Source organism: Cajanus cajan, chromosome 5 (assembly GCF_000230855.2).
Source record: "Cajanus cajan strain Asha chromosome 5, NIPB_CcT2T_4, whole genome shotgun sequence".
In the NCBI taxonomy this organism is placed as follows: domain Eukaryota; kingdom Viridiplantae; phylum Streptophyta; class Magnoliopsida; order Fabales; family Fabaceae; genus Cajanus; species Cajanus cajan.
Window position 1 is genome coordinate 27,964,475 of NC_138521.1, and position 72,089 is coordinate 28,036,563.

Genomic DNA, 72,089 nt, shown 5'->3' on the forward strand with positions numbered 1-72,089 from the left:
GAAATCTCAAGGTCTAGCCCATGTGAGGAGCAACTTGAGCCCACCAATCCCACCGGGCCCATTAGGCTCTAAACTAGCTCAAATCTTCATGTCTAGCTCATTCCTCTTGGATCCTTCAATGTGTCACCTCTTGCCCTCCTAGGCATGATTCCATCAGACATGAATAAAATTAAACATCTAACTCATACCTATTTCTCCAAGCTTGCTAGTTTTCTCCAAATTTCCTTGATTTCTTTTTTTTTTCCTACTACTTTTTCTTCTTTCTATCTTCTTCCTTTCTTCCTATCTTCTTGATATTATATTTTTTTACTGCTTTTTTTCCTCCTTGGTTGTGGAAAAGATGGAGTATTTTTTGGTGTTTCTTTGGCTTGGTTTATGTCATGTTGTTAAGGGTTGTTTGTGAGCTCTTTGGTGTGGTTTCTCCTATTTATACTAGTCTCTGTAATACCCATTTTTTTATTATTAATTATCAATGGCATTTTCGTAAATTTTATAAAGGTATAGGGGTATTCTTGTAATTTTATTACTGATGGCATTTTCGCAATTTTCAAAAAATTTAAGGGGTGTTTTGGTAACTTGGAACGGGCCGTTCCAAAAGCAAAACGGGCCGTTCCAAGCTTAAAAATTGTACTAAATTTTTTAGTGAGAACGGGCCCAGAACGGGCCGTTCCAAAAGGAGAACAGGTCGTTCTGGTCTTGGAACGAGCCGTTCTGGAGGGAGAACGGGCCGTTCCGGAGGGAGAACGGGTCGTTCTGGATGGGTCTCGGAACGGGCCGTTCCGATTCTGGAACGGGCCGTTCTGCTTTTTGGGAACGGGTCGTTCCGATTTTAGAACGGTCGTTCCAGTTCAAAAATTTGCGTACATTTAAAGGATTCGGAACGGGCCGTTCCGAATTCAGTACGGCCGTTCCGGGTGCCCCAGAATGCCTATAAATAGGGGCCAGGGGGTTGAAAAAAATATACTGAGGGAAGTGAAAATCTTAGAGAGAGAGAAAGAGAAGAGAGAGAGAGAGAGAAAGAGAAGGGAGAGAGAGAGAGAAAGAAAAGAAAAGAGGAGAGAGAAAGAGGAATCCAGTAGAGGAGGTTCTGCTAGGGGAGAGAAAAGAGGAGGGAGAAGAGGAGATTCTGCCTGAGTTTCGGTCCTTGTTTAAGGAGAGAGGTGGAGGTTCTGCCCGAGTTTCGGTTCTTGTTTAAGTAAGAGAAAGGAGGAGGTTCTGCCCGAGTTTCAGTTCAGGTTTATACAAGTAAGGGTAGTGCTTATAAAATTAATCTAGTATATATGAGCATGATAGGAATAGTATAATTTTAATATGCTATTTTATGTGGAGATTTTCATTTCATATAGTATAATTTGGATCAATTGATGGTTGTTTTGGATATTTAATTATTTATATTATTATTATATTGACAAATTGGCATGGTTATGGTTATGTTTAATTATGGAATATGCTATGTGTATGTGGTTTGGAAAAGTAAATAGGACTTAAACGAGTAAGGTTATGGTATGGATTAGATCTCTTGGTGAGATCAGGATATAATCTTTGGAAAATATAAAAATTGGGAATCCCATGGTGAGGATTCCAATATGGAACTTTTTAAAAGGTTGTATAATAAACCACTTCAGATGTTAGGTGGATTCTGAAGTACTCCTTTAAGTATTCTATTTGCTACCGGTATGGGGGCAAGGCCGAGTCATACCGATGGATGAAGTGGCCATGATCACCAGGGTTACGTGACGACGCAATCCAACTGTATATTTTCCATGAGAGGTTCGGAGTGGGACATGGGTTGATCACCTGTTTCACCGTATTTGACACTTGGTTTGGATGGTGTCGAGGCCAACATTTGGTTTGGATGTGTTGGTTACATCATGGATTATACAGTGGTGTGACTTTGTTTTGGATGTGGAATATGTATACATATGGTATGGATTGTATACGTTGGTTATGGATTTTCTTATTATCATAAAATATGTATGCATTGACATGGATGTGTATACAATATATTGGTTTAAATTTAGAATGGAAATGACTTTTTGGCATGGATAAATAATGTGGATAAATATCTGTTTAATGATATTTTATTATGATATACTATGGTTGGTTTTATATGTGCTAACCCTTATGTTTCCATGTGGTTTGGACTGTGATGATCTCACTATGTGGGGGAGCAGATCAGGTGTGAGGCCTTGGGATAGCAAGGAGTCTTTTGGGGTAGCTGCTTTGAGAAGTGGCTAGACGTAGAGCTTGACCAGCACCTAGGGTGTCTAACTTATATTTCATGATGTTACTATTGGATTACTGTATAATTTTACTAAGAATGACTCTGATATAATTATGTTTGATATTATGAAACAATTTTTACACTCTAGCGTAGCTGACTTTTGCTTTATTTTCTTTATTTTATATTATTTTATTTTGGCTGGTTATTAATGTGACGACCTAGGGTGGGTCATTACAGTCTCGACCTCCATTCTCAAATCTTCTAGATTTGTAGATATTTCATATATATTTCCTAAGATATTTTAATAGCATGGTGCTTAGGTGTCATTGTTGTAGATATTTATAGAACTTTCTAGAATTTCTTTGAATTATTTAAGTATCTTAATATTTAAGTTTCTAATTTATTTAATCATATGGTGATGAGATGTCCACTTTCTAGAATTTTGTATAGTTATTTAGTTATCTTAATGGTTAAGTTTTCAATTCATTTTAATCACATGGTGATTAGGTGTCCTTTTTTTTAATAGAATTTTATAGAACATCCTAGAATTTTGAAGAATTATTTTAATATCTTAATGGTTAAGCATCTAATCTATTCTAGATTTCTATTTTGTAGAATTTTATATAACTTTCTAGAATTATTTAAATATCTTAATAGTTAAGCTTCCAACCCATTTAAACAATTGGTGATTAGGTATCTACTTTGGAGAGTTTTGTAGAACTTTCTAGAACATTGTAGAATTATTAAAATATTTTGCACATTAATTATAATTTTAGAAACTAATATCATCATTAGAATCTTTACCATTAAAAATATAAAATTTGGTCTCTTGATCATTGGTTAATTATGTTAATTAATATTAATTAAAGTAATTAGAATTTGCTTATGTGTCATAATTGGATTGGTTGAGATTGGTATTTTAGTTTAATCTAAGTATACATTTTTATTAATTATTCTAAGCATACTATATTAATGATAAAATTATTTAGATTCTATTGAACATTTTTCCATAATTTTCTAGCTTAAGGTTTTAGCGAAATAATTTTCTCAAATTAAATCTTTAGATAATTTCTATAAATTTTAATTTAAACATTTTCTCTCTTAACTGTATTTATTCTTAATCTACATTCAATAAATTATCATTTAGGTTACAAATTACTTGGATTTTCTTCAACCTAGTTTCCCACATTTTACAGCATGGTCACAATGTTGTTTGAGAAACAGTCAATTTAAATCATAAAATATGTCACTGAATTCTAAAATCTTGCTAAATAATACTACAAAAATTTCATTCACCATAACTTACACAATGTTTAATACATATTTATCACAGTAAAAGATATAATAATTTACAAAAATTATATAATAAATACTTACAAAAATTAGGATGTTACACTCGTTTTTCAAGACTACATGTTCTGCATTCTGGTAGGTTCTTCACAAAGCTTCGGCCTTCTAACACAGTTCCTAGATCGCCTTTCAATTTTCAACCTGGGTGATCATCACTTGCAATTTTTGTTTTGTATTCCTTTTTGTCCCTAACTTTTGCTTAGGACGTATCCTAATGTGATTTTTTTTGGGACTAGGACGCCCTTTGTGGGTTTTCATCCTAGTAAGCATTTACAAGCGATGTTTCTTAAGCATAGTACTTCTTCACCGCATCAGAGTTTATTGGGTAAGACAATTCATCTTCGTCCATGTTAGTGAGAATTAATGCTCTGTTGGAGAAAGCTTGCTTGACCACATATAGACCCTCGTAGTTGGGCGTCCATTTCCCTATTTTGTCCTTTTGTGTTGGTAAAAGTTTCTTAAGCACGAGATCACCTTCTTAGAAGTGTCGAGGGTAGGTTTTGTTGTCAAACCATCTCTTGATCCTTTTTTGGTAGGTTTTCCCATGACATATGGTGTCCAACCTCTTTTCTTCTATGAGATTCAATTGATCGAATATGTTTTTGACCCATTTTGACTTGGGGAGCTTTGCTTCCATGAGTAGCCTTAAGGAAGGGATTTCCACCTCAATTAGTGACACTGCCTCCATTCCATATACTAAGGAGAAAGGTGTTGCACCTATTGTTGCACGAACGAAAGTCTAATACCCGTGCAAGGCGAAGGGTAGCATCTCATGCCAATATTTATAGGCGACAACCATTTTTGAACGATCTTCTTAATGTTCTTGTTGGCTACCTCGATTGGTCCATTCATTTTAAGTCTATAAGGAGAGGAATTATGATGCTGGATTTTTAGGGAATTGTAAAGTTTAGTCATCATTTTAATGTTAAGATTGGACCCATTGTCGGTTATGACCTTGTTAGGAATCCCATACGACAGATTATTTTTTTCCTGACAAAGTTGGCCACTACCTTTCTGGTCACATGGGCTGACATTGCTTTGACCCATTTGGTGAAATAGTCAATAACCACGAGGATGAACCTATGCCCATTCGAGGCTTTGGGTTCAATTGGCCTTATGACATTTATGCCCACATTGAGAACGACCATGGTAACGTTATGACGTTGAGCATCGTGGGTGGAACACAAATGTTGTGAGCATATTTTTGACATTTCTGACACTCCCTCACATACTGGTAACAATCTTTTTCCATGGTCGACCAAAAGTAATCTGCCCTCATAATCTTTCTTGCAATTGTGTGCCCTGACATATGGGTGCCGAAAATTCCCTCGTGGATCTCCTTCATTAAGGACTGTGCTTCTTTATTGTAAATGCATCTTAGTAAGACTGAATCAAAACTTCTTTTGTAAAGGATTCCCCCATGTGATGAAAACCCTATGGATCTGCGTCTGATCATTTTCTTATCATTGTCGGATGCACTGGTTGGATACTTTCTTTCTTCGATGTATTGCTTAATGTCGAAATACCATGGTCAACCATTAGTTTCTTCATCCATCGTTAAGTAGAAAGCTTGTTTTTCATGATGTCGAATCTTGATGATTGGCATTTTATTATTCTCTTTTATAGCAAACATGCAGGATAGTGTGGCCAAAGCATCTGTCAATTGGTTTCCTTCCCTTGGGGCATGTTCAAAAGTGATGGATTTGAATTAAGGTACTGAACTTTTGACATATTCCCAATATGGGATTAGCTTGGAGTCCCTAGTCTGCCATTCTTCTTTCAACTGGCATACTACTAAGGTAGAATCGTCATAGACTTCTAGTTTTGTGATACCATTGTTAAGAGTAGCGTGAAAACCCAATATGCAAGGTTCATATTTAGCCATATTGTTTGTGTAGTCAAAATCTAGTCTTGCTATCACCAGAATGTTCCTTCCCTAGGGTGATGTTAGAATGACACCTATCCCATGCCCCATCAAGTTTGAGGCACCGTCAAAGAACATGGTCCAGGTTTTGCCATTAGCTTGTCCTTTTCTTTCATCACCCAAGGCTAAGACTTCTTCATTGGGGAATTCATCTTGTAAAGGATGATATTCCTCTATTAGGTCGTGGGCTAGGTAATCTGCCAGGGTGTTGCCGTTGATTTCCTTTTGACTGGTATAGGTAATGTCATATTTGGATAACAGTACCTGCCATCTGGCAACCCTTTTAGTGAGTATAGGTTTTTCGAATAGATACTTGATGGGATGCATTCTAGATACCAACCATGTGGTGTGTCTTATCATATGCCATCTTAATCGTTGGGCAGCCCAAAAAAAAGCGCAACAAGTCTTCTCAAGGTGTGAATATCATGTTTCATACTCAATGAATTTCTTACTCAGATAATATATGGCCCTTTCTTGGCTTTTAGTGTCATCTTGTTGTCCTAGCACACATCCCATGGAGTCCTCAAGTACTATGAGATATAGAATTAGAGGCCTTCCCTCGACAAGAGGGTACCAACACTGGTGGATTTACCAAGCATTGTTTGATCCTATCGAAGGCATGTTGACATTCTTGATTCCATTCTATTGATTGGTTTTTTCATAGTAGCTTGAAAATGGGTGCACATGTATTTGTTAGCTGAGATATGAATCGGGCTATGTAGTTTACCCTCCCAAGGAAACTTCTAACTTCCTTTTTTGTCTTAGGGGGAGGCATCTTTGTGATGGCTTTTACCTTATATGGCTCTACCTCTAGTCCCTTTTCTCTGATGATGAATCTAAGGAGTTTTCCAAATCAGACTCCGAAGGTACATTTGGTAGTATTCAACTTCAATTGATACTTTTGGAGGCGTTGGAAAAATTTCCTGAAGTGGATGAGGTGATCATGCTTTCTTTTTGACTTTGTGATCATGTCATCCACATAGACTTCAACTTCTTTATGGATCATATTATGGAATAAAGTCATTATGGCCCTCTAATAGGTAGCCCTAGCATTCTTCAATTTGAATGGCATTACCTTGTAACAGAACATTCCCCAAGGCATTATAAAAGATGTTTTCTCACAGTCTTCAACAACCATCTTAATTTGGTTATACCTCGAATATCCATCCATGAATGAAAAGATTGTGTTTGTGGCAGTATTGTCTACCAACATGTCAATATGCGATAGAGGGAAGTCGTCTTTTGGACTTACTTTGTTCAAATCTCGATAGTCTATGCAAACCCGAACCTTTCTATTCTTCTTCAATACTAGCACTATGTTTGCGAGCCATTTGGGGTAATGGGAGACAACTTGAAACCCAGTGTCTAATTGGTTTTGCACTTTTTCTTTTATCTTAAGGAACCATTCAGGTTTAACTCTTTGAAGTTTTTGCTTTACAGGACGAGCTCCTTCGTTTATGGGTAACTTGTGCTCAATGATTTTAGAATCCAAACCTAGTATGTCATGGTAAGACCAAGCGAAGATGTCGACATACTCTTTTAGTAGGTTAGTTAATTGGAACCTAACGCCCTTTTTTGATCTTTTCCCAATAAGGATTTCCTTTTTATCCTCTCCTTGTTCGAGGTTGACTTTCTTGACTCCTTCCTGATGAGGTTGGATCATGCAGATCACTTTGCCTAATAATCTTTGTATGTCAGGAGAGATGCCCTCCTCGAATTCAGTTAATGCGTCATGGACATTTGGAGTTTGATTAACTTCTTTTTCCTTGATCATGTTTGCTTTTAGGTTTTGTGATTAGTTTTTAGAATTTAATGAAAAGAAGGAGAGAGAAAAGAATAAATAGAGGATTCGAATAAAAGACATGTTATTATTAATGCTAAAAATAAAAATTTATACAAGCCCTTATAATGTGTGACCCATGACTACGAACGAGAGTCATGGGTTGGAAAAGAAACAAATTAACGAAAACCACTAGAGAACCCCTCTTATAGTAACTTCTCAACATGCCACTCCAAGATCACTTCTCACTATACTTGGGTAGTGGTTGCTTGTCAATGCTAGGTGCATTGGTGTCAAAATTCAACCATCAGGCATCTATGAGTCCTTTTGCACGCGATACTATAAGGCCTTGCAATCTTCTGGATCCAGAGTGGTAATCGCACCTTTCCTCGGGCTTGTACCATACTAGATAGGGTGGATCTCTCTTTTTTGTTGGGGAATTCGTACTAACATTGAAGCCTCCAAGAGTTGAGGCAACAACTTTGCATAGGTAGTGTGAATCTTATTAATCTCCCTATCTGTTCTAGGCTTCATACTAGGTGTGGCACTAGTCACTTGAGGGCAAGCGGAGAAGGTCACTACGTTGACTCCTCCTTCTTTTTTCTTTCGAAAGACTTTTTTAAGGTCCTGGTTCATGGGAGCCTTCCCTATCTTCCTACTCTTTAGGCCTTTCTCAACTCTTTTCCCGATGGTGACTATGTCAGCAAAAAGGGTTGACGTATTTCCTATCATCTTGTCGTAATAGGGTCCGATTAAGGAGTTGATGAACATGGTCACGGTCTCCTTATCAGATAGTCGGGGTTCCACTTGTGTAGCCAGCTCCCTCCATCTCTATGTGTAAGCTTTGAAAGGTCCGTCACCTTTCTTGTTCTGGCTCTACAGATCTGACCTGTCAAGTATCAGGTCGATGTTGTATTTGTAGCCTTTTGAGAAATGCATCAGCGAGTTGTTTCCAAGTCTGGACTTTTCCTCCATCCAATTGCATTTACTAGTTCAAAATGACATCTAATAGACTCTCCTAGAAGCCATGTATTAGGAGCTTCTCATTATTGGTATAGGCAGCCATCTTTCGACAGTACATCATTAGATGAACTCTTGGGCAGCTGGTCCCACAAGAAAATTAGGGATCTTGAACTTCAAAGGGAATTCAATGCCTTGTACTAGGCACATCTCTACAGCTTCCTTGATGTCAAAGCTATGACCCTCAACAACCCTTAGTCTTTCCTCCAAGGCATTCAAATGGTCTTTGGAAGCATCTCCAACATTACTAGCACTGTTGTCGTCGTGTTGCAACTTATTCATGGCTTCGAACATTTGAGCCATTTTTTCTTTGAGTTGTGTGAGCTCCTCATTAAGCACAAGATTTTCTTTCTTGTAGGGCCTCTATAAATCTTCACTTTTGAGTCTCTATGAGTACGAAGTGTTGAAAAGCCACCTTCAAGGGGGGGAATTTTCTATTAGTCTAATGAATGAAGATGCATGAAGGAGGTTTCTAACAAAGATTAGGTGACCCTTCCTTTAAAGGTGGATCATTGGTGTTCTTTTTCGTAATATTTTACGATGTGACAAAGGTCACACTAATCAGAGTTTGCTAGTCTTTGTTAGAGAGCTCTTTGCGATCCTAGTTAGAAAGGTGCATGGGATGCATGTCTGTCTCTTTTTTTTTGTTTATTTATTTATATTTTTTTATTATACGCTCTTTACATGATGATGCATTTGTTTTAAATTTTTTCTTTATCTTAGGGGAATTATTTAAAACAAACAAACAAGGTATGCAAACAAATGTAATAAACAAATGCTCAGACAACATACACCCATAAACAGTTACGTTCTAATCCATGGGTTGGGGTTCCTGCGAAGAAAAGTGCATAATATAGGGTAGTTCTAACTATTCTCACCGATCTTTAAAAGGCTCCTAAGGTGCCCCCATTATAGGGATCCAGTATCTCTATCGCTGTCACCTAGTAGACTCTATGGTCCATCGCAGTATTTCGAGCTTGAGTAATCGATTATCACCTTGACTGTGATTTTTGACAACGACCTGTAGGCTCAAGGCCATCACTTGGGTCGGTTGTACATCAACCACTCCCTATGGTTATCTCATTCTTGCCCCCCAGGTGTAGGGAGAATTGTTGTGTGCAATGGTTTGTATATAATTTTTATTTCAAACATAGCGATGAATTTAAACAAGCAAGCATATATTAAAGTCACGCTAAAATAAATATTTGCAAAAAAGGTAAAAGAGGTAAATATTTGAATTATTGTTTTTATTTTGTTAAATTTGTCATTTAACGAGCCTGGCCCTCTTTAAGCTTTCCAAGTGGAGTCCCCATCTGTCGGAACTCACAATATTTTGATCTTGCCCACATATGGTTTTGACTTCTATTTGAAAATCTCATTAGTCTAGGAACACCCGAAGACTAGACTATTCGTTCACCAATGATTTTTTGAAAAAAAGTTCTTAAAAGTCACCACCGATATTTTACTCAAAACATCACAAAAGAAAAAGGTTTTGAAAAAGTTAATTATGGCCTTGATAGCTAGAATTAGATTTAGGGGTCGATTATACGTAGGAAAGGTGTTAAGCATCCTACAACGCCCTAATTTTGTACCTTGTGATGATTTTAGCATAATAATAAACAATTATTTTAATATTTACCCCTTTATTGACTATTTACATATTTAAGGTTTACATGATGAACAATTTGTTATGAATGAAACAAATTAAATAAATAAAACAGAGAGAATTGCTAAGAAATACCTCCGGAACAAACTTTTATAGAAAGAACTTCGAATTTCAGTGCAAAGGCGCGTTTTACAAGGATAAAAACAATATATACACTTAACTACTATATACAAAAAAATGGAAAACAAGCTATATAAAGTATATACAATAGAAGACTAAACAACTATAAGGTGAACACATATTTTATATTCATGATAAACAAAAGTCTAAGAAATACATCCTCTCTAGGAGCTTTCTCTAGCTTCCTAGTCATAAATCTTGCTAAAGGTCCAATAACCTTCAAGGATGGTCCTCCAAAAAATTGTTTTTGATAAAATAAACAATTTTTTAAAATTTTGTTTGGATATTCTTATTTAAATTATTTTTGAAGAAAAAAAAGTAATTTATTTTAAATATTTTTCCCAGATTAGAATAGTTTGTAGTTTTCTTTTAAATAAACACATAGAGATAGCAGTTAAAGCGTATAAAGCGTATTTAATTTACATCGAAGTAGTTGCTCGGGGGAGGGGGTGGTCTCATCCCCAACCCCACCCCGTTCCGTCATCGGTCTCATTCAAAGGTCTCTTTTGACCTCTCCTCCGCCCTCTTCTTCCCTTCTTCCCTTCTTCCTTATCCCAGTTCTAAGCTCTCTCTTTCCCCCATTGAATGACTTCTGCCACTACATATATATATCACCGTCGTCGTCGTCGTCATAATCATTATAATTCTAACTTTTTAACCATTTTCGATTCTCTCTAACCATGGGAATTTGCCATTCCGCCACCAAAGTTAGCAGCTCCATCGGCAACGCCAACGACAACGCCAATGGTAACGCCGTCACCGTCATTCAAGGCGGCAAGGGGACCGCGAAGCCGAAATCGGAGACGGTAAAGGCGAACCGTCGACGGCGCAAGGCGAGTCCGAAGAAGAGGCCATGCGGTAAGCGCACTGAATTCGGTTACGAGAAGGATTTCGATAAGCGTTACTCGCTGGGGAAATTGCTAGGACACGGCCAGTTCGGTTACACCTATGTCGGAATCGACAAAGCCAATGGCGATCGCGTCGCAGTTAAGAGGCTCGATAAGAGTAAGGTAATTTCTATTTTCGCTCCACCTACTTCTCAATGTGATCGTCGTTCTAGTTCTAAATCTTATAGTGAGGAATAAATTGATCTGTGTTCGGTAGATTCATCCTTTTTTTTTATTTTAGGAATTGATTTGGTTTCTTAGTGATGTGATGTCTTGAATTTGGTGGCAGATGGTTCAGCCTATAGCCGTTGAGGATGTTAAGCGAGAGGTCAAGATTTTGAAAGCACTCGCTGGTCACGATAATGTGGTTCAGTTTTATAATGCTTTTGACGATGATTCTTACGTGTACATAGTTATGGAGTAAGTTGCTTTGGCAGTTGATTTGATTCTAATTTGTGCTTCTATGATTTTGAGCATTGAAATATGTCCTGGATTTATCTTTGGGAAGCTGAATTATCAAATTGTGGTTTGTTCACTTCCTGTGTGTTTTATACATGTATGTATGTGCTTCTTAGGTTATGCGAGGGTGGAGAACTGCTAGATCGGATATTGGCCAAGTAAGTTTTGTATGATTTTTTTGTGTTTGCTATTTTTCTTACTGTACCACAACACTTTATTTCTTGAGATTGGAAGTGTTTGTCACATAGTCCTTTGCATTATACAACTTATACTACAGTCTCTGACTTTGCTTAATGTTATAAGATATTGTTCACTTTAGTCATTAATTCGATGAAAAAATGTAGTGGAATAGTAGAGCTAATGAATCATTTTATGAAGTTGGAGATTAAAATGAAAGTTTTTTTTGATGTCACTGACTATAGTGACTACTGACAAACACTTAGAATCTCAGGGACTAAATTGGAGATTTACTCATTTTGGTTATGTATCACTTCAAAATTTCTATGTTGAAATTGTAGAACCGGTCAATAATGATTTGTGGGTCCACGTTTATGTGTTTGGCAAAAAGTTGTTTTTGCGAACCAGAACTTACTTCCTCTTCATCTGTTTAATCAGGAAGGAAAGTCGTTACACTGAAAAGGATGCAGCGGTGGTTGTAAGGCAGATGCTCAAGGTTGCAGCTGAGTGTCATTTAAATGGTATGGTGCACCGGGACATGAAACCAGAGGTATGATCAAGCACATTTGTGTAACTGCCAAATTTGTGTGAACTAGCTATGATCCGTTCTACAAGATGCTGCTATATAATAACTTTTTTTTCCTATTCATTTAGAATTTTCTTTTCAAATCAACCAAAGAAGATTCACCTTTAAAGGCCACAGATTTTGGTTTATCAGATTTCATAAAACCTGGTGAGGAAAAATCTTAATTTTCATGGTTAATTTGTTTCTTTTTCTTTTCTTCCGTTTTTGTTTCAGATTTGTTCTCTTATTTCTTTGGTTGAGTATCAGACATGTTCGTGTAATTTTTATTTGAGAATTCTTGTTCTCTATCTTTGAAAATTAAAAACTGCAGGAAAGAAGTTTCATGATATGGTTGGCAGTGCTTACTATGTTGCACCTGAAGTGTTAAAACGTAAGTCAGGCTCTCAATCAGATGTGTGGAGTATTGGTGTTATTACATACATATTGTTGTGTGGAAGGCGCCCATTTTGGGATAAGACTGAGGATGGTATCTTCAAAGAGGTATAATACATTATTATTTTGTAATTTTCCGATTTTTCCAATTTATGTGGGACTCATTGTCCATTCTTGTTTCTTAATGACATGATAATTCTATGACCTTTACTTTAGTTGTCCACTTGATTTTGAGTTTTTTCAAAGGAATATGCTTTAACTTTTTTTATTTTGTGTAATTTATAATCTGATATATGCAGGTCTTACGTAAGAAGCCCGATTTCCGTCGGAAACCATGGCCAACTATAAGTAATGCTGCAAAAGATTTTGTTAAAAAATTATTGGTAAAGGATCCTCGGGCGAGATTAACTGCTGCTCAAGCTTTATGTATGTATTTGTTTATTATGTTATTTGAGCATTTAAGTGATATGTGTCTGATAACAAAAAAGTAATGATGATAATGATAAAGTTAATAATAATAATGACTTATGATGCTCTCACTGCCTAAAATTTAGGCTATCCTATATAACACCTAAAATTTAGGCATTGAATTTATAAATTCAAAATGCATCACATTTTAAATGCAAAATTTATTGTTAGAAAATAAAAGATTTTTTAATTTAATGCAAATATATAAGTTAATGATCACAAATATTAGAAGTCATACATTGCCAAATTATTCTCATTTTGTAGTTTCTATCATGTGACTACTTTTTAAAATTTTGCTTTTATTTTCTTTTTCTGAGAACAATTTGTATTTTTTTTTTTTGACAAAAACACAATTAAGCCATTTCATTAGAAATAAACTGAGCAATACATGAGGGAATCCAAGCAAAAAAACAGGAACAAGCAAAAGATCTTGACTATCTAGCTAAAGTATGAGCAACAAGATTAGCTTGTCTCCTAATGAACTTTCTTGTTAAGTTCGATTGGTTGGAAAGAAACAAATGACATCTATGAATGATAGAATCATATTCTGAGTGTATTGGGGAAATTGTGGACTGTGGTACGCTGTAAGTCATCTATAATTTGTTTGCAATCTGATTCTATGATGACTTGGGGGAGGTTTTGAGATACTATCCATTTAATGGCTTCTGACATAGCAAAAGATTCTGCTTCTCTTGCAATAGGGGACCCATACTGCCATCCTGTTTTGGCTGCAATAAAGGCTCCTTTATCATCTCTAATGCACATTCCGTAACCATAACTCTTAGAGGTAGTGAAAAGTGTTGTGTCAACGTTGCATGTTACTGTTCCTGCCCTAGGCTTTTGCCAGCGCACTGTATGCCTTACTGAATTTGATATAGGAGTTGATTTGGTGCAATGCTGCCGCCATTCATTAGAGTTGTTCTGGCAGTTGAAAGTGCAATATGAGGTAGTGAGATACGTGTGTTCCATACCTGATCATTTCTTCTTCTCCAAATACACCATAATACTAGTACTACCTCTGAGAATGATGAGTTGTTGAAAGTGCTTAGCATATCAAACATTATACCTGTTGCACTTTCTCCTGAATTAACACGATTCTGCACTTCAGGACCAACTGTGGAGAAGGCCCAAATTTCTTGAGATGCATGGCATGTGAAGAAAGCATGCTATTCATTTTCTTGATCCCTGTTGCAGTGAGGGCATATCATTGTGCATGGTACTCCTTTCTATTGAAGCTTTTCCCGAGTTGGAAGACACCCACGTAAAACTCTCCATAGAAATATTTTCATTTTCTAAGGAATTTTAAGCTGCCAGAGACGTTTCCATGGTCGTGGAATTCTTTGATGCGTATTGTCGATAAGGTTCTCCAGGTGATAGTATGCTGATTTTACAGAGTAAATGCCCTTCTTGTTTAGTGTCCAAGTGATTATATCAGGCTCATGCAAACTTAGCAATGGAATTTCCTGAATGTCTTGGGCGTCCTGCATTGTGAATAGGGTGTTAATTAATTTCGTCTTCGAAGCATGATCAATGAGGTCAGCTACTTTCATGTGGAGTGAACCTTTTGTAGGTTGAGATGTAACATAGGACCATTTTGTCTTCATAGCTGGGGATCGCACCAAGGGTTGATACTAAAGTCACTTCCAACGCATTTACACGGATTCCTTCTTTTGCCAATACTCGTGAAGCAAAGATGCTATGCCATACAAAGCTAGGATTATGTCCAAGAGTGGCTGCCAAGAAGTCCCCTTTGGGAAAATATTTGGCTTTGAAGACCCTAGTAACAATAGCATTTGTGTAGATAAGAAATTCCAACCCTACATCCCTAGCATGGCTAGGTTAAATCCGTAGAGGTTTCGAAAACCTAAACTGCCATATTCCTTATGTGCTGATAGATTTTCCCAACTCATCCAATGCATTCCTCTTCCATTGTTCCTGTCTGAACCCCACCAGAAAGAATTAAGCATACGCTGTATTTCATCACGTAGGTTTGAGGGAATTAGAAAGACACTCATGTAATATGATGGGATAGATTGTGCAACTGCTTTGATCAACGTTTCTTTTCCAGCTTTGGGTAGATGTCTTCCAATCCATGATTGTATTTTCTTCCATATTTTATCTTTCAAATTATTAAAAAGAGCTTTCTTTTTGCGTCCAAGCATTGATGGTAGGCCAAGAGCCCAAGATATTTGCCCATTTCAATGCATTATGTGACACCAAATATGTTATTTATACCAGTCCTTGTTTCAGGTAGGGTGTTCAAACTATAGTAGACTTCGGATTTTTGAAAATTGATGGCTTGTCCCGAAGCATTTTCGTACTGTTGGAGGATGAGCTTGAGGACATTACATTCTCGGTCTGTTGTTTTACAGAAAAGAAAAGAATCGTCTGCAAAAAGCAAGTGTGTCAATTGAGGTGCTCCTATACAAACCTTGCTTTCATGTAAGTCACCCCGAGCTTTTGTACTATGGAGTAGAGCTGATAAACCCTCAGCACAGATTATGAATAGATATGGAGATGTGGGTCTCTCTGTCAGAGACTTCGAGCTGGGTTTATAGACTCAGTCTCCTCCCCATTTAGTTGAACTATGTATTGAGTGCTCTCCATGCAAATCTTCATCCAATGATCCCAACAAGAGTGGAATCCCAACTTTAGCATTAAAGCTTGCAGGTAAGCCCAATTAACCCTATCAAATGCTTTACTAATGTCAATTTTTAGAGCAACCTCGCTTGCTTTACCTTGTTTCTTACATTTCATATGATGGATTGTTTCAATGGCGAGTAGGACATTGTCCAATATGGACCTATGCTCCACGAAAGCCGACTGCTCATTTGAAATATATTTGGCCATGAGGGGCTTCATTCTATTTGCCAATACTTTTGAAATGACTTTATAGATTACATTGCTTAGTGATATGAGTCGTAAGTCTTTCATTGACGTAGGGTTGTCCTTTTTTGGTATAAACGCAACATTAGTTTTAGTAAGTTGCGTGGGGAAGCTTCCTTGGTTTAGCCACTGAACGCCTGCCTGAAAAACTTCCGATCGAAGGAGATTCCAAAATCTTTTATAGAATCCAGGGTTAAGGCCATCTGGGCCTGGAGATTTATTGGAGTGCATCTTTGAATTCTTCAATGCAGAAAGGCTTATGTAACTCATCATTATCTTCCTCTGAAATTTTTGGCTTGATAAGATTTATGATATGTGAGTTATCACTAAATTGGGGTGAGAAAAGTTGTGTGAAATAGTTGTGAGCAATATTACACACGGCTATTGGATTCGAGGTAGAAGTGCCATCATCATCTGTTAATTTAGTTATCGTGTTCCTTTTTTGGCACGCACTAGCCATGGCATGAAAAAATTATGTCTCCATCCTTCAACCAGTAAATTTTTGCTCTTTGCTTCTAGAATGCATTCTCTTGTTCAATAAGTGAAGAGAGTTGGTTCTGCATATGTGTGTACATGTGAGCAGATTCAAGGTCCTGCTTATTTCTAAGCTCCATAAGTCTTCTTCTACATGCATCAATTGGAGCTTTGAATCTAGTACGAATTTGTTTACCCCACTCATCAATTTCATTTGAACATAGGTGCAAGTGTTGTTAAGATATCAGGGGACTACCATCTCTTCCAATTGTTCTCTACTAAGTCCTGAAGTCCAGGTTCAGATAACCAGGCATTTTCAAATCTAAATGCTTGTCTCTTGCACTGATTTAATTGGAGGAATAGTTTCAGGATTATTGGATGATGATCTAATCTGGCAGCAATGGTTGTGTGTAACTTGCAATGAGGGAAAAGATCAAGCCATGATTGAGATGTCATGGCTCTATCCAGACGTTCTTCCACTTGCATAGGAGTGCCTCTGTTGCAAACCCAGGTGAAATCATAGCCCTTAAGAGGAAGATCAATGAGCCCTACATCAACCATTGCAGAACGAAATCCGTTCAAGAGCTAGGTTGGGTGGTTATGTTGACCTCTCTTATTAGAGGATGATAAGAGGTCATTAAAATCTCCAAATATACACCATGGGAGAGAACTGTCTTGAGAGAGATAACATAAAAGGTTCCATGATTCCTTACGATGATTTCCATCAGAAAAACCATAAAAACCCATAAGCCTCCTAGGTAGATTATTAGGGTGCGTGATTTTAACATTGATGAAACTGTGAGAATAATTGATCAGATGAGAAGAATATGGGTGTTTCCAGATAAGAGCTATGCCTCCTCTCTTACCAACGCTATCAATAGCAAAAAAGGATCAATAGCTTCATCTTCTTGGGCGCTATTTGAGGAATCATGCATGGTTTGGTTATTACTGGTCGTTGCGCCATCATGGGTTCTTTTTTCAGGGATGATCATGGTAGGGATACTTGTAGTGTCTTCATTATCAGGTTGTTGAGTATTGCTAGGTTGAGGAGGTGGTATTGCTAGCAAGGATGGATTTTTTAAGATCTCCTTCATTAAATCATAATGTTTTTGTAGCCATTGATTCGCAGGACTTTCAATTGCTATATTTTGAATAGTAGTATTTGCTTTATTAGTTCTGTGATATGCTCCAAATCCCGTATATTGTGGGATTTCTGATCCTGAAGAATCTTCACATAACCATCGTGAGTTTGCAATGGTGTTTCGTGAATCTGCTCGAAGCTCTGATCCCTAGCTTCGTTTTCCGTCGTCATGAGGCATGGAAAACAACCTTTCACAATTGTCATCGAGATGGCCAAGAAGTCTATAGAAGAAGCAATATGGACCCAGACACTCATATTTGAATATGACCTCAATAGCCTCCCCTCCTTGCTTTTTGATTCTTTTAGACTTCTTGAGTGTGTGACGTACATCTATGAGTACTCGTAGTCTCATATAGGTTCTCCAGAATTGTTGAGTGTTCTTCACGTCGTAATCCAGGAATTCATCGATATGATTACCAAGATTTTGTCCTACAATCTGAGAATAGAAACCCATCGAAACATTGTCAATTTGAATCCAAAATGGGACCTTGAATAAAGGAATTTGACTTGGTATATCTCCATCCTTGATAATTCCCAGAATGAGTAGATATCTATTGAAAGACCATGGGCCAAGTTTCAAGATTCTTTGGATGTCAAGGGTGTGATAGAATTGGAAGAGAAAGAGACCAAGTTCGATCTCGCGTATAGACACCCCACATCGTGGTTGCCATACTTCGCCATTCTTTCCTTCATCATTGTTGTGCGTATTTTCCTCTCTGTCAAGAAGCATCCCACTAAACAGAGTGAAAACTTCGTGGGAGGTTTCTTGCTAGCATTATCTGGAATAATCATGTCATCGTCTAGGTCTATGGCCATGTTGTTGAGATTTAATTCCTCCATTCAGAAGCAACATTGGTTGCGAGCAGGGATGCAGTGCGTGATATCGAGATGGGAAGAAGACGCGGGTTTTGTGAAATTAGGGTTAGGAGCTTCTCATGCAGAGAGAATACATCTAATAGGGAGAGAATTCAAGTTGAAATTTTTTCTGGTTTCCACAGAACAATTTGTATTTTAATCATGAGCAATTACTCAATTGTTTGTAATAATTTAAATTATACATATTATCTTCTCATTTTTTTTGTGAGATCAATTTGTCTTTGAATGTTTGATTGAATGCAATATATGTGATTAAAAAAGCTTTTATGTGTAAAAAGAGTGTTAACATCAAACACTTTGTTATTGGTTAAAAATTATTGAAAATTAAGGTGTATAAAACATTCAAACTGGTCTAAAAAAAACCAAACTCTGAAAAAATATGAATTGAACAACTTTACGGAGATGGTTTGGTTAACTGAACCCTGTTCATAGTGATAAAGTGGTTCAGTTTCAGTGCAATTCTTTAGAAAAGCTGAACCATTCGTGGGTGTGAAAAGATAACTGAACCAACCAAAAAAATCCAAACCAAACCTATCCAAATCCTTTAAAAAAAATCCTAACCAAACCACTTTATAAGAATGGTTTGTTTCGAATCGGACTGTTTCTATAAAATGGTTTGGTTCATTTTATTTTTTGAAAAACATTAATCTTTTGCAAAGCCCTATTGAAAACTACAAATTCAAAAAAGAGACTCATTAAATAAGTGATACCTATTAAAATTTGTGATTTCCAATAAATTTCAGTCAACTGTAGAGTGTTTCAAAGAGTGTTTTAGAGTGTGTCACTTCCAATTCTCTTATTGAGGAATGCTTGCAACACTTGCAAGCAACACACTCTTGAGCATACTTTTTTTAACACACTTCATTATTGGTTCAAATTTATTGAAAACTACAAAATCAAGAGAGAAAAAAACTCATTAAATGACAAGTGAGACTTACCAAAATTTGTAACTTTCAAAAACTTTCAGTCTGTAGTAAAGTGTGTTGCTAACATTCTTCACTTCCTCAATAAAACTTGTATTATAACGTATGTGAGAAAGAAATTGGAATGTAAGATATTGGTATTAATTCATTTTTACATTTTACTATCTGATATGTTTGTAAAACTTAGAGTGCTAACCCTTATCTATACTATCATAATGTTAACTAAATGGGAAACAAATCATGAAATAAAGAAATACGATAACCAATTCGAAGAGATAACGAGGAAATAGGAAAAATAATCCTAAAGGATAATCTAAGATATGATCAAGATAATATTTGATATTTTCATATGTTCTAACACTCCCCTTCAAGTTAAGGCTTAGCTTACTAAGTTTTAAGCTTGTAACAAATAATCTCTATATAAAAACTAAACTGTAGAAGGGCAGTGCTAGGATGATTTTTGGGACTGCCACCAGGTCAGCTAATATTTTTAGGAAGGCCATGCTGCCAAATTGGGGCCAAGTTGATGTCTCTAATCTCACTGTAGTTGATTTAACCTAAGAGGAGAGCTTTGAGTAGAGGAGATCAAGGGTCAACTAGAGAAGAGAAAAACAATACCAAACAGCCCTAGAAAAGCCAGAACGAGGGTGCATGAGAACCAAAAATCAACAAATTAAGTGCAGATGTGATACCAGTGACCAAACATCAAAGAAGAAACACAACAGGAGAGAAGCTAATTTGACGAATTAATCATGAAAATAAAGTAGAGATCTGGAGCTGAGGGACTCAGCAGGGATTTTGAAACAGGTTATGGAGGATGATACCATTCTGAAATCATGGGATTTTAGGTAGAGGAGAGAATATAGACTGAATATAAGTTATTTACATTATCTCTATAAAATCTCAAATTGTTTTTGTGTCACTAAATTTAACTAACTCTCTTACAAAACATGGAATCCAATGGCTCTGAGCATATCTTTAGTGTTGTTCAAGTAGCATTATCTATTCACAGAATTTGTTTGGTCAAACTACTGTTTTTCTACTTTGCAAAACATTTTTGTAAGAAAAGCTTTCCCTAATGTTGAACTGTTTTAAACCTGATAATTCCAGCACATCCATGGGTTAGAGAAGGAGGGGAAGCATTGGAGATTCCTATTGATATATCTGTCCTGAACAACATGCGGCAGTTTGTGAAGTATAGTCGATTGAAACAGTTTGCACTGAGGGTAAGAAATTAATTCTAGCCTTTTTCATGTCAGGAGCCATGGAACTTGTTTGAGGTCCAGCTTTTTTGATACTTGATTACTGTTGGAATATATGGAAATATCATGTCATATCTTTTAGATTATCCTCTAGAGCTAGTTTCCCTATTTTTTCTTTATCTCTTGGGATTAGACGATTAGTTACCATATTTCTTTATCTTGTCATGATTTATTTCCCGGTTTCACTAAATATCTAGGATTATAATAATTAGTTTAATTAAGGCTAATGCTATAGGTTTTTCAACATGTGATTTGAACAATTACCCTGCAGGCATTGGCAAGCACACTTAATGAAGAAGAGCTGGCTGATCTAAAAGATCAATTTGACGCTATAGATGTGGACAAAAATGGTTCTATTAGCCTGGAAGAGATGAGACAGGTAGCTTTTAATTTACTGGCTTTGTTACTAACTTAAGTCTAAGAAAAAAGTGCGTGTATAGATTGTGTAAAAGTTTTTTTCACTGTTATCCAATCACGTATGTTAAGTTTGTTGACTTTTGATAATAATAATCATCCTAAAAATCATATCATAGCTGATTTCTAGTTAGTTGATAGTGTAAAATCTTTTATATTGACAGTGACAGTGCATCTTCATGAAACTAAATCTAAATACATTTATTTATTGGTATCTAAATACATCACTTATCTATTGGTGAGCAAATTATTCCCTTAAAATATTGTTTCACTACTTTAGCTAAAGGGGAGATTTTCTGCAGGCTCTTGCCAAAGATCTTCCTTGGAGGTTGAAAGAATCACGTGTGCTAGAGATATTGCAAGCGGTTAGTATGTTTGATCTTTTACAAGCAACACACATAGTTTTGTTTGCTGTTTCTCAGCCTTTGTTCTAGGTCTAAAATTTGTTATATAATACTCCTATGACAATTTATTGGTCCCCCAAAACCACTCTTTTCCACTAATGTTGCTTTGTCCTAATCTTTAGCTTGCAAAAATAGTTGATTCAATATTGTGTTTGCAGATAGACAGCAACACTGATGGGCTAATTCAATATTGTGTGTTTGCAGATAGACAGCAACACTGATGGGCTAGTGGATTTCCGTGAGTTTGTAGCAGCTACATTACATGTGCATCAATTGGAGGAAGACTCTGACAAGTGGCGGCACCTGTCACTGTCTGCTTTTGAGATATTTGACGTAGATAAAGATGGCTATATTACTCCAGAGGAACTTAGAATGGTTGGTCTCACATCTTTTGTCGAGCTGCTAACACAGTTATTATGAAAAAATTTCTTGAAGATTTGAAATAGTTCTCTTGCAGTTTACTTACCTATATTTGAATTCTTTTTAAGATTTACTTTTAGGTTGTAAGTGCCTAGCTAGAAGATGAAGTTAAAACCAATCAATGTACATAGTTGCTGCAGCTTATATTCCTTTTTTGCTTTTCAGCATACAGGCTTGAAAGGCTCCATTGATCCTTTGCTCGAGGAAGCTGATATTGACAAAGATGGGAAAATCAGCCTACCAGAGTTTCGTAAACTTCTAAGAACTGCAAGCATGGGTTCTCAAAAGATTTATACCGCATGTGGCTATGTGCGGAGGATATAGATTAGAGGTGCTTCAGAGACTGAGATAAGTTTGGGGATGCGAGAGTGGTGGAGTTCCTCTAAGTTATTATGTGATTGTGCTGAAGCTCTTAAGATTATTTTCTATTATGCAGATTTTAATAACCATCTGCGTTGATAATCTTTGAAACAAACTCCAGTTATTGATCGTGGTATCCCCTGCACGGGGTTTATGTCTACAATGTCACGAGGCTACTTCAAGATCTGTTTGGTAGAGTTTGTGTAGACCCTGCGTGGATTGGCTTCAGGTATTGCAGTTTCAGCAGTCTCATATATGTCGGGGTTTTCTTGGTTGTGCAATGCATGCAATGTGTAACTAAATGATTTTTTTTTTGCCACAGAAGAAAAAAATAAAACTAAATAAACATGAAATGAGATACGGGGATCAAATTCTTTTCTCACTATTTTTCCACCTCTTATTTTATTTCCCTGCAGAAAACGACTGCAGCCTGCTGTTCTTAGTAGATACTAATGAAACGATTGCATAAATTTGGGTTATAAAATCCGAATTCACACTTCTGTATCATCCGATATATGCATCATTTACGTTTGGAATTCGGGATTTCAAAACCCGAATTCTAAACGAGATTTTATAAAATTGATTTATTATAATTTAAATAATTTTTAAATATTTATTTTAGTATTTTGAATGATAAAATAAATGACATTGTTATCTCAATAAAAATAAGAATATTATATTTATATGTTAAAATGTATGTTTTGTCTATTTAACTTTATCATTAATATAAATTATATTTTTTTTTTAAAGAATGTAAGAATGATATTATCATTCACTTTATGTTAAATTGTGGATTGTTTACATAAATATAAAAACAAAATTAAATTTAATCAATTATACAATCTTAAAATTTATCTATCCAAATATACAAAAATATTGTTCATAATTTTTTTTTAAACAAGATTTCAAAACAGAAATCACAATGTTAATTATGTCATGCTATTTTAAATCAGTTTATAATTTGGGTATTTTAAATTTATTCAATTATACAACCCTAAAATGTATATATCCAAATACACAAAAATATTGTTTATAAATTTTTTTTCTAAATGATCTTCTTTGTATATTTATATACACAAATGACTTTTTCTGCCTATTATATACTAAAGTAGTCTAACGTTATTATTTAACTGTGAATTCGAGATTCCAAAACTCAAATTCACGGTGTGAATTATGTCAAGCATATTTTAAAATCAGTTTAGTACCCGGGTATCTTAAAACTCGAATTCTAATGATTTTTTAAAATTTTAATTTTATTCAAATTTTTAAATAGCTATTTTAATATTTTAATAGTAGAATAGAAATTATTTTTAATTTCAAAAAGAGTATTTTAATTGATATTTTGAATCATTAAAAATTTATATTTATATTTTTAAATATATACTTTGGTATTTTAATGATATTTTATTTTTTCATGGATTTGTATTTTGTCTCAATTTTTTATATTTTAATTAATTTTAACTTGTATAATTTGAAGATAAAATTAATTAATGATGATATAATTTATAACATAATTAATTTACATTGTAACAAAATATTAATATTAATTTTTTTATCCTTTTTTTTTACTTTTAATAATAAAATAATGTGTAAATACAACAATAAAGGTGGACATTATTAGAGTGGATTAGAGCTTCTCAAGGGTGAGGACATTTGTTTTTCGAATGTCCTGGGGTTTGATAAAGAGAACAACATTTAGGTTGTCCTCTTTCTCTTAGGTCCATCTTAGTGCAAATACGACTTGATTTTGGGCGACCTTTTGAACTTATTCACATGTCTGCATTGTAGCATATTTGTGGTATGTGATAGGTTGGCCTATAATCTTGGTGATGCATTTGGCCGAATGATTCTTTGTATGCGTTGGAGACATAATCCAACATGTATACGAGATGTATGTATGTTGTGTAATCAATTTATATGTGCTTACATGCAACAATTCTGTATGAACATAGCATATGCAGTTTCTAAAATTTTCCATAGTCGCACCATTATTGATCCAATCTTACAGCAAAATTTTCAATTTCCCTTCGACATTCTCATGCATTAGTCATTCCTCCACCACAAATTGTGTATTGCATCTGTCAAACTGTTTAATGTAGTGAGAGTTTTCCTTTTCTTGTTCTTTTTCAATGAATTATGATAGAGTTTTTGTATAAACTCTACAAGATGCCATCATTGCTTCCGCTTGCTTCCCCCTCTTGATAAAATATTCGTTACACTTTTCGTATGTAGAGTTTATTAATGCACATACCAGTAGATTTATTGATTTCTTCAATATTGAATTGATGGATTCAACAAGATTTGTAGTCATGTGTCACCATTGTTGTCCTCCATCCCATGCAAGTGTCCATTGTTGCTTGGGAATTTGATCAACCCAGTAGTTACAAGCTTATTCATTTACTGCCTTTAGAATGTAGTAGTGGTTGTTAAACTTGGGCTGTGTCACGACATACCCTGAAGAAAAACAAGTTGGAGTTTGTAAGAACATTGAACTATGTTAAAATTAAATGGTAGTTACTTAATTGTAGTACTAACCCATACGAACAACTTTTTTTTTTGTGTTGCATTCTTGAAATGTCTCATAAAATTTTGTGCGATATGTCGAATGCAAAACACATGCACGAAGTTGTTTGGTGTCCAACCACTCCCTAGTTGTGAGTATGCACTAATTATTGAACTATGCCTATCAGAAATAAGGCAAAGCCCATCTTGTGTCGTGACGTGCCTTTTTAGGTTCTTCAAGAAGAAGTACCAAGCATTTGTCATCTCCCCTTCAACAAGAGCAAAGGTTATCGGAAAGATTTGATTGTCCCCATCTTGTGCAACTACCACTAATAAAGCCCCTCTATACCTTCCATACAAAAAAGTTTTGTCAACTTGAACTATAAGCTTGCAGTATCTAAAGCCATCAATGCATTCTTTAAATGTCCAAAATAAACGACGGAATTTGACTGTCTAGAATGAGTTGTGCAATTTTATCATGCATTGGTAATGTTTGTTTTTCAAAAATTGTACTAGGAACAAATAATTTAAGGGCTTCAATCAGTCTAGGAAGATTGGTGTATGACTCTTCCCAATTTCTATACAATTTTTCAATAGCCATTTGTTTTGCCAACCACGTTTTTTTGTATGTGGTGGTGTAGCCATGATCCTCCCTTACTGACACATGAATAGTTATTGCATTTGAATCGGTGCGATCTGGCCTGTCAATTTTTTCGTTGTAATCTTAACTATTGCTTTTTTCTGTCACTAAAGACAAAGCTCTATAAGATTCTTAACATTTGGAAGTAGGCATTGCATTTGAATCAGTGTGATTTAGTTCGTCAATTTTGTCAGTGCAAAATTGATCGTTGCTTTTTTGTCACTAAAGATGAAACTCTATAAGATTTATGATATGTGAACAATGATTGCATTTGAATCGGTGCGATTTGGTTCATCGATTTTGTTAGTTTAATCTTAATCGTTGCTTTTTCTATCACTAAAGACTAAGCTTTGTAAGATTCTTGACTCGTGAATAGTTATTGCATTTGAATCGGTGTGATTTGGTCCATCAATTCTGTCGATGCCATATCGATCATTGCTTTTTCTATCACTAAAGATGAAGCTATATAAGATTCCTAACGCATGTGAATAGGTGTGATCTAGTCTGTCAATTTTTTTGGTGCAATCTTGGTTGTTGCTTCTTTTGTCACTAAAGATGAAGCTCTGTAAGATTGTTGACACATGAATGGTGATTGCATTTTAATTGGTGCGATCTGGTCCGTCAATTTTGTTAGTGAAATCTCGACCGTTGCTTTTTCTATCACTAAAGATGAAGCTTTGTAAGATTCTTGATGCGTGTGAACAGGGATTGCGTTTGAATCGGTGCAATCTAGTTCGTTGATTTTGTCGATGCAATCTAGTTCGTTGATTTTGTCGATGCAATCTTGACCATTGCTTTTTTTGTCACTAAAGATGAAGTATAAGATTCATGACGTGTGAATAGTGATTACATTTAAATCGGTGCAATCTGGTCTATCGATTTTATCGGTGTAATTTCAGCCATTTCTTTTTCTAACACTAAAGATAAAGCTTTGTAAGATTTCTGACACATGTGAACAAGGATTGCATTTGAATCAATGCGAGCTGGTACGTCAATTTTGTTGGTGCATTCTTGATCATTTCTTTTTCTGTCACTAAAGATAGCTCTATAAGATTCTTAACATGTGAACAATTATTGCATTTGAATCGATGCGATCTGGTCCATCAATTTTGTAAGTACAATCTTAATCGTTTCTTTTTCTATCACTAAAGGTGAAGCTTTGTAAGATTTCTGACACGTGTGAACAATTATTGCATTTCAATCGATGCAATCTGGTCTATCGATTTTGTTGGTGCAATCTTAACCATTATTTTTTTTGTCACTAAAGATGAAGCTCTATAAGATTCCTGATACGTGTGAACATGGATTGCATTTGAATCGATGCGATTTGGTCTGTCGATTTTGTCGATGCAATCTAGACCATTGTTTTTTTTTGTCACTAAAGATGAAGCTTTGTAAGATTCCTAACATGTGAATAGTTATTGCATTTGAATCGGTATGATTTGGTACATCAATTTTGTCAGTCCAATCTCGACTATTGCTTTTTATATCACTAAAGATGAAGATTTCAAACACATGTGAACAAGGATTGCATTTCAATCAATGCGATTTGATCCGTTGATTTTGCTGGTGCAATCTCAATCGTTGCTTTTTCTATCACTATAGATGAAGCTATATAATATTCCTAACGTGTTAACGAGGTAGAAGGTATGACAATTAGTGTATTTTCACAATTATCATTTTCTAAACATTTTAACCCACATTAATGAGATTATTTGTTTCAAAATACAAATTATAATCTATAAAATTGTCAAACTACATTAATTTCATTAATAGTCGTGTAGATAATTCGATTACAAGAACATCAATTTAAAAAAGTCAATAACTAGAAAATAAAGATAAATACTACTAAACCTCAACATACAACAATTTTGGAGTATTGATAATAATAAGACTCATGCTTTAGTCAAGAGAATGTAACAAATTATCCGACATAATTGACGATTGTGTATCAATATCTTCCAAAATGGCATATAACTTAACACATGTGAGGTAAGGGTTTTGGACAAATATCTTCAACATTGACTTTACATCTTTATCTTCAAGAAGTCTAAACATTGTATATCGGTATGATCCATTTTCAAATAATATTAGGCATTGATAATGGATCTATGTTACATTTTTATGACAATCTCTTGTTAACTTGTTTTCTATGGCTTGCCTCAACTTATTAAGCGTGATATTTCCATAAATTTGGATTTCTTTGGAGAATTTGGGTAATTCATTACAAATCTTGAGCCAAACTTAGTTTCTACAATCTCACCATCATGGTCTACAATTACAGTGATAATAGAAGAACTCATGGCTTTTGTTTGGTAGGTCTTAGGGAGGTGGATATCACGTTAGACTGATGGCTAAAACAAAGTTAGTGTGATGGGAAATGACATCCACAACATATATTTATATACAAGCCAAGGAGCCTATAATGCTACTACTCATAAGAGAACCTGTCAGAGCATCATTTTTTGGGTTTAGAGTTGTAGACCTCATAATGTGTATAAACAATAAATAAAATTGGTTGTGTTCAATAAGTGGTTTAGATTTAACTAAGAAAATGAACGAAACAGATGAACCAAATTTTTCTACAAATATCATAAGAAATTATAATTTTTACAACCATTATAGTTGGACACTTGTTATTTTCAAACTTCAACATTTTAATTTATGAATATTTATGTTAAGTTGACATTGTTAGCATGAACATTGCAACTTTCTATGGATGCAACATCAACATAGATTAGCTCACATATCGAATGCAGTATTAGTTGGTTTTAGAGTTATTCTTATTACTATTGAGTTACTTTTTTTTATTTCCACTGACATTGTCACAAACAATTGGTGATCAAATCATATTGTCATTTTATGCATTTTCCTCATCCATTAATAAAACCATTGTTAGAACAAGCGGGCATTAGTGAAGTTATAAAATTGAGGCATTTCAAAATTGACAACCATTTGATAATTGCTCTTGTAGAAAGATGGAGACCTGAAACACACACATTTCATCTTCTAGTGGGAGAATGCACAATGACCCTTCAAGATGTTGCTTTGTAACTTGGTCTTCACATTGACAAAAAACCAATTACTGGAGCAACATATTTTGATTGGGAAGATATATGTCATACATACCTTGATATTGTCCCCCTAAATGGGGAAGCACTAATTAGGAGCACATTGAAACTAAAGTGGTTACGCCAAAATATGATGCCTTTCCCTATAGAACAACCAGAAGAACAACCACATGCCCATTGTAGAGTATACATTTTAGGGCTTATTGATGGTGTTTTGATGCCTGATAAGACGGGAAATCATGTTCACTGAATGTATCTACCATTCTTAATTGATTTTGAATGTACCTGACAATATAGTTGGGGTTCAGCATGTTTGGCTACACTTTACAAGAAGATGTGTAGAGTTATGGGTGGGTGTGCTTCGTTGCTGCGTGTGCTTCGTTGCTGCATGGTATCAGATGCCTTTTATTGCACCAACTCTCAATCGAGAACCAATGTATCCATTTGTTATTAGGTAAGCAACATTTTCATCTATTTGAAACTTATATTAAATTTATACTAACACAAATAATATTTTGTTATATGGAGCGACAAAAGGCTACACTATAATAATACTCCCCGAGCTGATGTTATTGGGTATAAATCAAGAATTGATCACATGAATCTCGATCAGGTTGAAATTCTAGTTTAGTAGATACAATAATTATTATTTGATTCCAAAAACATTAACAATAACATTTTCCTTGTAGTTTCTTTGGATGTCTTACACAAATTATAATGCAATTATCCCACAAATTACATTTAAGGGGTCAAGTATCTAAACTTTGTGCACAACAATAATAAACTTCTCCATTGTAGAATGGCATCAAACAAATCGGCTCAAACTTCAATTTGGATTATGCCAACAAGTACTTAGTCCACCTAATAATCTTGATAAACTGCACAAAATTGACATGCATGGTGGTTCAGGTGAAAATTGGGCTGAAAAACATAGCAAATGGCTTGCCATATGGAATGAAAGACAAAATAACATTTTGGTTGGTCTACCTTTACAAAGTCCTCTACTGCATACTCATCAGTAAATGGAATGGTATCGTGCCAATTCAACTTTATTCCTATCAATTGAATAATTCTTGCAAGATCCATAAGTATCTACCAACAAACAACTTGGGCAAAGTTCACGTGTAACAAATAACATGCCAACAGAGCAACGCGGACGACAAAGGAGTGAGGTTGGACAAACCATTTCCCCTATGTTTGAAGTTATTAACAATGTGTTTCTACAACCACATAGACATTTTGTCGCATTCACTCCACAATAACGACAACCAGATTATTTTGTCAATCATCGACACCCTATAACATCCAGTTAAGAAGATTTCATTAAAAAAAATTGGTACTTCCCTCACAACACCTCAATCAACACACTCATACCTTCAAAATTTATACTCAACCACCATCCCACCATTTCAACCAATAAAGGGTAGCAGTTCATCCTCACCGTATGTTAACAATTTTAATCCACCAAGTTTCAATTTACATATTGATAATCAAGACCACCAAATTGAGCAAAATCATGATGGTTGCAAAGATGAAGAACTGAGATTACAACAACATCATCAATTAAGATGTAACCCAACACGAATTAGGAGGCCACGTTAATATGGAATGAGACATCATTATGAGAACTAAACATGCATGATAAATTATGTCACCACAATGTTAAATATTAATATTATAAAGTACTTTGCAATTTCTATAAAACATTAATTTTAGTTTTCATGTTTTACCCTAATTAAAGATTGGGTAGTGTGTGGTTTTCTCTCTAATGTTTTAGACTCTCCAATGTTTAAAAAAGGTGAAAAATAAAATGCATTGATGACATTAATTGAAAAACATTAAATTAAATAAAAACATACAACATAAATATAAATTACAACTATTATATTGATGTTCTTCCTTGGTTAGGATATTTATTTTTTTATATGGCTTGAAATGAAAAACGAACATCTTTTATGATGACAATTTTTCCCTAAGATCTATTTTAGTATGTATCCTCAAGGAGCGTGAACAACCTTTTGGAGCTTTTGGTCCGACACGATGTCATCAATTAGGCATAAGGACAAACATGCGCATAGATGTGAAGTATAACATGAAACACATAGAACGGGGGGTTAAATATGTGTGTATGAGTACGAAGGAATTTTAAAATCATTTTTGCAATAGTAATGTTCTTCGTCGAATGCACTTTTAAATACCAAACGGTTATGCAAAATTCGCTTAACACAAGGTCACTGCGTCTGAATGATTTATCGACTGCTGAAAGAAAATGCTTCCTATAACAATAATGATTAAGGTTCTTGCATTTTCCTTTTCAAGATAGTTTCATTTAAAGATAGGAAATAGATAAAACTTTTCAGTTTAATATATTTGCTAACCAAAATTTGTGTCTTCGTCTGAAAAACGGTTTCAATGAAGAATAAACAGTAGATGAAGTTTCAACATGATTTATCAATTAGGAAGAGTTTGTGTCTGAAATATGAATAAAACAATGTAAATAGTTTTATACTGGTTCACTCAACGGAGCTACATCCAGTCTCCTTCAACTGAAGGGTTCCACTAAATATGCAATTAAGGACAAGTATTATTCACCACTTCTGACCCGTTGACTTCACTCATTAACGCTAGTATCTTCTTATCAGCCTCTTCAGGCTAGCATTGAGTATTATGGACCACCCAGGTCAGAACCACTCTTGGTCCAAGTATTCTCGACCTCTCCAGGCCTCGAGTATTCTATACCTTCCCGGTCACAGCCACTGCTGGTCACAAGTATTCTCAACCACTCCTTGTTGGCTAGCTTCACTCACCAGCTCTAGTATTCTTAAACCACTTCTGGTTCCCCAAGTATTCTCAACCACTCTTGACTCATTAGCTTCACTCACCAATGCTAGTATCTTCTTATCAGTCATTTCTGGCTAGCAGTGAGTATTCTCGACCACCTCCTGGCCCGCCAGCTTCATTCACCGGTGCTAGTATTCTCTTATCAGCCACTTATGGATAGCAGTGAGTATTATGGACCGTTCAGGTTAGAACCACTCCTAGTCCAAGTATTCTCGACCACTCCTGGCCCGCCAACTTCACTCACCAGTGCTAGTATTCTTTAATCAGTCTCTTCAGGCTCGTAGTGAGTATTCTTTGACAAGCCCCTCTGGGCTTTACAAGTATTCTTTTCCTAGCCTCTTCAGGCTTTACAATTTTGGTTAGACAGGTTTGGCTTGAGTGTATGGTTTACTCTCATAGAGAGGATACATAGATTTCTACACTCACTAAGGTTTTGTTCCTAAGATGTACACATTTGGAACTCCTTAGTTTACAGAGAGAATTACATTAAGGTGTACATTTGACTCTACAAGCTTTGTCTTTGATTTCATTACTTCATGGGCTGGATATCATTCTTTTTCTCGCTTGAACCATTCCGGGCCAAACAGCCAACCTTTTAAGGTTTGATGTTGAGACCTATATATAGTCTTGTGAAATATGCCTATTGCAAGTGTCCGTTGAAGCAGATATATTCGTTCACGACTAGTTTGATCTTCTCATTTAATGCTTAGATTCTTGCATTAATTGTTGCTTCTTGTGATAGACCTTGCATGAAGTATTCTTTGTCTTGGTAGCAACAGTGTCTAAGTTTAGTAGAGACCTAGGAACCTTTTTGTCCTTTTCTAGTCTCATAGCTGTGGAATTTTGTCCTTGTCTAAAAAAATAATGTACTTTTTCTAACACATGCATGCTTTTAGTTCTGCGCTTGATTTTTTCCTTTCTTCTTTTCTTCTCACAATTTTGATGACTTCGTGTGTTCTTTGAAGGTTGATTTCTCAGGTGGTTGCGTGATAACTTTTGTCTGGTCTGGTAGTCTATGTGTAGCTCAGGCCTTGACCTTTTTCTAAGCATTTGTCATTAACGCATTGACTTTTCCTTTCGTCTTGTCAACTTATATATGTTCAGACTTTCAAATTATCTTTGACCAACCTTCGTTTGAGTCTTTATGTTTTGCTTTAGGTTGTGCTTGTTGGATGCTTGAGTTACCCTTTCGTCTGTCGTCTTGTATCGTTTGATGCACATGTTTGTTCTTCATTTTTCTTGTTCTTATATTTTTCTGAAATACTAACACACTTGTTAGAGATAACAACATGTATTATATTTGTCTCACTCAAAACCTTGTTGGAAGTTTCTTCATCTGACTTAACAATCTCCCCTTTTTTGATGATGACAAATATAATTAATCAAAATTTTGTTTTAGATAAAACTTGAAAATTTGAGGCATATAAACTTGAAGTGCTTTATTTTAGTTATAACCCTGTTTATTTATGAGACGTAACTCTCCCCCTGAATATATGCTCTCCCCCTGACTAGATTGCTCATTACTTTACTTCTAGTTTAATATGTTTGATTTAATCATTTTCTCAGCAGTTCGTATATGGTTTGATTAATGCGTTTCTATTTCTCCCCCTTTGTAATCATAAAAAAAAGTGTAGAATATAAGAAACAGATATAGGTAGAAATAAGGAAACAATAGGAAGGCATACTGAATGTATATAAAAAAATGTTCATCAGAGAAGACAATACAAATAATTTCGTTTTCTCTAAGAAAAATACACCCTATTCTATTCTCTCCATCCTGATCATCAAGATGAAGGTGGATCCTTGGGTAGCTTGGATGCAATCAGATTAAACAAGTTGTCAAACTTATTTTCCAGGTCTATTTGGAACCTATTGAACTCCTCAACTGAGACGTATTGTTGTGCTGGTTCAAAAGCAGGTGGAAGTACCTCCAGAGGAGCAAACATAGAGATTGGTTCAGTAGAGATAGGCTCAGATGTTTGTGATCCAGATTGTGCAACTTCGGAGGGAGCACCCCAAGGCATAGGCATACCTAGTTTTCAAGGTGGAATGTCTTTGCACCATTTATACTCTACCTTATGCCATGTGTCTGTGACCTCCTTCCACTCATCTTTGTATAGGTCGAGATTGAAAAGAGAGGAGTGGATGAAGTATCTCTTGCTAAGAGCATCAAGATCAGGCCCACGTCGTCTATGAAGAAAGGTAGCAGATGTGTCGCTGAAGTGCATTACTTTGAATGGGGTCATCCAGCGATACCCACGCAACATGATAATCTTGGCCTTTTCTTCGTCTGAAAGACTAGAAGAACTAGATTCCTAACTGCATTTGTGCATGAAGTTCTGATAAAACTTCTCAGCATCATATTCAGTGTAGTTCAGTGCTTTGGCAGGATCTTGTTGCCATTTCAAGCTTACTCCTTTATAGTGGCAAACTTCAACCTTTGATGGTCTGCGCATTGGTCCCAGATGTAGGGCATGTTCTTTCATCTTATTTTGATCAATTGGAGGAAGTCGAGGGCATATTCGGTCATGATAGACATAAATTTGGGCTTTTGCTGGAGTGTATAGAGAGGGAGGTATGTACAATTGTAAAGGTGTATCTATACATAAGCGCAGATGACCTATTGCTACTCGGTTCGACGCTGAGAGTGAGCGATAGTGACCTATATGTACAGGGAGGAATTGAGTCAGAGAATTGAATAACTCTACCTTTGGTAGAGGGGATGGAGGCTTATTTGGTCAGCTAGAGGATGATGGTTGTTGATGGAGAGGACAGATGATTTGAGGAGTTCCTTGTGGTGGAGTCTAGGCAGATTTGGATTTAATTACCCCTCTTGGGTAGATTTTCCTTTTAAAGGTAAGTGGAGGAAGGGCAATTATGGTACCTGGTGGAAGAGCTAGATAGGCCTCAGACAGAGAGAAGGGTACGTCTAGGCAATAAGGTGTGCACTTGTACACCCCTTCCTCATATTCATACACTGGCACAGGTAGAACATGTTGGCCAAGTGGAATGAAATTTTCAACTGTTTGATCGTGTGGTTCAGTGATAGTAAGTACAAGGAAGTGCTTCAACAGAGAACACACAGACGGAGGATGTCTGGGCTGATCTTTTGTTGCCTGTGAAGAGGACGGAGAAGATGGAGGAGATTCTTGTTTAAGTCCAAATGTGGGTGGACGAACAAGAATGGAAAATGGAGTTGGAGGAGGCTATTGGCTTGTTGGGCAGGATGGCTTCATACTTATGAGTGTTTCCTCGCGAGTCGCGTAGAGGATTCCTTGAAGCATCCAGTATGGTTGAGCCTTCCTCAAGCCAAGAGTACACTGGTCTATAGTACCCCAGAGCGTGTGTGGTGGGCTTCTACAAGATGTAGCGCCCAGGCTAGTTGATGGGATAGCGTCTACAAAGACACTAATCGTCCTGTCAATAATGTTGGAACATGGCTTTGATCTCAGACCAATCCTATTTCTTTTCCTAATGTCCTTATCAGTGGTGAGATGGTCAGTTTTGAGCAATTCTGTTTTTCCATCAGGGATAGTTGTTCCAGGGAAGATAATGGAGTATACGTTTATCCCTGGATCTATTCCTTCTGGTATTAGTGAGGTTGTTGGTTCCTTGAGAGAAAATTATGGAAAGGAAGAAGGCCTTGGGGGCATGATCCTGAGATCGTTCTTGATACCAATCTTCCTTTTTCTCATAGCCAAGGTATTTGCACAAACAACCTATAAGGAGACATTAGGTAGGATTCATAATCATTTGGTTTATCAGTCAATCCTAATCAGACATAGTTTATAGGAGTTCAAAGGAAGGGAAGATAGAGAAATGTCACTTACGAAAGAGGAATGTCTAGTGACGAGAGGAGAGGGAACATTTTCAGGTATTTTCGTCTAAGTTGAAGTAGTGAGAACTTCAAACACAGGTTTAGCCACCATTTTTTATCCAAGCTTTATAGTCCTTTTCTTTGTGGATTGAGGTGGTGCAGGAGGAGGTAGCAAGGCTTTTCTTTTTACAGCCTTTTCGATGGGTTGGTTGTCCTCATCATCAGACGTGGATTCTTCCTCTAATTGAAGAACCATTTTTCGTCTAGTTGTCACTGCTACAACAGCCAGAGGTTCTATCTTCATGGGAGATGTAGATGATTGATTCTTCCTTGTTGAACGCGTCGCACGATGCCCTTCTCTAATTTCCTTCTTTATTTCTATTGCTTCGGTGAGATTAGGAATGGTGTAGTTTACAGGCATTTTCTCCATATTAGCATTTCCGAAGAAAATAGGCTGTAGCCATTTGTTTGATCCCATATCCATGATCTTCTGCTTCTCTTCCTTGTTTTTGAGCAAGTGGAACGTGTGATAAACGTTTTGATCATAGAGAATTTTATTCAAAAGCATGGTATGAACTATGAAGTTCTTGCAGTCTTTTAAACACCTTTTCCAATGCTAAAATAGTGTTTAAGGTAGGTCAAAGGCAGTTTCTGTCATCATATGGAATAAACAGAATTTGTGCATATCCGATATGTTGTCTTTGCCACCTATCTTGTGGAGGATTGATTTATTCAAAATTTGTTGATAAATCTTGGCCTTGTTATCAAGCTTGTTGTAAACTATTGGTCCTTTTTCACCTTCTTTATGAAGAGCTTTGGCAATTTTTGTCAGCCCACCAGCATCGAAAATCCACTTTTCCCAGTAGATGTTTCTAGCTTTCTCGCATCCAATGGCTTGAGCAATGGTGGAGGGGAATACCTTGACCTTTACCCCGAGTACCTCTCCTTTAAAGGATCCTTGATGGATCGTTAGGGATTCGTAAAACATCTTTATTAGACCAAGGTAGACTACTTCCTTAATGTTGAAATACCCAAGGATTCCGCAGTTGGCCAGATCCTCAGAGATAGGTATACCCCATCCCTGCATTTTGTTAATGTCAAAGCGATGCTCTAAGTGCATAACTAGCTTTTCCTCTGTAGAGAAGGTATGAGCGCAGTCAATAGCTTCATGCATTTTTGCGGGAATATCCATCTTGGCGATGTTTTCAGTTTGTGCGGCCATTTTAGTTGAAGAAAAGAGTTTCTGAGATGAGAGATTAGGGTTTAGAGTTCTTGTAATAGAGATGAAGAGTTTTAGGTTTCAAAGATATAAGGCGTGAGAAGTACATTTTTCAAATACGAGGGAAGATATAAGATTTTGAAACAAAAAGATATTCTCTATTTTTATTTCCTTATGATTCACATGACGTGGCGCCCTTTAGCCTTCCTCGTGTAAAATCACATATGACACGCATTAATATTAGGAAGGGAATTTGCCTTTTCAAGAGGCGATCCCTAACGATGGTTTTGTCGTTTATTTACTTAATCGTTTTATTCTTTTAAAAACGGAGAATGTTTGTCTCTGGCTGTTCTTAAGAGGGTCCATATTTAATAATAAGGATCATTAAATAGGGGTATATCAGACAAAAATTTTAGACGCAAGAGAGATTCCCTAGATGCTTCATTACACGAAGCTTTCCAAACACAATAATTTCCTTACTGCACTCTAAGGTGTGTTCAAACGTAGTGACTTGCCACGTTGGTTGTCCCATTGTGTTCCAGACGAACCTGGATGACAAACATATATATGTATAACATCCTAGCCCATGAGATATGATCTATTCTTATAACATAAGCAACATGTGTTAATGAGGTGAATAATTTGATACCAGGTTTTCCTGTGCAGGTTGTTCGTCTTCCTTGCTCTTTAGTTTCCATTCGTCCTTTATTCTTCCATGGATCATTGTGTTCCCCCGCATTGTTAGATGCTCAACCCAAGGGGCCAAGCTCTGATACCAAATGTAGTATTGTAACATGAAACACATACAAGGGGGGTTGAATATGTGTGTATGAGTACGAAAGAATTTTAAAATCTTTTTCGCAAGAGTAATGTTCTTCGTCCAATGCCCTTTTAAATACTAAACGGTTATGCAAAGTTCTCTTAACACAAGGTCACTGCGTCTGAACGATTTATCGACTGCTGAACGAAAATGCTTCATATAACAATAATGATTAAGGTTCTTGCATTTTCCTTTTCAAGATAGTTTCATTTAAAGATATGCAGTAGATAAACTTTTCAGTGTAATATATTTGCTAACCAAAATTTGCATCTTCGTCTGAAAAATGGTTTCAATGAAGAATAGATAGTAGATGAAGTTTTCAACATGATTTATCAATTAGGAAGAGTTTATGTCTGAAATATGAATAAAACAATGCAAATAGTTTTATATTGGTTCGCTCAATTGAGCTACGTCCAGTATCCTTCAATTGAAGGGTTCCACAAAATATGCAATTAAGTACAAGTATTATTCACCACTTCTGGCCCGTTGACTTCACTCATCAATGCTAGTATCTTCTTATCAACCTCTTCAGGATAGCATTGAGTATTATGGACCACCCAGGTCAGAACCACTCTTGGTCCAAGTATTCTCGACCTCTTCAGGCCTCGAGTATTCTAGACCTTCCCGATCACGGCCACTCCTGGTCACGAGTATTCTCAACCACTCCTGGTTGGCTAGCTTCACTCACTAGCTCTAGTATTCTTAAACTACTTCTGGTTCCCCAAGTATTCTCGACCACTCCTGACCTGTTAGCTACACTCACCAATGCTAGTATCTTCTTATCAGCCATTTATGGCTAGCAGTGAGTATTCTCGACCACCTCCTGGCCCGCCAGCTTCACTCATCAGTGCTAGTATTCTCTTATCAACAACTTCTGGCTAGCAATGAGTATTATGGAGCGTCCAAGTCAGAACTACTCCTGGTCTAAGTATTCTCGACCACTCCTGGCCCGCCAGCTTCACTCACCAGTGCTAGTATTCTTTAATCAGCCTCTTCAAGCTTGTAGTGAGTATTCTTTGACAAGCCCCACTAGGCTTTACAAGTATTCTTTCCCTAGCCTCTTCAGGCTTTACAATGTTGGTTAGACAAGTTTGGTTTGAGTGTATGGTTTACTCTCATAGAGAGGATACATAGATTTCTACACTCACTAAGGTTTTCTTCTTAAGATGTTCACATTTGGAACTCCTTAATTTATAGAGAGAATTACACTAAGGTACATTTGACTCTACAAGCTCTGTCTTTGATTTCCTTGCTTCATGGGCTAAATATCATTCTTTTTCTCACTTGAACCATTTCGGGCCAAACAGCCAACCTTTTAAGGTTTGATGTTAAGACCTATATATAGTCTTGTGAAATCTGCCCGTTGCAAGTGTCCGTTGAAGCAGATATATTTGTTCACGACTAGTTTGATCTTATCATTTAATGCTTAGATTTTTGCATTAAATGTTGCTTCTTGTGATAGACCTTGTGTGAAGTATTCTTTGTCTTGGTGGCAGCAGTGTCTAAGTTTAGTAGAGACCTAGGAACTTTTTTGTCCTTTTCTGGTCTCATAGCTGTGGAATTTTGTCCTTGTCTAAAAAATTAATGTACTTTTTCTAACACATGCATGCTTTTAGTTCTGCGCTTGATTTTTTCCTTTATTCTTTTCTTCTCACAATTTCGATGACTTTGTGATAGAGGACCATCCTTGAGACATCATATAGGGCCTATCACAAGGTCCATGGCTAGGAGAGTAGAGGAAGATGAAGAACACACCACACCAAAAGCCATGATCATCATGTGTGTGGATTTTGGGCCCTCTCCTTAGCTTGTTGCTTTCCTTTCCTATTTTGCCCTTGTATTTTGGGGTACATTAGCTATTAGGATTTTATTGTGTAGTTTTATTTAGCCTTTGTATTATGGGGAAAAATGATGGAATAACACTAAGGCCAAGAAGACCAAGAGGTGATATATTGAAGGAACCAAGAGGAATGGGTTAGTGTTGAAAAACCATAGGAGGAGTAAGCCTACTTTTGGGCCTTAGCACCTAAGTTTTTATAGCATTTATTTTTATTCATATTTTTGCCCTTGTCTTTAATTTCCTATTTTACCCTTGTATTTTGGGGTATCTTAGTCATAGGATTTATTTTTTTTTGTATTTCCCATTTTACCCTTGTATTATGGGGTGTTTTAGATCATAGGTTTTTAATTTTGGGCTAAGGTATTTAATTAGGGAGCTAGACACATTTTTGGTGGTGTTTGGACCTATTTTTGGACATAGAAAGGCTTAGGCCCAAGTGGAGGGCAAATGTTGCATGATCTTATCATGCACCTAGATGTAGCCTAACTAAACCCAAAGATTCCATCCTTGGCCACCAAGTTGCATCTAGGGTTAATTTGGGTTTCATTTGGTGTGCATTTGGCACCCTAAATGCAACCCTAGATGCCTCCCACTCCTATAAATACCCTAGGCACCACACCTTGTAAATACTTTGGATATTGAATATAAAGAGAGCCTTTTGTGCCTTTATATCTTTTTTTAGTCACCCTTGGCTAATTCGGCCACCTCCCTCCCATCTCCACCTTGAGAGAAACAACCCTAGAAGTGGCCTTCATCATCATGAAGTGAGCCAACCCTAGAGTACCCTTCTCAAGCATTTCCTCAAACACCTTCTAACTAACCTCCATTTTCGTCCATTCCATCATCATCCACCCTAAAACCTTGTGCCACCTTTGAAGAACTTGATCCTTGGAGAAGGCGTCCTATTCTTTGTTGATCATCTCAAGTTCATGCAAGCTAGGATGCCATCATGTGGTATCTAGAGCCTATGTTCTTCAAGGGTAACTTCTTATTTTCCTTTTGTATTTCCGGTCATGTTCATGAGTCTTCTTTCTTGTCTCTAAAGTTGTGCTAAAGTGGGTCATCATCTTTCTATACTTTCATGATCCATATTTCTTCTTTGATGTGTTGATTCATGCCATACTCATTCTTGTGAATCATCTTGGTGTTATAGCCTTCTTTGCTTAAGTTCTTACCATTTTTCTTTTAAGTTTGAGTTGCTGGAAATTTTCGGCTGCATGATAAATATTAATGAAATGATGATTTTTATTTTGTAATCCATCCGGTTTTGTCATAAACTTGTCTCTTTTGAACCCACCTTGAAAAAAATTCCAAGTATTCATGCTTAAACCTTGAAAAGATAAAAAAAATGACATGCATGCCACTTGTTTGATGTAATGGCCGTGAGTCTATAGTGTGCTTTAGAGAGTCAATCATGCATGCTAATTAGTTCTAGCATGTTCTAGATCACTTAAAATATCATGTGTGATTAATTCCTTTACACATACTTGCTTCAAATTTGCGGCCAATTTTTTGTGTATTCCTTGGTGAACTTGTATGCCTACATGATGTTTGATAATTTGAGTGTGAAATTGATTTCAATATGCCTATCTTTGCTGCTGGACGTGGGCTATTAAAAACTTAAGAAAAACACTCAAATTTTGTCTCGTTGAGCTAGTGTAAGTTGCAAAAAGAATACTCCAAAAAGTTGCTAACAAAACCACCAAAAACAAGTGTAAAACCCAAGCAAAGGAATAGTATAAAATTCAAAAAAAAAAAAGAGAAAAGTGGCTGGACTTTGAACAAAAAAACAACCAAGACTTGGACAAGCCCAAAAAGAACAAAGAAACCAAAAACAAGAAAAAGGGAACCTTTGCTAGACTTGTGGAGTTTTGGACCAACTTTCATACCATAGCACTTAGAGTTAATTCTTGGACCATTGGACAATACTTAATGGCCGAATGAGACAATAAATCAAACATGTTAAGTGCATAATTTTTTCTTTTAAGCCTACTTGCTAAATTTTATTCTAGTGCCATTCTAGAAATTACTCTTTTGTGTGCTTTCCTTTTATTAATGTGCCTTAATTTCAGTTTTGAGTCTTCTTTCTACTCTTAAGTTTGTCTCATAAATTCCATATTGAGTTTAGCCTTTTCTTAATTGTGCCTTTTTAGTTTTTCTTTCTTGGCCTCTTGTACTCTTGGGTTGTGTTTTCTTCTTGATCTAGGTGGGGAAAACTTCTAAAACACTACACACTTTCTTGGTGGATTGAGTGGAGGGGTTGTCCGATTGGAGCTCAAGGAACTTTGGAGGATCACACCAATTCAAAGAGTGCAAACACCATTTCAAGACTAACATTGCGTGTTCATTGTGAAGGGGTGGAGAATTGAAGACTTGGAGACTTCCTTTTTTTTCTACTTATTTCTTTCTTGTTAAATTTCGGCCTCTTGTGTTTTTGGCCTTGGTTTCATTCATTTTTGGTTTGTAATTGGCCATTTTTAAACCTCTTCATTTTGGTTTAGTTTCGTGTAGTTGAAGGTGATTTGAAAACCTTCACCTAGGACTTCAACTAGTATATGTTTTAAGTGTTTTTCTTTTGCATGTTTTAAAGCTTTTAATAGTATAATTGCTTAGGATTTTATCTTTGTCTCCAATTCCGTTTAGAAGGCTTACTTTTGCCTACTAGGGTATCGTGCACACACACACACACACTTAACTTTATGCAAAAAAAATGTTTTGTGAGAAAAGTGTGAAAAGGCTTAGTGATTCTTACTTGAAAAGGCTTGGTTTTTTAAGTGATTCCTTGTAGTCCACCTCCCTTGATAGTTCACTTTGTACACTTAGGCCTTTTCATACCAATCTTGCACCTAGAAAACCTTTTGTGAAAACCTTTTTATCACTCACTCTTTGTGAAAACCTTTTTACCAACCTTTTGAAAACAAATTTGTGAAAACCTTTTCTTGATCAAAGATGAGTGGTCATTCTAGTGTACATGGTCAAAATTCTTGTAGTACTAGGTCTAGTGTTAGGGATGAACTTAGGGAATTGAAAGAGTACCTAAGAAAAAAAGAAGAGAAAAACATAAAAAGAGAGGAAGAAATTAGAAAAAGGGAAAAAGAAAATGCAAGGAATAATGAGGAAATAAAACAACTACTTGAAAAATTAGTTGAGGGGAGAGAAACTAGTGGATCCAAACCTAGGATTGTTCCAACTAGATCTCAAAAAGGCAAAGAAGTTAGAGTTCCTAGGAGTATGCATGAGGAAGAAAATACAACAAGAGAGCAGGAACATAGAAGGAAAGAAAAAGAAAAGAAAATAGAAAAGAGAGAAAAAATAAAGAAAAGAATAGAGAAGGTTAAAGAGTGGTTAGAAAATGGAAAACAAACAATACTTTTAGAGAAGAGTAAGGAGGATAATGTTTCTTCCAAAGGGCTTATGCTTAAAGAAAGTCATTTTACTATTGAAAATGATTTAAAAAAGACTTTCTTCATTCATCAAGACCTTAACTCTTTCTCTCACATTGCCACTAGTCATGAAGTGGAGATTAAAAAACAAATCCTTTTTAAAGAAAAAGAATCTCAACTTCAAGATTTAGTGAAGAAGAAGTGGACTTCACTTAGTCCCACTTCTTGTGCTACTTCCTTCATGGTGCCCAAGGAAGATAAGCCTTCTTTCTTTAAGACTCTTTCTACTTTAGTTGTATTCATCAAGCACCCAACTTTTGATTTGTATGATTTGTTGGGTACATCTAATGGTGTCCTATTTTCTATTTTTGATCTTGAGGGAAGTTCAAATTTATTTGAACTTAACTTGGTTACTTCCCTACAAGACAAACTTAGATTATATGAGTTTTCTAGACTCCTCTTAACACCTTTTTCTCATATGTATCTAACAAATTATGCAATACAAAGTTGTTTAGGTAATTGTTTAGTTAAGTTTTCTTTATTTTCTAGTACATACCTAGGTCACTACATTGGGTACCTCCAACAAGATATTTTAGTTTTTAGGACTAATGCATTAGTGTGCTATAGTTTTAGTCTTTTTACCTTTTTAGGTTTTGGTTATACATCTAGACTTCACCATGGGGAGGATCCTATCTTTCGCATTGAGTCTAGTCCTTTTAGTTTAAACAATCTTTTTAGCATTTTTAGTGGAACTCCTCTTAGGATACACTTTCCATTTCTATCATATACTATCACCTTTAATGCTTATTTTTATGTTTTTGTTGGTCATGAGGACCACCATGAAGAACCTCTTGATTTGAGGTCAAATCCTTTTCAAGAGGGAGGGAATGATGGAATAACACTAAGGCCAAGAAGACCAAGAGGTGATATATTGAAGGAACCAAGAGGAATGAGTTAGTGTTGAAAAACCATAGGAGGAGTAAGCCTACTTTTGGGCCTTAGCACCTAAGTTTTTATAGCATTTATTTTTATTCATATTTTTGCCCTTGTCTTTAATTTCCTATTTTACCCTTGTATTTTGGGGTATCTTAGTCATAGTGTCGCCACCGGCCCGAAACGGGCTTTCGGCATTCGCGAAGGATGGTTGGACTCGTTTATTTGTTTAAAAATGTGGATTGCTAGAATGACTTATTCTCAAACTGAGACCTCGTCAAACGAGCAATTTTATTAAAAGGCTCACCAATCCATATTAATCCCAAGCGGGACCCTCCATGGATTAGTGGTTTTCGCAAAAGGAGGGTTCGTGGAGTCGCCACCAATGTTTTACTCAAAACATTGGAAAAAGGGATAAGGCAATTGATTTAAAAATCAACTTTGGCCACTACAACCAGAGTTGGGTAAGGGAGTCGGTTACGCGTGGGGAAGGTGTTAGCACCCCACGGCGCCCCTTTCGGGTTCCCTATGACAGATTATTTTTAAAATAATAGTATAAAATTACTAAATTACCCCTATTTATTCTAAGCAATTATAAATTGACTATCTACATGATGACAGTTTAAATATGCACACAGAAAGCAGTAAAAGGAAGGATTGAAAGGAAACCTCTTGAAGCGTGCTTTTATATATAGCAAAGAACTGGGAAGCGTTTTGGCGTTCCCTCGCTCTACAAGCCCGCTCCTCGCTCTCCTAGAACAAAATTTTAACTAAGGGAATCAAAAGATTTCCCCTCGACTAAGTTCGATCCTCAAGCAAAATGGCTCGGGGCTCAAGAACTTCGTCGGATCGACTCCCAGAGAGATTTCTAGGGCAGAACACTGCTCAAAAACCCCAGAATACTCAAGGAGGGAGTCAAAACTGAGTGAAAAAGTGTGGAATGACGTCCAATTGACGTCATATTTATAGGGAATAGGCGCAGTACGGCCTACAGGGCCAATACGGCCGTATTGAAATTTTTGAACTTCAATACGGTCGTATTGGAGTTCAATACGGTCGTATTGAAAGTCAGAAATTTCAATACGCCCGTATTGAGTTCGCGGCGGTCGTATTGAAGTGTCAATACGGTCGTACTGACTTCAGTACGGCCGTATTGAAGCTTCAATACGGCCGTATTAAGTTCAGTACGGCCGTATTGGGCTTTTTCCCTCCACTTCCTTATTTTTAGCTATTCTAAGACCTCTAGACCTACAGAGAACCCTCCTAGGGCTTTCCAGGAGTCCTTCTGGCTGATTATCCTTCAGTCTTCGAGAGTCTTCAAGCTTTATTTCCGACCCGGACAATTTTAGGGGTCTACAGCTGCCCCCCCTTTACTTAGTCGGACGGCCTTTTGGTGTATCGGCTGACAAGTAAAGGAGTTGACCCAATTGTCCGGGTATTGTGCCGACCTTCTGACTTGTAGCGTCTTCCGGTGGAAAAATGTTGAGTAGCCTCTCCAGGTGGGTGCCTACCTCGGCGCTTTTGACATCCTTGGTAGCTGAGTTTACCTTCTCTAAGGTCAACTTCACTCGACGCTCGAGCTGGAAGTTGGACATCAACGCGCCTCTGATGACGTTGATGGTTGAGTACCGCCTCTCTAGGCTTAGCTTCACTCTTTGTTCGAGCCGGAAACTAAGTACCTTTGTGACGACGGTGAGCGGTGTGAGTTTCGCCTCTCCAGGCTTTGCTTTGCTTGTTGCCCAAGCTGGAAGCTGTGAGTACCGTCTCTCCAGGCTTAACTTCACTCTTTGTTCGAGCCGGAAGCTAAGCACCTTTGTGACGACGGTGAGCAGTATGAGTTTTGCCTCTCCAGGCCTTGCTTTGCTTGTTGCCCAAGCTGGAAGCTGTGAGTACCGTCTCTCCAGGCTTAACTTCACTCTTTGTTCGAGCCGGAAGCTAAGCACCTTTGTGACGACGGTGAGCAGTATGAGTTTTGCCTCTCCAGGCCTTGCTTTGCTTGTTGCCCAAGCTGGAAGCTGTAAGTACCGTCTCTCCAGGCTTAGCTTCACTCTTTGTTCGAGCCGGAAGCTAAGTACCTTTATGACAACGGTAGGCGGTGAGTATCCTTTTTCAGAGATAGCTTCGCTCATTGTCCGAGCCGGAAGCTGCATACCTCCGTGTTTGTGACGACGGGGTAGCGTGAATATCTCCTTTCCAGGGATTTGTGATGATTTTGTCTCCACAGTCCACGATGCTGCTTCGACGGTTGTTTCTTGATTTTGTGCCACTAGGGGCTGGATAACGCAGGGATCCGTCTAGGGGATGTGCAGTTACTCATAGGTTCTTGTGTCCCAACTTTCCATTGCGTAGTTGGTTCCCACTGGGGAATTTCTGATTCCTTTGGGGTATAGACACAAAGATGCCCTTTCTGATGTGAGTGGTGCCTTATGATTGGCTGACGTCCTTTCGACGTTGGTGGAGTATCCCGGTTATCCTTGTTCGGGTGTCTCTTTTGGTTTTCTGATTTTGCTGCCTCTGTGTAGGCTGTTATCCACTGGGGGATTTTGTCGTTGTTTTTGATTAGCCTCTTCTGTTAGGCGTATCAGCTTGACGTTCAATGATTGGCTGAGAGCCAGATTCCACTTGGGGAATGATTATTGATTTTTTTATTTTTCTCCTTCTGCAGGGATGCCTCTTGAGTAGGCGACTGGGGATTTGGGGATCTTATGTATCCCAGAGTATTATTTAGGAAGCCTCTGCAGGCTTAGCCTCACTCAGCGCTTGAGTCAGAGAGCTATCTTCCACTGAGGAAGTTTCAAGTCCTTTGACTGAATATTTTGCTTGGATGATCGCGCTTCCATTGGGGATTTTGACGATCTTGCTTTGATAGCTCTCGCTGGGGATTTTGAATCCAAGAGCATGAGTTGAGGTTTCTCTGGGGAGTATTATTTCTGCGAGCCTCTCCAGGCTCAATTATTCTTTGATGTGGAGGATGTGGAGTATTATTTTGGTAAGCCTCTCCAGGCTCAATTATTTTGTGGGAGTATTGTTTCGGCAAGCCTCTCCAGGCTCAATTATTCTGAGAGTATTCTTTCGGCAAGCCTCTCCAGGCTCAGTTATTTTGAGAGTATTCTTTCGGCAGGCCTCTCCAGGCTCAGTTATTCTGTATGACGCTGTTTATTTTCTGAATCTTTGCATTTTGTTTGCTGCTGTCATACACAAGCAATTTTTCTATTTTTCTATTTTTATGTGGTTGCCTCATGACGAGGTCTTTGAAAATTTCTTTATGGCCAATACGACCGTTATTCATTTCAGTATGCCCGTATTGAATTGAAAATTTGTTCATTACCCTAATTTGGGTATGGGCGTACTGAACATGATACGGGCGTATTGTTTTTTCTTCTGAAGTTTATATATTTTTTGTTTTTTCAATAAACAGAGAATAAGTGATCTTCCAGTACACCTATCATCTGTATGCATGTATGCAGTATGATGCACCTAATTCTATTTGATTCTTTTTTCAAAAGAATTAACCGATGCGTTTTTGTGTTTGGATTTTGCCATTCCTCCAGACGGACTGTGCTCTGCCGATTTCTGTTACCGAGGAATGATGCATATTTGATTTTGGTGTCATCAACCAAATGATTCTTCCTTTTCTTTAGAAGATGTGTCAACCCTCCTATTGACCACTATATCTCCATGTTTCCACTAGATTATTCAAAAATCGTTGGGACAAGAGAGAAGGAAAGGGTATATTTTTCAAAAGTTTGTGTTTTAGAGGGGATTATTTTATTTTTTTGAAAAATGGTTTTTTGTAAGAATGGCTGGCCATGGTAGGCTTATGTGTTTAGGCTTGTACGATTAAACACTTATGAGGTTAAGCACATCCTTGTTATTAATGACTGTGTTTTGACAACTTGGATAGCTTTTCTTGAGCCCCTTGTTGAATTCAATTGATGGTACCATCATGGATTTATTTTGTTTTTTTTTTTCTTTTTTGACGGCCCTAACTTTTGCCTAAAACACCCATTTGTGATGTCTTAGCGGGCTTTTGTTTTTGTTCATTATTTTGTAACCCTAATTTTTGCCTAGGTCACCCTTTTGTGGGATTCCTAGCGGGTCTTTTGGTCTTATTTTGTAACCCTAACTTTTGCCTAGGTCACCCTTTTGTGGGATTCCTAGCGGGTCTTTTGGTCTTATTTTGTAACCCTAACTTTTGCCTAGGTCACCCTTTTGTGGGATTCCTAGCGGGTCTTTTGCTCTTTAGGATTTCTTTATCCATGATGGCACTTATTGAGGCCAAGAAAAGGTGCTCCAAGTTGACACACACACTTCCACATAAAAATGATGTGGGTTTATTATTATTAAGATGATTTTAACCTCATTCATGTTTATTTAAACAGGGTTAAAATAATGTGGTCTAGAATTTTATTGCAAGCGAGAAAAGAAGCAATAAAGAATTAATGAAGAATGATTTTATTATAATCATAATGGAAACATGTGCCCTATCGAGGCTCGGGGGTCGGGCTATCCCCGAGGAGTGATCTCTAATAGTCACTGAGTCTATACATCCCTATCGGAAGGAGAAAAACATTTGACGACGACGACCGGCCTTGACGCTTGTGAACCGGCCTTCCTAAAGATCTGGCTTAAAGAACGTCGAGAAGGATCTTGATTCCTCTTCGTTCTTTGATCTTTAACAAGGTTGTATCCTAACCCTTGTTTCCCCGGATTATCGTTGATGATGGGTAGCTCCGGAATTCCTTGGGAGTCCTTGCCAAGTCCTTGTCCTGGCAAGTATCCATTCTTGGTGAGCATACGGGCTACCTTCTTCATCTCTCGGGGAAATGTCTCAACATTGGCGATCTCCAATGCTTGGAAGGCGGTTTCTAAAGCTTCCTCCGCTGCATCCACATAAGGTATGGCGGATGGCTTGCTGATGAGTATGTCATCTCCAGCTTGTACGGTCACCAGTTTGTCACCCACTATGAATTTGACTTTCTGGTGGAGCGTAGAAGGAACAGCTTTCGCATCATGAATCCAAGGTCGGCCGAGGAGACAGCTGTATGCGGGAGTGATATCCATCACTTGAAATTCGACGTTGAAGATAGTGGGTCCAATTTGGATTGGAAGATTGACTTCTCCCACCACTTCTCTTTTAGAACCGTCGAAAGCTCGGACGATCATGTTGCTCGGGCGCATTTGGATTCCCTTGATTGCCACTTGCTCGAGCGCTCTTTTTGGCATTACGTTCAAGGAAGATCCATTATCTACCAAGACTTTAGCGATGTGATACTCCTTGCACTTTATAGAGATGTGCAAGGGCTTGTTGTGGTTCGATCCCTCGGCGGGGATTTCTTCATCGATGAAGGTGAGGTGATCATTAGCCTTGATGTGACTAACAATCCCCTCAAACTCGTCTTGGGAGATAGTGTGCGACACGTATGCCTCGTTCAAGACTTTCAACAGAGCTTGCCGATGCGGTTCGGAGCATAGGATCAACGACAATAGCGTAATCTTTGCTGGTGTCCTATGAAGTTGATCCACGATGGAGTACTCGCTCTGTCGGATAAATTTTAACAGCTTGTCAGTCTCCTCCTCGGATTCTTTTTCCTCGGTTTTCTTTTCTTATTTTTCTTTATTCTTGGGGGCTTTGTTATGAAGATCATCGGGAGTGTAGATCCTACCACTCCTAGTCATGCCCCCAAGTCCAGCGATGTTGGAGATATCGCTGTCGGCAGAAGAGTGGATGTCGTATATCCACGGCACAGCCTTATTTGATTTGTAAGGGAAAGGCCTTGGAACTGTGATCCTTAATGGTGTTGGACCTTCCCCTTTATTCGTCTTGATTACCAACAACGGAGTTGATGTGCGCTCGCTTGGCGCGGTTGTTGGCTTACACTTGATGACGAACGGCGTGCGATCCATTCTTTGAACATACGCATCGATTATTTCTTTCTTTTTATTAATATTTACTAATGGAATACTAGGAGAGATGTATGAAATGAATAACTCCTAGATCCCTCCATGATCTATATGCATGATATGAGATGATGGTGGTGGATATGCATGCATAGTGTTTATTCAACTAAGCATTATCATGTTTTTAGGATGTTCCTAAGATGATGCATGATATTGCTTGGTTTGGATAAATAACCCTTTTTTCTTTTTTTTTTTTTTTTGGGTATATTTTTTTTATTATTTTTGGGTGAAAAGGGAAACTACCTATATGAATGTGATGAAGGTAGATGTTAACACCATGTAATGGAAGATTCTTATTCCCATTTATTCTTATTTTAAAAAAAAGGAATGTTGTATGCTTAAAAGGTGCAATGTATGCTCATACAATGTCACATAAAAATGCACAAACAATTCACTCATCCACGAACAGTCACGAGCGAATCACGAGGTAGGGGTATCCTGCAGAAAAGTGCATATTCAAGGTGGATCTAACTGTTCTCACCGGTCTGAGGCCCCCAAGGTGCCCCCATTATAGAGACCCAATTCCTCTCGTCGTAGGTCGATGGAAAGTTCCAACGCACCGTCGGACTCAAGTTCATGGTTATCACCTTGAGTGATGTTTTCCGACAACGGTCTACGGGCACCTATAGACCCATTCGACAACCGGCCGTACTAACATCCACTCCCTATGGTTAATCACTCATGCCCCCGGGTATAGAGGGAACTGTTGTGTGCAAAGGTTTGTGTACAGTTTGTATTTCAAACAATTGCGGAATTTAAACATACAACAGTTATTTAAAGCCACAAAATAAATCATATTGTCACACAATCAAGGGGTAATGAAGTAATTTTTAACTTTTATTTGTTAAAAATAATCTGTCACTAAATGGGACTGACTCTCGAGGCTTCCCCAGTGAAGTCGCCATCTGTCGCCACCGGCCCGAAACGGGCTTTCGGCATTCGCGAAGGATGGTTGGACTCGTTTATTTGTTTAAAAATGTGGATTGCTAGAATGACTTATTCTCAAACTGAGACCTCGTCAAACGAGCAATTTTATTAAAAGGCTCACCAATCCATATTAATCCCAAGCGGGACCCTCCATGGATTAGTGGTTTTCGCAAAAGGAGGGTTCGTGGAGTCGCCACCAATGTTTTACTCAAAACATTGGAAAAAGGGATAAGGCAATTGATTTAAAAATCAACTTTGGCCACTACAACCAGAGTTGGGTAAGGGAGTCGGTTACGCGTGGGGAAGGTGTTAGCACCCCACGGCGCCCCTTTCGGGTTCCCTATGACAGATTATTTTTAAAATAATAGTATAAAATTACTAAATTACCCCTATTTATTCTAAGCAATTATAAATTGACTATCTACATGATGACAGTTTAAATATGCACACAGAAAGCAGTAAAAGGAAGGATTGAAAGGAAACCTCTTGAAGCGTGCTTTTATATATAGCAAAGAACTGGGAAGCGTTTTGGCGTTCCCTCGCTCTACAAGCCCGCTCCTCGCTCTCCTAGAACAAAATTTTAACTAAGGGAATCAAAAGATTTCCCCTCGACTAAGTTCGATCCTCAAGCAAAATGGCTCGGGGCTCAAGAACTTCGTCGGATCGACTCCCAGAGAGATTTCTAGGGCAGAACACTGCTCAAAAACCCCAGAATACTCAAGGAGGGAGTCAAAACTGAGTGAAAAAGTGTGGAATGACGTCCAATTGACGTCATATTTATAGGGAATAGGCGCAGTACGGCCTACAGGGCCAATACGGCCGTATTGAAATTTTTGAACTTCAATACGGTCGTATTGGAGTTCAATACGGTCGTATTGAAAGTCAGAAATTTCAATACGCCCGTATTGAGTTCGCGGCGGTCGTATTGAAGTGTCAATACGGTCGTACTGACTTCAGTACGGCCGTATTGAAGCTTCAATACGGCCGTATTAAGTTCAGTACGGCCGTATTGGGCTTTTTCCCTCCACTTCCTTATTTTTAGCTATTCTAAGACCTCTAGACCTACAGAGAACCCTCCTAGGGCTTTCCAGGAGTCCTTCTGGCTGATTATCCTTCAGTCTTCGAGAGTCTTCAAGCTTTATTTCCGACCCGGACAATTTTAGGGGTCTACACATAGGATTTATTTTCTTTTGTATTTCCCATTTTTCCTTGTATTATGGGGTGTTTTAGATCATAGGTTTTTAATTTTGGGCTAAGGTATTTAATTAGGGAGCTAGACACATTTTTGGTGGTGTTTGGACCTACTTTTGGACTTAGAAAGGCTTAGGCCCAAGTGGAGGGCAAATGTTGCATGATCTTATCATGCACCTAGATGTAGCCTAACTAAACCCAAAGATTCCATCCTTGGCCACCAAGTTGCATCTAGGGTTAATTTGGGTTTCATTTGGTGTGCATTTGGCACCCTAAATGCAACCCTAGATGCCTCCCACTCCTATCAATACCCTAGGCACCACACCTTGTAAATACTTTGGATATTGAATATAAAGAGAGCCTTTTGTGCCTTTATATCTTTCCTTAGTCACCCTTGGCTAATTCGGCCACCTCCCTCCCATCTCCACCTTGAGAGAAACAACCCTAGAAGTGGCCTTCATCATCATGAAGTGATCCAACCCTAGAGTACCCTTCTCAAGCATTTCCTCAAACACCTTCTACCCAACCTCCATTTTCGTCCATTCCATCATCATCCACCCTAAAACCTTGTGCCACCTTTGAAGAACTTGATCCTTGGAGAAGGCGTCCTATTCTTTGTTGATCATCTCAAGTTCATGCAAGCTAGGATGCCATCAAAAAATTAGGCTTAGGATTTATTTAGGGACTTAACCTTGACTAGTAACCTTTAGGGCTGAATTTGTCAAAAATTTACATGAGAGGGTTAGAAAACATATTCAATCCCAAACTGAAAAATATCAAAAATACAATAATAAGGGTAGAAAGGAAGTTGTCTTCAAGGAAGGTGACTGGGTTTGGCTACACCTTAGGAAGGATAGGTTTCCTTCCAAAAGAAAGTCCAAGCTTAGTCCTAGAGGAGATGGACCTTTTCAAATCCTTAGGAAAATAAATAATAATGCCTATGTCCTAGATCTCCCTTCTAAATATAGTGTTAGTCCTAGTTTTAATGTTTCTAATTTGTCTCTCTTTACAGGACTTGCTACCCAAGAGGAGGATGCTTTGGATTTGAGGACAAATCCTCTTCAAGAGGGAGGGGATGATGGAGGAGGCCCATGGGCTAAGGGCCCAACTACTAGGGCTATGGCAAAGAGGATCCAAGAGGAGTGGGCCCAAGCTCAAGGAAAGCCCTTCACATTGTTTAGTTGGACTTTGACTCAAGCCCAAGTAGAGTAGGAGTAGTGTAGGTTTGGGCCTTAGGGCTTTGTATTTCTTTTAGGCCTTGTATTTCCGACCATTAGACTAGGAATTTTATTTCAAGGTCATTTGAATTTAGGGTTTATTAAGGTTGCATGTGAATATTCATTAGAATGTAATTCACTTTGCATTTGGTATGCATTTCGGCCATGTGCACACATGCACATCGTGTGACCGAAATACAACTCAAATGGAAGGTAAATTACATTCCAAATGAGGTGCACATGGTGTGGTTCCGGGTTTGGCTCCAAAATTTGAATTTTGAATTCAAATTTTGGGCGCCTAAGGTTAAGTAAACCATACCATGGTTTCACTTAACCTTAGGCTAACCCATGGTTCCCTTTGACCTAATTTTCCCTATATATTCTAAATGGTCGAGCATTGTAATCACTTTTGGATTATATACATGAGACTTCTCACATTAGAACTCTCTCCCTCCGAAAGTCACCCTATCCTACCTCTACCCTCCTTGAGCTCCTCTCTTTGTAGAGCTAGGATACTTCTTCTTCTTCTGGACTTAGCTTGAGCAAGCATAGGTCACATTGGTGCTTCTTAGAGTCTTCCTCCTTGACATCTCTCCAAGGAAATCCGAGAAACATTGAAAGTGTTCTTGAGGATTCACAAGTGAAACCTCATCAGAGGGAGCTCCTCCTTGGAAGCCATAGAACACACCATGGAAGGAAGGAGCCCATCACTTTGTGTGTTCTTTGAAGGTTGATTTCTCAGGTGGTTGTGTGACAACTTTCGTCTGTGTCTGGTAGTCTATGTGTGACTTAGGCCTTGACCTTTGTCTGAGCATTTTTCATTATCGCATTGAATTTTCCTTTCGTCTGGTTAACTTATATATGGTCAGACCCTCAAATTATCTTTGACCAACCTTCGTCTAAGTCTTTATGTTTCGCTTTAGGTTGTTCTTGACATGCTCTTGTCTTGTTCTTGACTTGGCTTGTTGGATGCTTGAGTTAGCCTTTTGTCTGTCGTCTTGTATCGTCTGATGCACATGCTTGTTCTTTATTTTGCCTATTCTTATGTTTTTCTGAAACATTAACACACTTGTTAGAGATAACAACATGTACTAATTTGTCTCACTCAAAACCTTGTTGGGAGTTTCTTTGTCTAACTTAACAAGATGATCTGACGTGGTGTCATCAATGGCACATAAGGACAAGTACACTCATAGATGGTCTAATATAATGTGACCAATGATGCATAAGGACAAACATGCTCAAAGATGGCCTCATGTACTATAAATAAAGGTGGTTCATGTAAGTTGGTCTCATGAACTTCTAATTGTTTTTCTAACTTAATGAGTTCTTCACATTTTCTTTAGTGGTGTATTACAATCGTAAAATTTGTAATACAACTATTGGTGCAACGTATAATACTGAGCACACAATATGTTTGCGTGTGAACACTACATTTACTTTGAGTGATATGAAGGTTGCAATTGCTCATAAATAGCACCATGTGGTTCTAAAATGGTGAAATGTATGCATTATCATTGTCCTATTTCAAAGGAAGGTGATGGCATCTAATATAGTTCATGTAAATTAGATGATGATGATGATGATGTCATAACAATGTTCTCTGTATTTTGTAATTATCCTTTTTTAACTTCTATTGAAATTTATGTCACTCTTGAAGATGTTGCAAGTGCGTCATCTAGTGTGTCACAAACATCAAATGTGTAATATGAAGATGATGAAGATCCAAATGAAGAAATCATCCGTGAATTGATGGAAGAGAAAGAAAGATATTATGATAATACTCCTTGGTGATATACAATGCATGGAAGCATGATGTTAGAGGAATGGACACAACTGAACCTTTCCCCATCGCAAAACTCAAGAGACTAGGAACGATCATTTTAGTTTTGTTCACATTATTTATTGTTAGCATTTTGAATCATGCTTTTATTGACTTTTACATGTGTTTATCGTTTTCTTTTCATGTGTTTGTAACGTTTCCTATGTTTAATGTTGATGTTTATTGTGAAATTAATGAATTTTTCCTTAATTTTGTTACGCATTAATGACTAATATCAATTTATAAAATATGTTCTACATTAACCCTTGAAAGTAAAGGTTTCCTCCACTTCAAATTGGATTGTTGCGCGAAATTCCGGTGGCCAACCCCGATTTCTTAACAACAATTAAAAAAAACTTCCTTTGAAAATTGAAATTGAGGAGGGAGACTTCTCTAAAGTATAGTAAAATGTCCTAGTTCGGTAAATATTATACAAATTGTGCTATTAATGAACATGTTTATTTTTTTATAATAAAAAATTAAAATAAAAAAAAAAGTCACATAAGCATTTATAGAAGTAATATATTCGCCATTCTCATGAAAATTTAATGATGACGTGCAAAATTTGAGTTTCCTTAGCTCTAATTCTGAATGCCAAAATTTTTAAAATTTTAAAGGTGTTTATTTTAACTTAATTTTTAAAATAAGAAATTATATTTTAATTTAAATATTTAATTTTAGTATTTCTATTTATAAAATTTAACATCAATTACATTATCCTCTTATCATATATACGAATGTTGCAGTTAAATGTTAAAATATACTCTACATTTTATTAAAAGAAAACTAATTAAAATTATATATAGTTATGTTCGTTGATTTTATTAAATTTTTAAAATAAAATAATGATTTATTAATTATATTCTTCTTGTTTATCATGTTCATTGTAAAGATATTACTTCATATAAATATTTATGCATCAATACCACTAAAAATAGTAAATACAATTAGAGAGTCTAAAAAGTGTGATAAAAAAGCACACACTATATAATTTTTAATACGGGTAAAACATGAAAAATAAAATTAATTCTTTATAGAAATTTTTTAATTACTTCATAAAAAGACCAATAATTTCTTTAAAATAGTATATTTTATAATAAAAATTAGAGGAAAAATAATTTTGTCTATATTTAACTTAATGTCGTTAACATAAATTACACTATCATTTTTTTTGAGACATTCAAATATTATACTAACATCCTCATTTGTTAAATTACAAAATTTACCTCTTACAACATTTAAACTACACTCTTCTTTTTATATATACTATATTTTTAATTTTATTTCATTCAAAATTGAAGTTCATAAAGAATTAAATAAGAAATTAAAGTTATTAAATTTCATTATTTATTTAATAATTATAAATATTATTGAAAAAAGACACTAAATTCTTATTTGGTTAGACAACCGAATTTTAAACAAATTTGCTAAAAATATATTATAAAAAAGGTCTGAATTCGAGGTAGGAAAAACTAAATTTACATTATGAGCAATATTTGTGTGTATTTAGAGAGATAAATTTTAAGATTGTATAATTGAGTAATATTTATTTTATTTTTATATTTGTGTAGACATTCAACGATTTAACATATAAATGGATGATCGAATAATAATATAATATTTATAATTTTTTTTAAAAAGTATAATTTCTATTAATGATATTAAGTTAAATATACATTTTAACATATAAATATAGTATTCTTATTTTTACTTGAGATACTAATGTAATTTATTTTATCATTCAAAATACTAAAATAAATATTTAAAATTTATCTAAATTATAATAAATCAAAATTTTAAAATCTCATTTAGAATTTGGGTTTTGAAATCTCGAATTCCAAACATAAATGATGGATATTAAAAGGTGAAGGAGGTTAGTTTGGTAAAAATTTCTGATGGAAGTGAGTAAAAGTGGTTGATGTTCTTCTTCATTTTTCACCTTCAATCCCTTTCTTCTCTTGAGGTTGACACGCCAATGAAAAAAGAAACACTTTGAAGAAGCTTCAATGGTGGAGAAGCAATAAGGATGTTCGGTAGCTTCTTCAAGAAGCTAGAAGGCACCAAGGCACAAAGGTTGGAAACCTTTGTGAAGGAATCTACGGGAGAAAGTTCTCCACGAAATTCTAAGGCTTTGGAAGAGAGAATTTGAGAGAAATTCTGATTATTATTCATCCAAAGTGAGGGAAAAGGTTAGAGTTACAAATATATAGAAGGAGGTAGCTTAGGGAGCAAGCTAACTTTAACCATGGTTCAAGTGAACCATGGTTGAGTTGTTTGACCGTCCAAGCTAGTTAAGAGGCTTGTGGAGCAAGTTTCTCACTTAGCTTGCTTGGGAAGCAAGCTAAGGAGAAGCTTGTAGCACAAGCTTCTCAAGGCTTCAAGGAATGAGAAGCAATTCGGCCAAGGAAGAAGAACTAGGCAAGCTAGGAGGCCTTGGGTCCATTTTGCTCACTTTAATTATTTAAAAAATGTTTTGTTTGGTTTAGTTAGGTCCATCCAAAAATGATGAGACCTAACTAAATCAAATCTATGAAAAATTAGGAGCAAAATGAGTCCAATATGTAAAATTTTGCCTAGGCCCAATTCTGGCCCAATTACTAGTCACACCCTCAAGCATTGTTAATTGCCACCCCACTTCTACTACTGAAAAAATAGAAAAATAGTGTACTTCAAAATTAGGTTAAATGGAGTCAAAGTCTCCAAGTAACCTACCCTAGAAACAATATACAATGATCTATAAAATGAAATAAAGTGTCTCACAAATACAAAGGAAAAAATAAGCCTATACAAGGAAACTATGTACAAGTTTATATACAATATATGAAAAGGTCTTCAAAATCATCTCATTCCTCTTGGTTCTTTTAAAATATCACCTCTTGGATTCCTTGGCCTTGGCATATTTCCATCATCCCCTCCCTCTTAAAAAGGATTTGACTTGAAATCTCGAGAGTCTTCATGATGGTCATCCACACCTACAAATATATAATAACATTCATTAGAGGTGACATTAGGGATGGCAATGGGGCTCCATGGGGGCGGGTAATAGTAAACCTGTCCCCGCCCTGCTAAATAAAAATTGGCCTCATATCCACGTGGGTATCCATTAAGCGGGTATCCATGAATTTCTTGAATATCCACGGATATCCATGGATATTTATAAAGTTTTAAAAAAATTAAAAAATTATATTACAAATAATTTTAAATTTATATTTAATTTCATTGAAATATTAAAAATAAAAATTTAATATTAATTTTGAACTTGTATTTAACGTTAATTTTGTTAAAATAATAATAAAAATGCAAGATAATCAATAACTTAAAATACATCAATCTCACACAAGTAAGTGAAAGTCTCATATCACAAAACTACAATAATTCAATCTCATAATTCCAAACGACAGTAAACAACTTAAAATATATAAATCTTATTGGTTCAATCAAAGCTAGAAAATTAATAAAATTACATCCAACATAATTCTATGGAAAGAAAATAAGATGAAAAAGTGTAGTTTTAGGGTTATGTGATACAAGGATAATTAGGATATTTAAGAAATATTATTAAACTGGTACCCGCCAGTATGGATATTATCATACCCGTCCCCGCCCCGTTTATAAACGGCTAAAACATTATTCGTCCCCATTATCCGCGGGTACCCAATTAGCCTATCCATTTATTATTCGTAGCGAATTTTACCCACAAATACCCGTGGGTGTGGGTATTTTTTCCATCCCTTGGTAACATTGTCAATCCAAACATGTGAAAGGTATATCCTAAGAGGAATCCTTTCATAGAACCTAATAAAGAAATTAATGATACTAGACCTTCTAAGATAATGAATAGGATCCTCTCCTAAACAAAATCTAGATATATTACTAAATCCTAAGAATGTGTTAAAACTAAAACTATAACACACTAAGGACTTAATCCTAAAAACTAGAACATCTTTTGCCTAAAGTACCCTATGTGGTAACCTAGGCATTCCCTAGAAAATAAGGAAAATACAACTAGAAAATTTCCTAAACAATTTTGGAGTATATTATTTGTTGGATAGTTATTAGAAAAAGGTGTCAAAAGGAGCCTTGAAGGCTCAAATGTTGTATCCATCAAATAATATCTTCCAAGAATTGGGTGCTTTATTAAAACAACTAAAGTAGGAGGAGTCATACACAAAGGAGGGTTATCTACCTTGGGCACCACTAAGGAAGTAGCACAAGAAGTAAGACTAAGTGAAGTCCACTTCTTCTTCACTAAATCTTGAAGTTGAAATTCTTTTTCTTTGAAAACAATTGATTTGTGAATCTCCTCTTCAAGACAAGTGGCAGTATGAGGGAAAGAGTTAAGATCTTTATGAATAAAGAGAATTTTCTTCATGGGATTTTTAGTAATAAAACAATTCTCCTTACTCACAGATCCCTTAGAGGATATTTCTTCCTCTTTACTCTTCCCTATACAAAATGTTTTCTTTTTTCTTTTTCTTCTTTTCTTATGATTTTCAGTTGTGCTTGATCCTCAGCCACTTGTTGAGGTGAGAGAGGATAAAGCACAAATTTCTTTTCCTTATGAGTGAAGGTGATTTCATTAGTAAGACCATTATGTATAGTTTTCTTTTCAAATTGTCATGGTCTTCCTAACAAAATATGACAAGCTTCAATTGGTACTATATCACATAAAACTTGGTCTTCATACTTTCCAATGGAAAACTTGACCTTCACTTGTTGGCTAACTACTATGTCTTCATCCTTATTAAGCCATTGTAAATGATAAGGTTGAGGATGTGGCATAGTAATTAAACTCAACTTATTAACCAACCTAGTGCTACAACAATTGCACCATGAACCACTATCTACAATGAGAGAACAAGCCTTTTTTGAAACATTACATCTAGTATGAAAGATTTTCTCTCTTTGTGATAGGGTACCACTAGGTTGACTATTAAGGATTCTCCTAAGCATTAGGAGTTCTCCTTCATAAGGATAAACTAACTCCACATTAGACGTTTGAAGCCTTGTTTCATCCTCACTCTCACTTGAAGAGGAGGTAGTAGACTCTTCTTGACTACTATAAGTGTCATGCCCCCTTAAGATCATGACTTTCTTTGTAGAGCATTGAGAAGCAATGTCGCCTCTCCCTAGACACTTGAAACATTTGATATCACTAGTCTTTGTGCTAGTGTGTGGAGTGATGGCATCTTTTCCCTTATCTCTACTCTTTTCTTTATTCTTAGCTAATTCCTTGGATTCCTTGGAGGGTTCTAAAAGATTTTTATTTTCAAAAGATTTTTCCTCCTCCATGTAGTCTTTCTTATGAGATCTAGAGTGGGAGCTTTCTCTTTTAGAAGAGGATTGTCTTAAAATTTGTTGTTCTACCCTTACACAAAGTTGGACTAAATCATTTAAGTCCCTATAGGGTAGTAGCTCCACTTGGTCTCTAGTCTCTAAGTCAAGGCCACTTCGGAATCTAGCTACGGTGGTGGCTTCCTCCTCTCTAATACATGCCCTCATCATGTATAGCTCCATTTGTTGCCTATATTTCTCAACAATCATATCTTTTTGTTGGATCCTTTGGAGCTTATTCATAAGCTCCCTACCATAGTAAGAGGGAATGTGTCTCCTCCTCAATGCACTCCTAAGATCATTCCAATATTGGATAGGAAGATCATTGTGGATGTGCTTCTCTCTTTCCAAAGAGGTCCACCAATACATTGCATGCCCTTGAAAGCTAAGAGTTGCAAGTGGTACTTTTCTCTCTTCACTCACCTTGTGGCAAGCAAAGAGTTGTTCTACTTTCATCTCCCAATCAAGGTAGGCTTCCACATCATACTTCCCCAAAAATTGTGGGACATTCACTTTGGATTCCCTAGGCTTAACAACTCTCCTAGGGGTAGGTTGATAGTTATTGCCTACATTAAGGCTTTCATTGGGAGAAGAATATTGTGAGTAAGAGCTCCTACTTCTCCTCTTTTGTTTTCTCATTTCTTCTTTAAGCTTTTCCTCCTCTTGTCTAACAAGTCTTAACTCCTCTTCAAGGATAGCAAGTTGGGCCTCTCTTTCAATTTTATCCTTCTCTTTTTGGGTGGCCTTTTTCTTCCTCCATAGTTTAAGTGATTTTAGCTCTTTTGTTAAGTAAGAGATGCTTTTAGGAGAGCTATCACTTCCACTATAGTCGGATTGTTGAGACATATTAAACAAAAAGGTATTTTCACACAAAAATAGTTTTTAAGAAAATAATTTTTTTTTTTGAAGTGCTAGACTTGGCACTTAGAGGTCTAAGAGTACAAATTGAACTATGGAGGGAGGTGAGCTACAAAAAGCCACTTAATAACCAAGCCTCTTCAAGTAAAAATCTCTAAACCCTCTTATACCTTGCCTTGCACAAAACAATTTTCACAAAGAACTTTTCAAAAAGAAAATAACTGTACTATCCGTACTCCGAAACCGAGCTCTGAGCTCGGTACCACAGCATGAGTTGACCTCGGACACGCGCCACGCGGCGTCAGCTCGGCACTTAAATAGATCGTAACTGATCTCGGGGAATCTCGGTCTAGGCGAGATCCTTTACCTAATCAAATCACAACTAATCTCAGGCCCAAGGCCCAACGCAACCCTAACATACATCAAGGTACGTGCATTATATATACGAGACTCATACTCATACAAACCCTAACTTTAGCATCGGAGTCTCTTTTGTAGGTACCACCCCCGTCTTGGAACATCAAGCGTACTAGCGAAGGAGGCTCACCAATCTTACTCGGAGAATCATCCCTACGGCAGATTTCCGGTAAGAACATTTGGCGCCCACCGTGGGGCCGATCAAGACAGCTTTTATCGTCCACGCTTATGGTTTTCACCAGAAGTCATAGTAGACGCACAACAGACGACGCAAATCACTCAACTACCATGGATAACGAAGCGGCGTTGAGGACACTAATCGACCAGGTCAAACAAATGCGGCAACAACACGCCGCCGACCTACAAAACATGCATGCCAAGCACGACACTGATCTAGCGGCAATGCGTACCGCTAATGAAGCCGACCTGGCGGCGCTACGCGCCGAGAACGAGCAAATCCGCACTCAACTCCCTCGACACCGCTCCGATCATCCTCCTCATACGAGCAACCACAATGAGGAGGAGGAGCACTCAGTCTCTCAACCCCGGACTGCAACTAGGGTACCGACTCAACGAACTGCCACACATCGGTCCCATGCACCGACACACAAGTCGGCCCACGAATTCAGCAAGGCCCCTACTCATATCCCAAGGGATCAGACAACCTTCCACCGCCACCCTTTTGTGGATGGCATCATGGAGACACCACTCCCTCATGGGTGGAAGCCTCTCCACCTTGATCGCTATGATGGCACGACAGACCCAGATGAGCACCTCGACCTGTATACGACGCAGGTAAACCTCTACACTAACAATGACGCTATCTTGTGTAGGGTTTTTCCAACTTCGCTCAAGGGGGCCGTGCTCAACTGGTACACCCAACTGCCTGCTGAGTCCATTGATAGCTTCGGCACCCTAGTTAGGAGGTTCACCGCGCAATATGCGACGAGCCGACCTCACCATGTAACTTCAGCCGCCCTGGCCAGTCTCACGCAAAACGACGACGAACCACTTTGGGCGTTCATGGAACGATTCGCTGCCACCTCGATCAAGATCAGAAACCTAAATCCCGAGGTCGCCCTACATGCCATGCTCATGGCACTCAAGCCCGGGCGATTCGTCGACAGCCTGTGTCGTGAGTTTCCCCGCGACATGGACGAGCTCCGCGCCCGCGCTGCAGGCTACATCCAGATGGAGGAACACTCCGCCTTCCGTGACCAGGTTCGCGGAAAAGGACCAGCGAAGCCAGAACAGGGGCACAATGATAAGATCAAAGTCAACAATGACAGCCAGTTCAAGAAGTCGGCCAGGCCAAACAGGGGGGGAGATATGACTTCTACACTCCCCTGAATGCACCCAGAGTCCACATCCTGGAAGAAGCCAGCAAAAGCAACCTACTCGCCCTTCCACCACCAGGCCACACTCCCAACAGTGCCAACAAGTTCAAGCACTGTCGGTACCACAGAAACCACGGTCACACCACGGAGGAATGTCGCACGCTCCGGGACCGTATCGAAGAGCTCATCCAGGCAGGCCACCACGGCCAGTACACCCAGAGACAGCAGGGCCACCGAGGAGGTTATGGCGGTCGGGGGCGGGGCAAAGGCCGAGGTTCAGGAGCTCGCACGGACCAACCCTCTGGCTCCCAACAAAATGCCGGCGGCGCAGGGCAGGCCGAGATAAGCCAGGAGACAGGGACAACCCCCTTACGGGGAGTAATTAACACAATCGCAGGTGGTTTCGCCGGGGGAGGCGCCAGCAGCTCGGCCTGGAAGAGGCACCTACGGAATATCAACTACATCCACTCTACCACCTCGGCCTCGCACCAAAGCTCACTGTCGATCTCCTTCTCTGACGAGGACTACGCGGGTGTCTGCCCCAACCAGGATGATCCCATGGTTATCATGGTGGAAGTCGCCAACTGGGAGGTACAGAAGACACTCATTGACCAAGGGAGTTCGGCCGACGTCCTGTACTGGCTGACGTTCCTCAGGCTAGACGTCCCCCATTCTCTCATCCAACCTCACACGGAGCCCTTAGTTGGTTTCGCAGAAGAGCGAGTTCACACTCGCGGGTACGTAGACCTACTGACAACTTTCGGAGTACCTCCGGATACAAGGAGAGTCATGGTTCGATACCTCCTCGTGGAGGCCAACACGTCCTATAACATCATTATCGGGAGGCCCACCTTGAATCAGCTCGGAGCAGTGGTATCCACTCCACACCTCACCATGAAGTTCCCAGGGAACGACGGTAAATAATCTCCGTCAGAGCAAATCAGAAGACAGCTCGGCAGTGTTACGCCGAGAGTCTGAAGATCTCCTCGTCCAGCAAGCAAAGCAAGGGGGATCCCCCCACCGTAGCTCCTTAAGTTCCATTTCTTTTTTCTGTATGAACGAAATTGTGCACTCTTTTCTCGCCTCAGTCTTTGACCGAGAGGGTTTTTAACGAGGCACATAGACACAATCAATAAAATCACTCAATTTCCTCAATCCATATTCTTATTTTTTGTTTTTATAAAGGACGAAATCAAACCAACCGCTTTCACTCTCACTAAGGTCGAGTATGAACCTTAATACGCCTATCCGAGGTCGAGTTCGAACCTCGTTAAAATTCTAAGGTCGAGTACGAACCTCAATACTCTTATCCGAGGTCGAGTCCGAACCTCGTTAAAATTTTGAGGTCGAATACGAACTTCAATACCCTTATCCGAGGTCGAGTCTGAACCTCGTTAAAATTCTGAGGTCCAATACGAACCTCAACACTCTTATCCGAGGTCGAGTCTGAACCTCGTTAAAATTCTGAGGTCGAATACGAACCTCAACACTCTTATCCGAGGTCGAGTCTGAACCTCATTAAAATTTTGAGGTCGCATACGAACTTCTCCGAACCTCGTGAAAATTTTGAGGTCGAATACGAACCTCAACACTATTATCCGAGGTCGAGTCCGAACCTCGTTAAAATTCTGAGGTCGAATACGAACCTCAACACTCTTATCCGAGGTCGAGTCCGAACCCTGTTAAAATTTTGAGGTCGCATACGAACTTCTCCGAACCTCGTGAAAATTCTGAGGTCGAATACGAACCTCAACACTCTTATCCGAGGTCGAGTCCGAACCTCGTTAAAATTTTGAGGTCGCATACGAACTTCTCCGAACCTCATGAAAATTCTACGGTCGAATACGAACCTCAACACTCTTATCCGAGGTCGAGTCCGAACCTTGTTAAAATTCTAAGGTCGAATACGAACCTCAACACTCTTATCCGAGGTCGAGTCCGAACCTCGTTAAAATTTTGAGGTCGCATACGAACTTCTCCGAACCTCGTGAAAATTCTGAGGTCCAATACGAACATCAACACTCTTATCCGAGGTCGAGTCCGAACCTCGTTAAAATTTTGAGGTCGCATACAAACTTCTCCGAACCTCGTGAAAATTCTGAGGTCGAATACGAATCTAAACACTCTTATCCGAGGTCGATTCCGAACCTCGTTAAAATTCTGAGGTCGAATACGAACCTCAACACTCTTATCCGAGGTCGAGTCCGAACCTCGTTAAAATTCTGAGGTCGAATACGAACCTCAACACTTTTATCCGAGGTCGAGTCCGAACCTCGTTAAAATTTTGAGGTCGCATACGAACTTCTCCGAACCTCGTGAAAATTCTGAGGTCGAATACGAACCTCAACAAACTTATCCGAGGTCGAGTCCGAACCTCGTTAAAATTCTAAGGTCGAATACGAACCTCAACACTCTTATCCAAGGTCGAGTCCGAACCTCGTTAAAATTTTGAGGTCGCATACGAACTTCTCCGAACCTCGTGAAAATTCTGAGGTCGAATACGAACCCCAACACTCTTATCCGAGGTCGAGTCTGAACCTCGTTAAAATTTTGAGGTCGCATACGAACTTTTCTGAACCTCGTGAAAATTCTGAGGTCAAGTACGAACCTCAACACTCTTATCCGAGGTCGAATCCGAACCTCGTTAAAATTTTGAGGTCGAATACGAACTTCAATACCCCTATCAGAGGCCGAGTTCAAACCCCGGGAAAATTCACCTAACTCTATTATGAGGTCAAAAATGAACCTTAATACTCTTATTCGAGGTCGGGTCCGAACCTCAGGTCAAACTCGGACCTTCTCGAAAAGATTCATTTAAAACCAAGGTCTAGGTCTAAAACCTCGGCATGACCAACTCGGAGAAAAGCATCACCACGCATAAAAACACACAACAAACACCAAACGAGTCTCAAAAATGCGTAAAACAGTAAAAATTAAGCGCAAATAGACAAAGCAAAATACGTATATACAAAGCTAGGTTTACCGAGTTCAATACATGAATTCAAGGAACAAGAAATTAGAATACAAAAACATTAAACTGGCCTACGCGGAGGCGTTATCACTGGAGCTACCCTCGAGGTCGTCCTCCTTTACCAACTTCCCAAAGCGGACCACCTTCTCCACATGCATGGCAGAGAAGTCAAACCCCGGGGCGAGAAGCCTTGCCTGGCGAGCTGCCTTGAGGAAACCCCGCTTGTGTTCAATCACGAAAGATCGTTCGGTTTCCTCCAGCTTCTTCTCTAGCTCCTTCCTCGCCGCCTCCTGCCTCGCCAACTCAGCTTTCAAGGTGGCGACCTCCTCCTCCTTGCCGCCAATCACGACCTCGTCGCAAAGGCGCCTCTCGGCCGCCGTTGCCAACTCACTCTTCAAGGAAGTTACCTCATCTTCCAAAGAGCGAACCCAACCACGGAAAGACGTCACCTCATCTTCGAGGAAGCGCACCTGACTTCGGGACGAGGAGGCCAACCCCCGCAGCTCACCCACCTGAGAAGCGTAGTTCTCGTTCGAGGGTAGAGCAATCTCTAGGGACTTCTGCACCCTCGCTAAATCCCCTCGCACAGCTCGGAGCTCGGCATTTAGGACTTTGTGCTCCTCCTTAAGGACCTTATTCTCCCCCTTCAGGACCTTGTTCTCGTCTCTCAGAGGTTGAACTCGGCCCCCCAGTCTGGCAAGGTCCGCATGCTGCTTGGACCACTGAGGCTTCCAATGGCCCATGATGGGCATAGCCCTCTGTAGAAGGACCTGGGCGGCATCAAAGCTATCCACAGGCCCGGCCTCATCTATCAGCCCCTGGTCCTCAAAGCTTAGTGAGCCTGGAGGGAAGAACTTCTCAGCAGTCACCCCCGCGCTCCATAACGAGTCCATATCAGCCGAGGCCCTCACATGATCCAATCGCACCTTAGAGAGGCCCTTCCCGAAGCGGTGGGCTATGTATCGGCTCCGGGAAGCCTCCTACGACGAACCAGACGGCGGCGCCAAAGCTGCAGGGGTGGACGCGGGACCTCAAGCCTCGGCCCTTCGCCACGAGCCTCGATAGAGGTGGAAGCCGGTGCCCCCTGCTCGGCAACTAGAAAGTCCGTGATAGGAACCTCCGACCTCGCCTGCGATAACCAGCGCCATGTCAAAAAAGAAAAAAAAAATGACAACATACAGAAAATCACGAAAATCAGGGAACACTACTTACCTCAACAGCATGGGCAAATTGCTCGGTGGCTGGAGCCACCACCTCGGCAGCCTGAGCGGCCTGCCCAGCAGCCTGGGTCGCCACCTCGGCAGCATCTCCTGCCTGCAGAAAACGGCCCTAGGTCAAAACACAGAAAAGTGCAATAGAAGACACCAAAAAGCCGAAGAGACAAGGTACTCACCACCTCGGCAGATTGAGCAACCTGCTCGGCAGTCTGAGCCACCTCCTCAGGGGCCACCTGAGGAGCCCCCTTGGGCGGTGGACTCTCAGTAAGGTCAACCGCACCAGCATCGGCGGCCTTGGAGGTCACCTCCTCGGCGTCTGGAGGGGCAGAGGTCCCCCCGAGCTCCTCTTTCTTTTTCGGTTAACTTTGAAGGGGGAAGCATCTTCCTCTCGAAGCTCGGGGACCTCGAGCTCGGTAACATTGTAGCGATGCTTTAGCTCACGCCACAAGTTCTTCCCCATGATACCTACAGACAGGAAATAAAACACATCAGTAAAGGGAATTTACACAAACTCCAACAAACCACCAAAAACCAAAATACTCACTCTCTAAGCCCCTCTCCCTGTACGCCGAGTTCGCAAGCGACAGAACGAGCTTGCAATCCAGTGGACGAGGAAGCGCGGCAAGGTTCTCGATGGCGGCCGCCTCCGAAGCCGTCAGCTTCACTTGGCCCACCCCATGAAACCTAGACGGTCGGGGGCACCAATAGAAGGGAAATTTTGGAAGCCCGCCAAAGTAGAACACCCCATCTTCCAATGGGTCGATATTCACAAGAGCGACTCGGAAAAACTCTTGTTTGAAATTTTTGTACGACTGGGAGTAGAGAGTAAACAAACCACCATCCCTACTGCCACTCAGAGATAGTATGCCGTATGGCGGAACGCCTAACTTCAAATGGTAAAAATGAAGGAAGACGGGAAGAGACACCTCTCCCTAAAACTGTACACAGGACTTGAAAAGCCCTCAAAAAACCCCAACTATTAGGGTGCAACTGGCAAGGAGCCGAGTTGAAAAAGTTTAAAAAATCACACTCGAACTGACTAAAGGGAAGAAAGACACCTAAATTCCTAAAAAAACAGTGGTACATATAGAAATGGGGAGGGTCGGTAGACTTCCCCATGTACACGCCCTCACCGGCCTGACAGGGTTCAAGCCGGATCATCCGGGAAATGGAGGGGTTACAAACCCTACACGATCTCGGGATCCCATTAACCTCAAGAAAGGAGCAAAAAATGCTCTGGACCCCCGCCATTTCACGCCTGACCCAGTCGTAACCAGGGATGCCTGGCTCCAGGCCCTTGGGCGGAGGTGAGTCCTTTTTCTCGACAGCGGCTTTCCCGGTAGCCGCCGCCTTGCCGCGCGCCTTGCTCCTGGCAAGCGCAGAAGAACCGGCACCACTTCCACCAGCCATTAAAGAAAAAGAAGATTTGGGAAGAAGAAAAAGAAGATCTGGGGGAAAAGAAAAAAGAAAACTGTAGAAAGGAAGTACCTGGTACTCTTCCTCACAAAACAACCCTAATAATGACGGGGTTACCGGAAACGGCGGCGAAAACTGTGAAAACAGTGTCGGAGACTGGACGGAAGCGAAGGTGCACAAAGCAGCTTGCGCAAGAAGCCAAGGGAGAAACAAAACGAAAAGAGTAAAGTGAAAGGTGAAGAGGCGCGAGTGAGAGAAAAGAAGGTTTTCTCCCAAATTCAAAACGGTCACGCCACGTGTCAGCCAAGGGGCACGTCTGACAACACATTAATGGAAAACCATCATGATAAACGCAAACCATCATTACATAACCGTCACGTCCATTAACACGCCACGTGGCGTCATCTCGGAACTTAAATAGATCCCGATGAGCTCTGAGCTCGGTACCACAGCACGAGTTGACCTCGGACACACGCCACGCGGCGTCAGCTCGGCACTTAAATAGATCGTAAATGATCTCGAGGAATCCCGGTCTAGGCGAGATCCTCTACCTAATCAAATCACAACTAATCTCAGGCCCAAGACCCAACGCAACCCTAACATACATCAAGGTACGTGCATTATATATACGAGACTATACTCATACAAACCCTAACTTTAGCATCGGAGTCTCTTTTGCAAGTACCACCCCCGTCTCGGAACATCAAGCGTACCAGCGAAGGAGGCTCACCAATCTTACTCGGAGAATCATCCCTACGGCAGATTTCCGGTAAGAATAATAACAAACAAGTGCCTAATGTGTACAATTATTCAAGGCAACTCAAAACATAAATGCTTGAAAACATAAATGTCTTGAAAACATAATTGCTGAAACCATAAATTGCTTGAAAACATAAATTTCTTGAAAACTTAAAGACAAGAAAACATAAACTAGGTGTATAAAGCTATAAACCTAGGTGAGAGCTTGGAAAGTACCAAAGCCTTCCAAAGACCACTCTCACAAGTACTAAACGTGATTACCCTAATATGAAAACACTAAGGAGAGATGGAAATGTACCAAAGGCACTCCAAGACACTCCTAAAAGGCCTTGTACAAAAATGAAATGGAAATTTACAGGAAATGAAATGTAAATTTACACCAAATGAAATGTAAATTCACACCAAATGAAATGTAAATTCACACTCAAATGAAATGTAGTGTCTGCACCAAATTTTAGAAAACAAAATTCAGCCACTAAATTAGTGACAAATTTAGAGACGGATTTAACTAGGAAAAATTTTGAGACAAAAAAATTTCCGTCTCTAAACTAGTCTCTCGTTTTCACAAAATTTCACAAAATTTGATTGCTCCTTCAAGTTCCTTTCTTCTGCGGAAACTCCCCAAGTGTTTCACTCCTCTCTTAGGAATAACCTTGATGTTGGTTATTCCTAGGTGTTTAAGCTCCCAAAGCCTTCCTCCAAAGGAGAAACTAGCTTCCTAGGCCACCACAAAACCTTCCAATTTTGGCTTCCTTTGTAGCTTGGCCTTCCACACCTTCAAGAAGCACTCAAAACACCTTAATTTTATGGAATATATATTGTAAAACTGAAAAGGAACAATTAGGAGAAGCTACACCAAATGGTGGAAATAGATAAGACAAGACTAGAAAGAATTTCAAACAATGACAAGCAAAAATTAAGGCACCAAAGAAAGGCTAGCACACAAAGGGAAACCTATCAGTGGCACTAGAGTAGATTACAAAATAAAATCTAAGATTAGAAAATGAAAAACTCAATGTAAACAACAATGTAGTGGCTGGTCATAAAAATTAAGGCAAACAACACACAAATCCGAGAGCAACAACTTCACTAATTTTCACTCTTTTTTTGGCTTTTTCTTTGTTCTTTCTTTTTGCAAATTCTTTTTCACTTCTTTTTATTTTACAACACAGGAGTACTAATGTCTTTTTCAACAAGTATATGTCTCGGATTTAATGTTTAAAACTGCTGCCAAAAAAATTCACAAAACAAGAGGTATACTAGTGAAATTGTTTTTCTAGTGCTTCATAATTTTGTACAATTTTTTTAGGTCAATTTTCAAGCACTCTTGCCTTTTGTTTTTCCAAAAATTTTGAAAACTAATAACTCTATTTTGCCTCTATATTGAGGACTTAAAAGTGATACAAGTTTCAGCCACCACACAAAAATGTAAGGAAACCTAATAGGAAAGTGTTTAGAAATTTTATTGACAAACTATTTAATGAGACATCAAAGAAACCTAACTCTAGGAAATTTTCTAGAACTAATGGCAAATTAGGAACTCAAATATGTAAAGTAAAAGCACATATAGGTCAGCATAATATTAGAAAGCAAAAAACCGCACCAATGTAGACACAAAAACAACACAAAAAATTAAGGTTCAACAAGCTAATCTAGGATTCAATGACTTAAAAAGGACTACACATGACTCTAGACAAAACACAAGATTATAAACCAAAAACACATGCTATTCATTATCATAATCCAATCACGGATTCAGTTTATGGAATAGGCAAGACTCAACAAAAATAGAAAGCACAAGCACAATGAAGCCTAAGGTAAAATTGGATTGGTTCAAGAATTAAGGAACAAGCAAAAATAATGAACCAATCAAATCATGTGACATGTGGATCCATCAAATATATGTGGAAAAACTAGATCCATACAGCAAACACAATCAAGACATGTAAGGAATTTAGGACATGACCGAAACAATTAAAGAGATAGAACACATAACCTCAAGAGCACCAAGGCTCTAGATACCAAAAATGATGGAAGTGAGTAGAAGTGGTTGATGTTCTTCTTCACTCTCCACCTTCAATCCCTTTCTTCTCTTGAGGTTGACATGCCAATGAAGAGAGAAACACCTTGAAGAAGCTTCAATGGTGGAGAAGCAACAAGGAGGTTCGGTAGCTTCTTCAAGAAGTTAGAAGATTGAGGCACCAAGGCACAAAGGTTGGAAACCTTTGTGAAGGAACCTAGGGGAGAAAGTTCTCCACGAAATTCTAAGGCTTTGGAAGAAAGAATTTGAGAGAGATTCTGATTATTATTCATCCAAAGTGAGGGAAAAGGTTATAGTTACAAATATATAGAAGGAGGTAGCTTAGGGAGCAAGTTAACTTTAACCATGGTTCAAGTGAACCATGGTTGAGTTGCTAGACCGTCCAAGCTAGTTAAGAGGCTTGTGGAGCAAGCTTCTCACTTAGCTTACTTGGGAAGCAAGCTAAGGAGAAGCTTGTGTTGAGATTCATGGAGTGGTGAATCAACTTAAACTTGGAGAATGAAGGTTTTGATGATAACAAAATGTGGATTATAAGAATCAAAGCTGACCAAGGACATCAACAAGTCAAAAACAAAGTCAAGAAGAAAATATGGCTATAATAATGTGTAATAGGAGTATCTCATAAGTTGTATTGTTTTGTTTAGTTCATTTTGCATGTGTGTGCTTTGTGCATGAGTTAGTCTTTATCTAATCTGACTAAGAGTGAGTATGATGATGAGTTAGAAACTTGAAAATTTATTTTTAGATACAAAACAGAGTTTTTGAAAACTGACTCAAAATAATCGATTATCATTAAATATAATCGATTATTCCAGCAACAGGTGAAAAGGATGCCTTGCTGTAATAATCGATTATTTGTGAAATAATCGATTATCCTAGGAATCACTCTCTGGAATAATCGATTATCCTAAGAATCGATTAATTTGTTCTTAGTTGATTTCTAGAAATCATGAAGAACAAAATAATCGATTATCCTTTAAAATAATCGATTATCTGGTTCTGAAAATGTTATAAATAGTTTTCACACTTTAAAACTTCAGAACAAGAGAGAACAGAGAATGATTTAACAATCATGTAGACCCCTAAAATTGTCCGGGTCGGAAATAAAGCTCAAAGACTCTCAAAGACCGAAGGAAAGTCAGCCGGAAGGACTCCTGGAAGACCCTAGGATGATTCTTTGTAGGTCTAGAAGTCTTAGAGTAGCTTAGAATAAGGGTGTGCGAGGATTGGAGCTCAATACACCCTCCCAGAGGTTCAGTACGGCCGTACTGAGCCATTTGAACTGCAATACGGCCGTAGTGAACTCAATACGGCCGTACTGAAGTTTTTGAACTTCAGTACGGCCGTACCAAATTCAATACG

At 38.1% G+C, this 72,089-nt stretch overlaps 1 protein-coding gene across 2 annotated transcripts; it reads left to right on the forward strand.

The window, feature by feature from the left end:
• Nucleotides 1-10,481: 10,481 nt before the first annotated feature.
• LOC109816679 (calcium-dependent protein kinase 28) lies at nucleotides 10,482-22,575 on the forward strand. 2 transcript variants are annotated; one of them, XM_020381761.3, is made up of 12 exons: nucleotides 10,485-11,094; nucleotides 11,261-11,391; nucleotides 11,547-11,588; nucleotides 12,046-12,157; nucleotides 12,262-12,340; nucleotides 12,504-12,673; nucleotides 12,865-12,991; nucleotides 20,444-20,559; nucleotides 20,867-20,974; nucleotides 21,312-21,374; nucleotides 21,618-21,788; nucleotides 21,999-22,575. In XM_020381761.3, exons 1-12 carry the CDS (start codon nucleotides 10,765-10,767, stop codon nucleotides 22,155-22,157), a joined length of 1,608 nt encoding a protein of 535 aa, XP_020237350.1. In that variant the 5' UTR covers nucleotides 10,485-10,764; the 3' UTR covers nucleotides 22,158-22,575. The 2 variants fall into 2 exon arrangements, with proteins under 2 accessions (XP_082931294.1, XP_020237350.1); XM_083075168.1 differs by lacking the exon at nucleotides 21,999-22,575 and having other exon boundaries at nucleotides 10,482-11,094; nucleotides 21,572-21,782.
• The last annotated feature ends 49,514 nt before the right edge of the window (nucleotides 22,576-72,089 follow it).

Coding starts and splice junctions, on each gene's coding strand:
- LOC109816679 (XM_020381761.3), top strand. CDS start 10,765: ATGGGAATTTGCCATTCCGCCACCAAAGTTAGCAGCTCCATCGGCAAC. Junction 11,095..11,260: donor AGAGGCTCGATAAGAGTAAG/GTAATTTCTATT, acceptor ATTTGGTGGCAG/ATGGTTCAGCCTATAGCCGT. Junction 20,560..20,866: donor TGAAACAGTTTGCACTGAGG/GTAAGAAATTAA, acceptor ATTACCCTGCAG/GCATTGGCAAGCACACTTAA.